We start from the raw sequence: 72,089 nt of genomic DNA, 5'->3' as shown, positions 1-72,089 counted from the left end.
TACCTGTAGCAAGGTGACATGGCAGCAATGGACAAAAGGGACATTTGGTGTTCTTACCTGAGAGAAACGATGAGCCGTTCCTCCGAAATGCACTGTCGGTCAAAGCTGGAAATCGACATGTAGCAGAAGTTGTGAAACTTGTCCGGGTGCTGCCGCAGGTCTGCATACAGGGTATGGAAATGCACCTTTCTGGGCTGTTTTGAGACAATGGGGTGAACCCAGTACCTCCTCCTCCTCTTCGGTTCTTCTTCCAGCATAGCTTACTGTCCGAATCGCCGAGAGACGAGCCAGTCCAGAAGAGCATGAGAGCATGAACCACACGTGGGTAGTGCATCCTTGCAACGAAAGAAATGCCAGAAACCAAAGTTATATCAGCCGAGGATTCCAACAGAGCTCTCACAAAGCACAAATGCCAGAGAAGATGGTGCCAGAGCGATCATGTGACCTTTTCAAGGGGTTGCGACATAGTGGTGACATAATTTGTAGACTCCCATTTCTTTTTTTTGCGGATCCGTAAATGCGGATGTACTAAGGATGCATGACGGTACGTATTTGCGGACAGCGTGCCTATATGCGAATGAGTCGCAGATAACTTTGGATGACTAGGGATCCGTATTTGAGTAGAATAAAAGCCATTACAGTCGTGTGCATGAGGCCTTAGAGTTCATGCTGTTTAGTTTACAGACGATTGCTTAGGCTGGATACAATTGTAGCATATTACTATCCATGAGAAGTATTTGGCTTCTTTGGGTTTTCACTCCGTGTTTTCATCCCATTACAGCAAAAGTTAAAACAGAATTTTTAGCACAAAGGATATTATAAAGTTGTATAACATTTTTTATTTTACAGTGATCAAGGTTTATTTGCAGAGAACCCCTTTAATACTTACACCCATATTGTCCAAGATTCATATCCCTACATCAAGAGAATTAGAAATTCTACAAGTTTCAGTGTACCAACTATTCCTGTCCAATAGTGGAATGAGATGAACTGGACTTTACTAAATATATCACGCCATGAATTATTACTTATGTTACCTATAACCTCATATTTAACCCCTGACTTTTACAGTTATTTTTGGTTTTTCATTTTCGCTCTTTCCTCCCCAACTTCCAGAAGCCATACGTTTTTATTTTTTGGTCCAAAAAAAACGTATGAGGGATTGTTTTTTGAAGGACAAGTTGTACTTTTTCACGGCACCATTTATTGTACCATATTATATACTGGGAAACGTAAAGAAAATATTTGCTTAATCGTATTGTCTCTGCTTGTAAAGGGAGTCTAATATTACATTTTAGGAAACGGATGCTTAACCCCTTCGCGCTCAGCGACGTACTATTCCTTCGTGCTAAGTGCATCGTTCGCGCTCAGCGCTGGAATAGTATGTCGCGGGAGGAACGGCCATTTTGGCCGTCTTCCCGACACATACAGGAGCTGTAACAGCTGCTAATTCGTACAACAGTCGCCGCAGCTCCTTCTGCGGAGACTGATCGCTGTGTCCCCGCTGATTAGCCCCTTGGAAGCCGCTTTCAATAGCGATAGCGGCTTCTTAGGGGTTAAGCTGCCATCATCGGCCCGCTACACGATAGCGGCCGGCGATGGTGGCTATAGCAACCGGACGCCTAACAATGGCATCCAGCTATGCCATTTATGGAAGCCTTGCTGTCAGTGAGTAGCTGACAGCTGTAATACACTGAACTACACATATAGTGCAGTGTATTAGAATAGGGATCAGGGTCTCCTGCCCTCAAATACACTAGTGGGAAAAAGTAATAAAGTCAAAAAAAGTTAAAAAAAAGTTGTGTAAAAATAAGAAAATAAAAGTTTGAAAAGTAACAAAAGTAAAAATCCCCCTTTTTCCCTTATCAGTCTTTTATTATTAATAAAAATAAATAAATAAACAAATAAACAATACATAATTGATATTGCCGCGTCCGTAACGGCCTGAACTAGAAAAGTATTTTGTTATTTATACCACGCGGTGAACGCCGTAAAAGAAAATAATAATAAACCATACCAGAATCACAGTTTTTTGGTCACTTCACTTCTCAAAAAATGGAATAAAAAGAGATCAAAAAGTCGCATGTACCTAAAAATGGTACTGATCTAAACTACCGTTCGTTACGCAAAAACAAGTCCTCACACGGCTTTCCTGATGGAAAAAAAGACAAAAACTGTATGGCTCCTAGAATAAGGCAACACAAAAAATAAATGATTTTTAATAAAAATTATTTTATTGTGCAAACACCATAAGGCATAAAAAAAACCTATAAACATTTGGTATCGCCGTAATCGTATCGCCATGCTGAATAACGTGAATATGTCGTTTATAGCGCACGGTGAACGCTGTAAAAAAAATAGAATAAAAAACAATAGAAGAATTGCTGCTTTTTAGTCACCACGCCTCTTAAAAATAGAACAAAAACTGATCGAAAAGTCACATGCACCCCATGAAAACTACAATGAATTCCTCAAGGGGTCTAGTTTCCAAAATAGTGTCACTTTTGGGGGGTTTCCACTGTTTTGGCACCACAACACCTCTTCAAACCGGACATGGTGCCTAATAAAAGGAGGCCTCATAATCCCCTAGGTGGTTCTTTGCTTCGGAGGCCGGTGCTTCAGTCCATTACCACACTAGGACCACATCTGTGATATTTCTCAAAACTGGAGAATCTGGGCAATAAGTATTGAGTAGTGTTTCTCGGGGTAAAACCTTCTGTTTTACAGAAAAAAAAAGGAATAAAAACAATTTTCTTACAAAAAAACTGAAATATGTAAATTTCACCTCTACTTTGTTTTAAATTCTTGTGAAACACCTAAAAGGTTAATAAACTTTCTGAATGCTGTTTTGAATATTTTGAGGGGCCTAGTTTCTAAAATGGGGTGTTTTATAGGGGTTTCTAATATATAGGCCCCCCCCAAAGCCACTTCAGAACTAAACTGGTAACTAAAAAAAAAAAGAGGCTTTTTCTTATACCACACCCCGATGTACCGTATGGCCGTGTCCAGGATGCGTTATGAGGAAATACTTTGCTTCTTACATTATACTGATAATGAGCAGCGCCCACCCCGAGATTACCCCATTTTTGACTGTTTGTATAAACGGAGACCCCTATTAGACCATTTTAGTGCCCGGTTTTCCAAAGCATACACCCCCGAGAATTGTATTTCTATTGATGAGTCCCTGGTCCATTTTAAAGGGAGGCTTCAATTCCACCAGTACCTGCCGTGTAAGAGGGCAAGATATGGCGTGAAGATGTACAAGTTGTGCGAGAGTGCATCAGGGTATACTTACAAGGACAGCAGTATTCAGCCATTAGAATGCCCCCCCCTTTACTGGGAGTTAATGCAAAAATTGGGTGGGATTTGGTGCACCCACTGCTGGACCAGGTTTACCACCTCTAACTGGATAATTTTTATACCAGCGTCCTACTCTTCAAGTGCCTCGCTTCCAGAAGTACTGTGGCATGTGGCACTGCTAGAAGAAATCGGAGAGGCCTCCTGTGAAGGATTTGTCTGACACAGCTTCTGTGTCGACGCCCGTGGTTAATAAGCCTGCATCTGTGTCTAGGTCTGCTAGAGTGACTCGATCTGCTACCACTCAGGCTGGTAGGCTGAGGAGTGGGAGAGCCTATCGCAGCCTGGCCAGACGGTTCTAGCTCCCGCCCTTGGTCTACTTATAACTTCATTTGATGCTTGTCCTTTGCCTGTGATTCTCTTGTTTCCTGGCTCTGCTGTTCCTGCTGTTACCATTGACCTCTGCTTCATATTGACCCTGGCTTGACTGACTATTCTCCTGCTCTGCATTTGTTACCACGTACACTCCTGGTTTGACTCGGCTCATCCACTACTCTGTTGCTCACGGTTTTGCCGTGGGCAACTGCCCCACTTCCCTTTGCTTTTGTGTACCCTTGTCTTGTTTGTCTGTCGTGCACATATTGAGCATATGGACCGTCGCACATTTGTACGCCGTCGCCTAGGACGGGCTGTGAAAGTAGGCATGGTCTGAGTGGCGGATAGATTAGGGCTCACCTGTCTGTCTCCCTATCCTGACATTACACCTCCCTAAGACACTGCTTGGGCAAACAAGAAGGGGTGGAAGCAGGGCACATTCTAGCAGCAACATATTGTGTGTTAAGTACAAGGACAAGAGAGATGTCGTTGTATTGACAACAATACATGGCCATACCAGTGCCCATGTACCTGTACGAGGTACCAGTACAGAGGACCCCAAACCAGACTGCATCCTGGACTACAATAGGTACATGGGAGGGGTGGACTTGTCAGATCAAGTCCTGAAGCCCTACAGCGCCATGCGGTGTGGTATAAGAAGCTGGCCGTGCACATCATTCAGATTGCATTGTACAATTAATACGTACTACATCGATGTAAAGGCCAGACGGGAACTTTCCTGGAATTTCAAGAGGTTATCAAGAACCTAATCTTTAGGGACCATGAAGGGGGGGCACCAAGTACTTCTGGAAGCAAGGCAACACGCATCGTACCAGGGCAATACTTTCCAGGAGGAGTTCCCCAAACTGGCAAGAAGGGAAAAAGTCAAAAGAAGTGCAAAGTCTGCTATAAGAGGGGGATAAGGTAAGACACAATATATCAATATGACACGTGTCCCGAAAAACCAGGGCTCTTTATGAAAGTGTTTTAAAATTTATCATACATCCCTTGATTTTCAATCTACCCCAGTTTTACTTACCATGATGCACTCCGCACAGCTTATCCCCCTCATCTTTACACTCTGGGCCCTGCTGTGTGCCCAGGCAGCTGTTAACGTCCACATGTAGGGTATTGCCATACCCGTGAGAACCCACATTACAGTTTATGGGATGTATGTCTCCGGTGGCGCATGCTGGGCACAATATATCGGACACTGAAATGGCATATATGTATAGAAAATTGCAAATCTCACTCTGCACTATCTGCTGCGCATTATCTTTTACACAATACCTGTGGGGTCAAAATGCTCACTACACCTCTAGATGAATGCCTTAAGGGGTGTAGTTTTTAAAACGGGGTCACTTCTCGGGGGTTTCAACTGTACTGGTACCTCAGGAACTTCTCCATACATGACTTAGTACCAGAAAATCCCCAGTAGGCCAAATGGTGGTCCTTTCCTTCTGGGCCCAGTTTATGACACATTTTTTTTAATTCACAGCCCATTTCAAATAAATTCTGAGAATAAACTGTGGGGTCTAAATGATCACAACACCCATAAATGAATTCCTTGAGGGGTTTAGTTTCCAAAATGGGGTCACTTCTGGTGGGTTTCTATTGCTTTGATACCTCTGGGGGTCTGCAAATTCGACATGGCACCTGAAAACCAATCCAGCAAAATCTGGACTCCAAAGAACACATAGCGCTTCTTTCCTTCTGAGACCTCCCATGGGCCCAAACGGCAGTTTATCACCACAAATGGGATATTACCGCACTCAGGACAAATTGGGCAACAAAATGGGGCATTTTGTTCCATGCGAAAATAAGACATTTTGATCAAAAATGACATCTTATTGGAAAAAATGTCATCTTTTTAATTTCACAGCCCAATTCAAAGACGCTCTGTGAAAAAACTGTGGAGTCAAAATGGTAACAACAACCATAAATGAATTCCTTGAGGGGTGCAGTTTCCAAAATGGGGTATCTTTTGAGGGATTCCTACTTTTTTGGCACCTCAACACCTCTTCAAACCTGGCATGCTGCCTAAAATATATTCTAATAAAAATGAGGCCCCAAAATGAACTAGGGTGCTTCTTTGCTTCTGGGGCTTGTGTTTTAGTCCAAGAGCACACTAGAGCCACATGTGGGATATTTCTAAAAACGGCAGAATCTGTAAAATACATATTTAGTAATTTTTCTCTGGTAAAACCTTCTGTGTTACAGAAAAAAATAGAATAAAATTAAATTCAGCAAGAAAAATTAAATTTGCAAATTTCACCTCCACTTTGCTTTAATTCCTGTGAAATGCCTAAAGGGTTAAAAAAACTTTCTAAATGCTGTTTTGAATACTTTGAGGGGGTCTAGTTTTTAAAACGGGGAGTTTTGTGGGTGTTTCTAATACATAGGTGCCTCAAAGCCACTTCAGATTTGAACAGGTACCTTAAAAAAAGGCTTTTGAAATATTCTTAAAAATATGAGAAATAGCTGATTATGTTCTAAGCCTTGTAACGTCCAAGAAAAATCAAAGAATGTTCAAAAAATGATGCCAATCTAAAGTAGAATTATGGGAAATGTGAACTAGTAACTATTTTGGGTGGTATAACCATCTGTTTTACAAGCAGATGCATTTTTTACTTTAGAAAAATTCTATTTTTTCAAAATTTTCTCTAAATTTTGCAATTTTTCACTAATAAACACTGAACATATCAACAAAATTTTTTTACAGCTAACATAAAGCCCAATGTCTCACGAGAAAACAATCTCAGAATCGCTTGGATAGGTTTAAGCATTCCGACGTTATTCCACATGAAGTTAAATATGTCAGATTTGAAAAATGTCAAAAGAAATAGCGCAGACCCTAGTAGCTGGCAGGGATGGATTATATACAAAAGCAAATTGGTGTGCAAGAGCAGTAATGATCCCAATTTCCCAGCTGCTATTGAGTTGTTGAATTTATTAAAACGTAACTTTTATTATTTTAATTTAGAAATGAAGCGCAGCAGAGAGAAGAAAGACGTACAACATTGAGGTGAGTTAAAATGGTTCCAAGTCGGTTAGCGTAACGTTTGAGATCCAATGTGTATTAGGGTCTCATAAGAATAAAGTGGCAGGCGCAGTCAGCAGCTGCAGACTGCTAGAGAGCCTCTTTGTCACACAGGGTAAGATGCAGTAGCTTGTGCCGACTAGGATTATTAAAAGAGCGCTAGCCCCCCCGACATGTGACAAAGAGGCTCTCTAGCAGTCTGCAGCTGCTGACTGCGCCTGCCACTTTTAATTGGGATCATTAGTGCTCTTGCACACCAATGAGATTTGAAAAATGGGCTCTGAGCCCTAAGGCCCAAACTAGGCTGCGTCCTTAAGGGGTTAAGCAACTATCAAATATATCAATGTTTTACATCTCCTGTCACTCCAGTACATATGGCGGCACGTTCCATACACTCCGTATTGTGTACATATGATACAATGTCTTGTCACCTACCACATGGATTAAACGCGATGTCACACAAATAGCGCTGTGAAAGGTCGGTTAGGTGAAATGTGTACACTGTGTTAAGTTACAGCCGCGCACATAACAATTACCAGTCACACTTATGGATTGATGTTAATGATTTATTTAAGGTTTTTGTGGATCAAAATATATAATGGTAAAGATGATGGTAATACAAGATTCAACAAAAACTACGGAATATGTTACTGTAGTATCAGTAAGGGGTGGAAAATCTGGATTCCACAGACACAAGAAGAGATGACATATTGTCCTGTTCTGAACCTGGTCTTCTGGGTGATATTGATGCCCTGGTGACCACATTGATGTCTCTTCTGTGACAGATGTTGTAGAAATGTTAAGTCTCGCCATTGGAATTCTTGTAAGATGGCGGATTCTGCCCTTGGTTGTTATGGGTGTTGATGTTCTGTTGATATCTGCTGACTTGTTCTGGGGGGAGAAGCACACAACCCTATTAAATATTGATCATTCAGGCTGCTTGATAAATATAGAGAGGGGACACATCCAGAGGAACTTACCTTTCTATCAGCATGGATAGAATGTCCTGCAAGATGCCAAGTAATGTCTTCTATCAATAACAATGTTCCTTGTATCCATCATTTTTGATTAGAAGCTAATGCATCATAAAATCCAGTTGTTCCATCCATTCAGATGACAGGTTCCTTTAGGAAACTCATTGTACTATACTACATACATGCTTACAGTTGGGGAAGTTGTTCCTCAAAGCCCACAACCTTCATTCAGAAATGAAAAAGTGTCTGAATACAAGGAGTTGGAATTTTAAGATTGAAAACACTTATTTACACTTTAGTTAAATTAGTTGATAAAATAAATTACAGATACAGAGGAAAACCTAAGAGATGGAAGAACATTTTCACCGAAAACATAATAGACAACTACAAAGCTCTTACCTGTAAGGACATGAACAGATGCAGCTATTTTTTTTGTCCTTTCCTCCTAATGCCCGTTACATAGATTTTACAATCAAAGCGTCCACCAGCCAAGGGGATGCTGGAATGAGAAATATATTTATGTAAGACATATGATAATGTTAGCAGGTAACCACACTTTGCTTAGTTTCACATCCTATAATCCTCCAGTACTGTCACCAAGGTGTACAGCCACCTGCCCCAAAGTGTGAGCTCTGGCTATAAGGACCATGTAGTAATGACGGCTACTGAAAGTATCATACCAACAACATGGAGGAAAACATGACTTACTCGTCTGAACCAGGCCTGATCTTTACTTCAAAGATGCCAAAAACAGGTCGGTGGTCTGAGGTCTTCAAAACAGGGCAAGAGTCGTATCTCAGGACTCGCACATCTCCCTCACATTGGCTTTTAAACAACACCCTGTCCTGTAGAGGTCATGAAAATAACAAATATCATTAGTGAAATCATATTATAATATATTATTAAACTGCAAAACAACACAGACCTAAATGTTGGGCCTACTTTATTTATATTGCAGAATATTGAGACTTTATTGCATTTTAGGTTTGACTTGGTCACACAGATTTCATTAAATAAGTATCCTTGACCCATGCTGGGCAACGACATATTACACTGGGAAACTGTGATGACAAACTCACTACATAAAAGTAAAATTAACTGAAAGCTTTGTTCATAAGAAATTACTCTTCCAGCTATAATAATAACAATTCATTACATTGGGGGAGGGGATTCATTATATAATGGGTGCTCTGGCCCATGGATTCTATTGTCTCTCAAGCTCTGTAGACCTGGAAATAAGATATCTTACAGTATATGATGGAATTCTCTGCTTTGCTGATGTATCATAGGTGTCTGTGCCAATGTCAAACTTATATGTAGGAGGGAAATCAATGGTGTGCTCCTTGAACCCTAGAAATATGGACCCTTAAGTTGAAAGAAAAAAAAGTTGTCAGTATTAAAAAAAAAAAGGAGCAATTGATAATTTTAGCACTATATAAGAATTTGGGGAACATATCAACCATCATTTCAGTGATTTGTATTAATCTGTGGAAGTGGTTGTGGTATTAAAGGGTTTTTCCAACTTCTGACAACTGATGACATACTCACCAGATAGGTCATCAGTACATGATCTGTGGTGGTCCGACACCCGGACCCTGCACTAATCAGCTGGTCCGGTGCCTTTGAGCACCGGACGTACATGCCGGATTAAGTTGGCGCCGGCCACGGAATTGCAGCCGAGCTGCAGTACTGCAACTCTGCTCCTATTCAAGTGAATAGGAGGCAGACCTGCAGTTATGCATCATGGCAGCTATGCTATGTAAGGAGCCAACTGCTTCCGGCTCCGTACATAGCATTGTGTGCCATAACATCCGGTGCCCGCAGGCCACTGGAGCAGCTTAACGGTACAGCGTCCAGGTGTCGGACCCGCACCGATGATATACTGATGACCTATCCGGTGGATAGGTCATCAGTTGTCAGAAGGTGGAGAACCCCTTTAATGAATGTTGAGGAGTGATAGAGATCTGTCTACTAGTAAATATACCATTGTTCTTGGCTTCATTCAGATGGTCGTGTTTGAGGAGACTGGACATATCTTTTCCTTCGATCTTCTGCAGAAGAGATTCCACATTTTTTCTGTCCTCTTTAAGCTGAAAATTGAGGTCTCCAAACCAAAACACCCGATCAAAGCGGCTGGTGACGTCCACTGTAGAATAAAAAATAAATAAAAAAATTATAGCACATGACTGCATTAGACTCAATGGAGACAAATAGAGAGATAAAAGGATCCATAGGTTCAACCACATAAGTAATACTCACAGGCATTGGAGTTGATTCTTTCCGGAATAATTTGAGGCAGACGGAGACCCTCAGTGATGGTTTTATAATCCTGGATCCTCTTGCTGACTGCCCCAACTGCCAACAAAAAAATACATATTAGCAGTGGCGGATGATCATATGGGCGTTCCGAATCACATATTATTTTCAAAAAAACACATTGCAGCGCGCCACCGCCGCTAATGGAGAGGAGGGGTGGGTGTGAGGGATTATACGGCCGCACCGTCCGCCCTGCTGCCTCTCTGAGGGGGAGGCGGCGCAACTGAAACCAGCCGCCGCCACCCCCTCCTGCACTAATTGTACCTACGTGTATCTGTATTACTGGCCACTCACAACATAGAATGAGATTGATAGATTAGAAAAAGTTTGATCAAACAGGAACAAACCTTTTATTTTTACCAAAACATTATTAGTACAGATCTCTTCATATCATCCCATATATTTCAGTTAATTATCAAATAGCAGCAATTTTATGCAAAGTAAAACTGTACATGGTCATATATTAATATTGTAAATACTTACATCTCAGATGTGAATTAATAAAAAGGAAAGATGTTCCAAAGACGGTGAAGGCAACACCCAAGGCTCCTTTAGTTTTCACATGGTGGAATAGCCTGGTTGTTACATGGGTGTGCTCTACCTCTGTATAAGAAATGAAACACAAAAAGACGGGTCAGTGGTTAAGAGTACTACATGCAACAATGGAATATAGATTATTTCCAATTAAACTATGGAAATATTACTAGAACATAATTTCATGCTTTGTAACTGTGGTGTGAACTTTTAGATCTCCAATACTCAGAAGTCAAGAATCTGAGAGCCAAGCTCTTAGGCATCTAATTCTAATAACTAAATAAGATGTTCCAGCTAATGACTACATTCAAGACTTCTTATGTAGACGTAGGAATGTGAATCTTACCTGAGCAGAACCAGATTAGTTCCCGTCGAACAAAGATGGTGAGATACAGGACTCCGAGCCCGGAGGAGTGGTATAATACATAGTGTGGTCCAAGGGTCTCCTGTAATTTTATCTCCCATTCCCGTCTACAAGAAGACACAATTTCAGATTTACATATTAATAAATGACACAAGATTAAGATACTCAACTCATCTGTATCAACACTCCATATAATAACCTCTGGTGTTGAATTTTGAAAATTAAGGAGTGATAATACAATAAGTAGAGCATTGAGAGAGAATTTGTATCAGCCGCCCTGCTGTCCATCTGCAGTCATAGGCTGGTGTAAGGCAACCTGAGAAGACTTACCTGTTTGGACATCCTTCCTGAACGCCAATAACATAAATGTCTTTCGTATCATCTGATGGTAACAGCAGATCCTCCACATTTTGCGGGTAATCCTGTTCAAAATATACAAACATTAATATTGTATACAAAGAGCGCCAACTCAACTGACATAGGGTAGAATATAACCTGTCTATGTGATATTCAACTACAAACTAAAGAGACATGGTTACTGGCCCATTTCATCCAACTTGAGCTCGGGCACACTGATGGGTCACAATAAATATTGTACATTACTTCTCACCTTTCCCTCCATATTCCAGGTGGCAACATATAGTCTCAACCGTCTATCTGGGAAATAGCGATCCAGTTCTCTAGCGCCGATCACAGCGCTGCTGCCAAAGTTTCTGTGAAGATATGGGGAGAATTAAAGATCTAGTGACTGTTATACCACAGCTCTGGATATCTGAGCAATGTATGAGAATTATTAGTTACATACCTTTTACGGATATTTTTGGAGCGCAGGCGGGTCAGCAGGCTGAATGCGCTCTTCTTGGTGTTCTTTGACGTAATGTCACAATATTTGCTGTGACTAAGATCACTGGATTTTTCATCTGCCATCTCTTTGATGACAGAAAACTTCTGGAGCGAGATGTTAGGCTCCTCCATAGTTGGTATGTCTCCCATCAGATTTCCTTTATCAGGAATTTGGGAGACATGATATTTCTTAGATTTTTTCCAAAAGGGCATGGTTGTTTAATGCCCGGGTGCAAAACTGCACCAATGTCCTTGGTAGAAAACCAGGAGACAGTCAAGATAGAATTTGACTAATCGCCTCTAGTTCTCCGAAAATAGGACAAATCGCTAACCGTATAAGCAACACAGTAAGTAACACAGTGTCAATCCAACAGCAAGACCTAGAAAGACCAGAAAACTATAAGGGAGTCGTTACTTGTGATGAAACTAGCTGGAAAAATTAGTTATTAAATAGGGTATTCCTATAACAGAATATTGTCAATCATAAGTGTCAGAGGATCACATGACTTGGGGTCTTGGACCTGGGAGCCCCTGTTGATAACATTGTATTAGGTTTGGAAGCTGAAACAATGTATTGGTTGTTAAATTGACCATATGGCATTTTAAAGGGTTGAATTTTTTTTTATATTAATTGATAACCAGAATTTAGAACCTAAGTAATTGGAGTTAGTAATAAATACTTTTTATTGTTATCTTTTTTATTGTTATTATTATTATTATTATTATGATTATATACATAATTATTAATTTCTATTGTTAATAAGGACACGTTTCCAGGGGATTAGCACTATCCTTCTACAATTTAGTCTGACAAATGCTATTAGGCTGTTTATTCCTGGACTTACTAATATTTTATTACTAAAAAAAAATTAAAAAAAAGCAATACTCCTTATAATCATTTATTTATGTACATGATTCAAACATCAAATAGTTTAAATCTTGTAATAAAACCAATACTACCATAGACGCAGTAAGAAACACAGCTATCTAGACTCATCTCAAGACATCACAATAGCAGCACCTGATGTAGGTTGGTTGCATAGCCATACCAGCTAATATTCAGGATTGACCTGATATATAAATAGTATAGTCTACAGACAGAAAACCTAAAATTCATAAATATGAATTCCCTTATAAACATTTACTATAAGAATTACTGGTGTTATAAACTGGAGGGTGTGATAATAAGTTCCCAGAGATTCACATTCTTTGCTTTGTGGTTGCTTTATGAATCTACCAGCAGAATACAGACACCAATTTCTGTCTGCAATCTGCATTCTGTCTATGGAGCAGATGTGACAGGCCACAATATTGCTATTTAAGCAATTTCCTAGTGTATAAGTATGCCAAATAAAAAACAAAAATAACACGACAAACACTAGAATTACATGTAAGAATCCAATATTCATAAAGAGACTGATAGATGAGACTGTTCTAGAGACGTAGCAATGATAAAGTACTTACCGTACCGGTCACATCCACCTGATAAATGACAGCCCTCTGGCCAGCACTATACTTTATACCTAAGCTCGGTGACATCACAATAGATATATACTCGGTACACTACAGTATATGGCCAAAAGTATGTGGACACCAATGGTTGAGACACTGATGTTGGGCAAAAAGGTCTGGCTCGCAATTGCCTTTCCAATTCACTCCAAAGGTTTTGTTGGGAATTAGGTCCGGGTTCTATGCAGATACGCAAGTTCCTCAACATCGAACTTGTCAAACCATGTCTTTAGGGACCCTCTTTGTGCACAGGGGCACAGTCATACTAGGACAGGAAAGGGTCTTACCCAAACTATTACCACAAAGTTGGAAGCATACAATTGTTGAAATAGTCTTATTAACCCCTACTGGAAAAATGGGGATTTAATCCAACCCCTTACAAACAATCCAGACCATTATACAAACTTCACTCCATTTTATAATAGGCACTATACAGTCCAGTAGGTAGCATTCTCCGGGCAGGCACAAAACGCAAATTCGTCCATTAGATGGCCAGATAGTGAACCGTGATTTATTACTCAACAGAACATGTTTCCCATGCTCCAAAATTCAACGGCGACGTGTTTTACACCCATCCAGCTGATTCTTGGCTCAATAATTAGGAGAGGTGTCCAAATACTATTGGCCATATAGTGTAGGTGGATTACCTAACTACACTCGTTATAACTTACAGATCTTAATATGGCATTTTCAATGGCTTTTACATATTTTTTTTATATTACTTGATGAAAATTCTGAATTTTATTACATTGTATTAATGTGTTAATTTATGGAATTATTTTTAGGGAATTTACACTAATATAAGGACTTACTACATAACAGTCCCCTAATATGACCATCCTGTAATTTCTCCTTTACAATCGAGAGCCAAAATAAGTTCTCAGGGCTGCAGGGAACCAAAATGATGTGCTGTTACCCTGCAAATCTATTATCGGCTGAATGTAGGCTGCCATTTCTTACAGCCTGTGTTCTTTCTATGATATTTAAGCAATTCAATTGTATAATGAAACAAAAAAAGATATTACAACCACTATTAAACAATATCTTGAAGGCATGGATTCAATGTTCCTAATATAATGGATCGATCAGAGTCAGGTACAGATAGAGAAATGATAGAGAACTTACCGGTCACATCCAACTGAGTGACAGCTCTTTGACCAGCATCATTGCATATACCCAAGCTCTATGACATCACAATAGATGCTTTTATGACCTCACCCATAATTTGCATATTTCAAGTATAGATTTACCATCATTAATAGTAGTGACATCACAATAGATATACCCGGCGTGAGCTGCTTTTATGACCACACACATAATTTGCATATTTCAGTATGGCTTTAACAATATTTTTAATGTTTGATTGTTATTTATATTTTGAATGTAGTTTCTATATTCATAATGTTTCCGTGGACAGACTCTTACCCAGTACTGCCAAGAAAGGAGATCAGGGATAGAATTAAAACCCATAATAAATTGTAAAAGTCAGAGATATGGTTCAGTCTTGGTGCATGGAACTTGTAATGTTCATCTCTCACAGTTGGTTTAGTGTGTGTCTAGTTATTACAATCTGGACGGATCTGCAGCTGCTGAACATCTGATAGATAATAATTTCTGTCTGTGTGACATTGAGGAAACAATTAATATTATATTAAAATACATAATCTTTGTAATAAATATGACTAAAAACCTGAAGACCCTCATAAGGTGCTCGGGCTCTGCACCAGTAAGAACATCCTACATGCTGCATCTCCTGTGCTCAGCTCTCGAGGGAATAAAGAGGTGGTAAGAATTGATCTATTCATCCTGAGAGGAGACGGTCAGACCTGATGTGAACGTATTCAGCATAAATAGCTCAGAGATAACTGCACATAATCTCTGCCAGTTGCTCTCCTGTTCTAAAAAGTTGATCTGTGTATCGGATGTTTGTATGCTTTTACCTATCCAAGCGATTGTAAGATTCTTCTCTCGTGACACATTGGACTTTGCTACTGGTAAAACTTGGTAGATACATTCAGTATTTATTTGTGAAAAACACTAAAATTGTGCGAAAAATTAGCATTTTTACAAATTTCTATGTATGTTTGTAATACATATGGTTATACCACACAAAATAGTTACTAATTAACATTTCCCATATCTCTATTTTAGATTGGCATAGTTTTTTGAACATCCTTTTATTTTTCTAGGACGTTACAAGGCTTAGAACTTAGCAGACATTCTCACACAAATTTCAAAAGGCTGTTTTTACAGGGACCAGTTCAGTTCTGAAGTGGCTTTGAGGGGCCCATACAATACAAACCCCCATAAAGCACTCCATTTTAAAAACAGTACCCCTCAAAGTATTCAAAACAGCATTTAGAGAGTTTCTTTACTCTACAGACCTTTCACAAGAATTAGAGCAACGTAGGGGTGAAATTTACAAATTTCAGGTTTTTTTGCAGAAATAAATTTTTAATCCTTTTTTCTCTGTAACACGGAAGGTTTTACGAGATAAACACAACTTAATATTTATTGCCCAGATTCTGCAGTTTTTAGTGTGCTAATTTACTGAAGCACAGGCCTGAGAAGCAATGTAGTGCCTAGAGGATCTTGGGGCCTTCTTATTATTAGATTATATTTTAGGCACCATGTCAGGTTTGAAGAGGTGCGATGCCAAAACAAAGGAAACACCCCAAAAAAGTCCCCATTTTGGAACCTAAACCCAACAAGGAATCATCTCGGCATATAGTGAGCATTTTGACCCCAAAGATTTTCTTAGAATTTGTATGTCAAAATAAAAAATGCATATTATTTTCCAATAAGATGTTGTTTAGCTAAAAAGAAAATCAATTTCCACAAGGAATAAAGAAGAAAAAGCCACCAACATTTCTAAAGCAACTTCTCCAGAGTATGGAAATACCCCATATGTCGTCATAAACTGCAGTTTGGGCACATGGCAGGGCTCAGAAGGGAAGAAGCACCATTTGGCTTTTGGAGTGCAGATTTTGCTGGATTGGTTTCTTGGTGCCATGTCGCATTTGCAAAGCCCCTTAAGGTAACAGTACAATGGAAACTTCCCAAAAGTGACTTCATTTGGGAAACTACACGCCTTGAGAAATTCATCTAGCATTTTTACCCCAAAGGTGCTTCATAGATTTTGTTAGAATTTGGACGTGAAAATAAAAAACAACATTTTTTTCCAATAAGATGTCATTTTCGCTGAAAAAAAACCAATTTCCACAAGGAATAAAGAAGAAAAAGCCCCCAAGATTTGTAGAACAACTTTTCCAGAGTATGGAATCACTGGAATAATGATAGAGCTTTATAAAATATAACTTTTACTTCATATTGTTTAAAATAATGTGCAAAACATACACACAGGACAAATTTAAAGGCTAAAAATGTGCTCTCTTTTGTGAGAGAAAACTGACATTCTGTACGTTTTGTGCAGAGTAAATGCAAAGCTCCAAATATTACTGCATAAAGGAGGAGGTTTTTTCAAAGGTATATTTTGGGGTAATCCACCCCCCTACCCATTCTATAGTGTGTCCAAGTCCATCTTGATCCAATTATGGCCAATTATGGTCAGAGGCTTTGGAGCAAGAAAAAAGATAAATCCTATGCAGTGGCAAAGAAAGTTAAGTGCATCTGTTCCCACGATGCTGGGATAAACGCCTGTCACGACGTTACACGCCGTGACAGGCGTTTATCCCAGCATCGTGGGAACAGATGCACTTAACTTTCTTTGCCACTGCATAGGATTTATCTTTTTTCTTGCTCCAAAGCCTCTGACCATAGAGGCTAATTGGCCTAAACTCCCCTGAAGAATCTTGGCCACAAGGAAACGCGTCGGGAGAACAGCATTATCTGCCTGGACACATATAAAAGGAAAATAGGAGGTTTCCCAGTCCCCAGCTACAGGATCAAGATGGACTTGGACACACTATAGAATGGGTAGGGGGGTGGATTACCCCAAAATATACCTTTGAAAAAACCTCCTCCTTTATGCAGTAATATTTGGAGCTTTGCATTTACTCTGCACAAAACGTACAGAATGTCAGTTTTCTCTCACAAAAGAGAGCACATTTTTAGCCTTTAAATTTGTCCTGTGTGTATGTTTTGCACATTATTTTAAACAATATGAAGTAAAAGTTATATTTTATAAAGCTCTATCATTATTCCAGTGATTCTTTACTAATTCTAAATAGAGTATTTATGCTATAAAAAACCTTTGGTGGAAGGAATAAAAATACCACCTGACATCTTTTCCAGAGTATGGAAATACCCCATATGTGGTAATAAACTGCTGTTTGGGCAGACAGCAGGGCTCAGAAGGGAAGGTGTGCGATTTGGCTTTTGTAGCGCAGATTTTGCTGGATTGTTTTCTTGGGACCATGTTGCTTTTCCAAAGCCCCTGTGGGAACAAAACTTTGGAAACTTCCCAAAAGTGACTCCATTTTGGAAGCTATACCCCTTGACGAATTTATCTAGGGGTGTAGTGAGCATTTTGACCACAGAGGACTGTGTATAGATTTTATTAGAATTGGGCAGTGAAAATAAAAATTTCATTTTTTTCCAATAAGACAGATTTAGCACAACATTTTTATTTTCTTAACGAAAAATGGAGAAAAAACACCTCAACATTTGTAAAGCAAGTTCTCCCGAATATGGCAATACCTAATATGTGGTAATAAACTACTGTTTGGGTACATGGTAGGGCTCAGAAGTGATGGAGCGCCATTTGGCTTTTGGAGTGCAGATATTGCTGGATTGGTTTCGGGGCGCTATGTCGCATTTGCAAAGCCTCTATGGTACCAAAACAGTGGAAACCCACCAGAAGTGACCTCATTTTGGAAATGACACCCCTCAAGTTATTCACCTAGTGATGTAGTCAGCATGTTAGCCCTGCAGGTGTTTTCCAGAAATTAGTGTACACTCAATGTTGCAGAGTGAAAATGGCAATTTTTCCATAGCTATGCCAATATGTGGTACCCAGCTTGTGCCACCATGAAAAGACAGCTCTCTAACTATTATGCTGTGATTCCCAGATTTAGAAATATCCTACATCTGGCCCTAATCTTTTGCTTGGACATTCGACAGAGCTCAGGACGGAAAGAGTACAATACATTGAGGCCTAATTTGGCGATTTACAAAGTAGTAAATAGTGAGCATTTTTACCCATTGGTCTTTTCTATAAATTAATGCGCTACAAATGGTGCAAAGTAAAATTGCAATTTTTCCCTAGATATGCCATTTCAGTGGCAAATATGTTGTGCCCAGCTTGTGCCACTGGAGACACACAACCCAAAAATTCTTAAAAGGGTTCTCCCGGGTATATTTGTGTAAGTAAACTGCTTTTTGGGCACACTGTAGGGCTCAGAAGGGAGGGAGCGCCCATTTGGAGTTTTCTTGGTAGTAGTTTTGTTTGGAGTATTACTGGTGTTTCAGTTTATAACGTGGGGATACATGAAAGCTGTGCGGAGTACATCAGGGCATAATAATTGGGTAAAAAAGAAAAAAACAATAATCCATAGATGTGTGTTACGCTGTCAAGTAATCTTTTATGCACAGGCCAGTGTCGCACTGATAAATGGTGTCATTTCTTATCCTCATTTTGGTACACACTCTGCACCTCTGCAATTTGGGGAATTTTGCTGGGAAGTGTTCTGGTATAATGCAGGTGTCCTCGCTTCCAGAAGATATGTTTGGGCCCTCCCATTCCTGGTTCCCTAATTTTATTTTATTTTTATTAGAGACGTAGTGGATGAGGGCTGTTTTGTTGCGGGACCAGCTGTCATTTTTACTGCTACCATTTTGGGGTACATGAGACTTTTTGATCACTTTTTATCCTATTTTTGGGAGGCAAGGTGACCAAAAAACAGCAATTCTGGCAGAGTTCTCTAGTTTTTTTTATGCAGCGTTCACCATGCATTATAAATTACATGTTACGTTTATTGTGCGGGATCCGTACGATTCCGGCGATACCAAATTTATAGCACTTTTTTTCTGTTTTACAACTTTTTGCAAAATAAGTTAGTTTAGTAAAAATATTTTTTCTGTCACCATGTTCTGAGAGCCATAACGTTTTAATTTTTCATTGATGGAGCTATATGAGGGCTTGTTTTTTGCAAGCTGAGCTATAGTTTTTATAGTTTTCATATCATTTTTGCATACATGCGACTTTTTAATCACATTTTATTCAAATTTTTGGTAGGCAAAATTACCAAAAAAAAGCAATTCTGGCATTGTTCTTTATGTTAATTTTTTTACGCCACTCACCTCATAGAATAAATAACATAATATTTTTATAGTTCAGGCCGTTACCGACGCGGCAATACAAAATATGTATGGTTTATATATTTTTTCAATAATAAAGGACTTAATAAGGGAAAATAGACTATTGTGGTTTATTTTATTACTTGAAACTTTTATTTTATTTTTTACAACGTTTTTTCTTACTTTTTTTACATTTATTTTTAGACCCACTATGGGACTTGAAGGTCTAATTTCTGATTTATCTTCTAACACATAGCACTACCTATGTAGCGCAATGTATTAAAACAGTCAGTCGTTCACTGACAGCAAGCCGATTAGGCTAACACCCACGACTGATGACGCAGGCTCAACTTCTGAGCCAGCTCTTTCTTCCCATTACTACCGGAAGTGTGCTGTACGTAGAATATATGGTCCAAATCCTTCATCTGCCACGATGAGAAATGGGGCAGGAGGTCCAGTAGATCCAGGCAGTTGTCTCGGTTCTGGAACGGAGAGCTGTTTGGACTGAAGCCGTTCACCCATTCTGGAAGCCCTGAAGATGCCAGCATCTGAAGAGCTCCCATAGGCGCCTATATCTACAATTACAAACTGGTAGTTGCTGTCAGCCAAGGCGAACAGCATCACCAATAAATACTGCTTGTAATTGAAATATAGGTACCATGAGTGAGGTGGCTTCTTCACACTACCATCCAGTGCGCCAACACAGTTGGCAAACTGTGATTGTTGGTAAAAGCCCTCGGCAATCCGAAATCAGTCTTGTGCCTTGGGCTGTGGCATCATCGTCGCTCTCAGTCGCTGCCAGATGACTTCGCAGGTCAGACAGATGATCTGTGAAATGGTGGAACACCCCAGTAGAAATTCAAAATGCAGTGATGCAAATGAGTTCCCTGTTGCCAGGAATCTGTGAAAAAAATATTTATAATAATTAGTGCTAGCAGTACCAGGGTGACATGGTGGCAATGGGCAAAGGCTACAACCAGGGTTATATAGTACTTGTAGCAGAGTGACATGGCGGCAATGGGCACAGGGGCAACTACGGTTATATACTACTTGTAGCATTATGACATGGCGGCAATATGCACAGGGGACAACTACAATTATATACTACTTGTAGCAGGGAGACATGGCGGCAATGGGCACAGGGGACAACTACGGTTATGCTACCTGTAGCAAGGTGACATGGCAGCAATGGACAAAAGGGACATTCGGTGTTCTTACCTGAGAGAAACGATGAGCCGTTCCTCCGAGATGCACCGTCGGTCAAAGCTGGAAATCGACATGTAGCAGAAGTTGTGAAACTTGTCCGGGTGCTGCCGCAGGTCTGCATACAGGGTATGGAAATGCACCTTTCTGGGCTGTTGGGAGACAATGGGGTGAACCCAGTACCTCCTCCTCCTCTTCGGTTCTTCTTCCAGCATAGCTTACTGTCCGAATCGCCGAGAGACGAGCCAGTCCAGAAGAGTATGAGAGCATGAACCACACGTGGGTAGTGCATCCTTGCAACGAAAGAAATGCCAGAAAACAAAGTTATATCAGCTGAGGATTCCAACAGAGCTCTCACAAAGCACAAATGCCAGAGAAAATGGTGCCAGAGCGATCATGTGACCTTTTTAAGGGGTTGCGACATAGTGGTGACATCATTTGTAGACTCCCATTTCTTTTTTTTGCGGATCCATAAATGCGGATGAACTAAGGATGCATGACGGTACGTATTTGCGGACAGCGTGCCTATATGCGAGTGAGTCGCAGATGACTTTGGATGACTAGGGATCCGTATTTGAGTAGAATAAAAGCCATTACAGTCGTGTGCATGAGGCCTTAGAGTCCATGCTGTTTAGTTTACAGATGATTGCTTAGGCTGGATACAATTGTAGCATATTACTATCCATGAGAAGTATTTTGCTTCTTTGGGTTTTCACTCCGTGTTTTCATCCCATTACAGCAAAAGTTAAAACAGAAATTTTAGCACAAAGGATATTATAAAGTTGTATAACATTTTTTATTTTACAGTGATCAAGGTTTATTTGCAGAGAACCCCTTTAATACTTACACCCATATTGTCCAAGATTCATATCCCTACATTAAGAGAATTAGAAATTCTACAAGTTTCAGTGTACCAACTATTCCTGTCCAATAGTGGAATGAGATGAACTGGACTTTACTAAATATATCACGCCATGAATTATTACTTATGTTACCTATAACCTCATATTTAACCCCTGACTTTTACAGTTATTTTTGGTTTTTCATTTTCGCTCTTTCCTCCCCAACTTCCAGAAGCCATAAGTTTTTATTTTTTGGTCCAAAAAAAACGTATGAGGGATTGTTTTTTGAAGGACAAGTTGTACTTTTTCACGGCACCATTTATTGTACCATATTATATACTGGGAAACGTAAAGAAAATATTTGCTTAATCGTATTGTCTCCGCTTGTAAAGGGAGTTTAATATGACATTTTAGGAAACTGATGCTTAACCCCTTCGCGCTCAGCGACGTACTATTCCTTCGTGCTAAGTGCATCGTTCGCGCTTAGAGCTGGAATAGTAAGTCGCGGGAGGAACGGCCATTTCGGCCATCTTCCCGACACATACAGGAGCTGTAACAGCTGCTTTCTCGTACAGCAGTCGCCGCAGCTCCTTCTGCGGAGACTGATCGCTGTGTCCCCGCTGATTAACCCCTTGGAAGCCGCTTTCAATAGCGATAGCGGCTTCTTAGGGTTTAAGCTGCCATCATCGGCCCGCTACACGATAGCGGCCGGCAATGGTGGCTATAGCAACCGGACGCCTAACAATGTCATCCAGCTATGCCATTTATGGAACCCTTGCTGTCAGTGAGTAGCTGACAGCTGTAATACACTGAACTACGCATATAGTGCAGTGCATTAGAATATGGATCAGGGCCTCCTGCCCTCAAGTACACGAGTGGGACAAAGTAATAAAGTTAAAAAAAGTTAAAAAAAAGTTGTGTAAAAATAAGAATATAAAAGTTTTCAAAGTAAGAAAAGTAAAAATCCCCCTTTTTCCCTTATCAGTCTTTTATTATTAATAAAAATAAATAAACAAATAAACGATACATAATTGATATCGCCGCGTCCGTAACGGCCTGAACTACAAAAGTATTTCGTTATTTATCCCGCGCGGTGAACGCCGTAAAAGAAAATAATAATAAACCATACCAGAATCACAGTTTTTTGGTCACTTCACTTCTCAAAAAATGGAATAAAAAGAGATCAAAAAGTCGCATGTACCTAAATATGGTACTGATCGAAACTACAGTTCGTTACGCAAAAACAAGTCCTCACACGGCTTTCCTGATGGAAAAAAAGACAAAACCTGTATGGCTCCTAGAATAAGGCAAGACAAAAAGTAAATGATTTTTAATAAAAATTATTTTATTGTGCAAACACCATAAGACATAAAAAAAAACTATAAACATTTGGTATCGCCGTAATCGTATCGCCATGCTGAATAAAGTGAATATGTATTTTTTAGCGCACGGTGAACGCTGTAAAAAAAATAGAATAAAAAACAATAGAAGATTGCTGTTTTTTAGTCACCACGCCTCTTAAAAATAGAACAAAAACTGATCAAAAAGTCACATGCACCCCATGAAAACTACAATGAATTCCTCAAGGGGTCTAGTTTCCAAAATAGTGTCACTTTTGGGGGGTTTCCACTGTTTTGGCACCACAAGACCTCTTCAAACCGGACATGGTGCCTAATAAAAAGGAGGCCTCATAATCCTCTAGGTGGTTCTTTGCTTCGGTGGCCGATGCTTCAGTCCATTACCACACTAGGACCACATCTGGGATATTTCTCAAAACTGGAGAATCTGGGCAATAAGTATTGAGTTGCGTTTCTCGGGGTAAAACCTTCTGTTTTAGGGCGGGTTCACACATAGCGGAATTTCACTTAAATTCCGCTGCGGACACTCCGCAGCGTTAATCCGCAGCGGAGCCGTTTCTCCATTGACTTTCACTTTAATTTAGCAGTGTTCGTTTACACGATGCGTACAATTCCGCTGCGGAGCATAGGCTGCGGAGCGGAATTTGGTGTCCGCAGCATGCTCTGTCTGTTGCGGAGCAGTGGCGGACTGGTTGCGGACTCATGGCGGAATTTCTCCATTGACTTCAATGGGAGTCAAAATTCCGCAATGAAGTCCGCAGATCTTATGTGTGCTGCGGAGCGTATTGTTTTTACTACCATGACATTTCTTCATTCTGGCTGGACCTATGTATTTCTAGGTCTACAGCCAGACTGAGGAAGTCAATGGGGCTCCCGTAATGACGGGAGCGTTGCTAGGAGACGTCTGTAAATAGTCACTGTCCAGGGTGCTGAAAGAGTTACGCGATCGGCAGTAACTGTTTCTGCACCCGGGACAGTGACTACCGATCTCAATATACATGTATCTGTAAAAAAAAATATAAGTTCATACTTACCGAGAACTCCCTGCGTCTGTCTCCAGTCCGGCCTCCCAGGATGACGTTTCAGTGTAAGTGACGGCTGCAGCCAATCACAGGCCAAGCACAGGCTGCAGCGGTCACATGGACTGGAGCGTCATCCAGGGAGGTCGGGCCGGATGCCGAAAGAGGGACGCGTCACCAAGACAACGGGCGGTAAGTATGAATTTCTTTGACTTTCACTAGGGAAAGTGCTGTCCCTTCTCTCTATCCTGCACTGATAGGGAGAAGAGAAGCACTTTTCCTGCAGTCCGCAGCGGCCAGTCCGCATCAATTTTCTGCACATTTTGTGCAGATCCGCTGCAGAATCTGCAACGCAGATTCTGTGCGGCATTGATGCGGACAGTTGCGGAGGAATTCCGCCATGTGTGGTCATGCCCTTACAGGAAAAAAAAGGAATAAAAACAAGTTTCTTACAAAAAAACTGAAATATGTAAATTTCACCTCTACTTTGCTTTAAATTCCTGTGAAACACCTAAAAGGTTAATAAACTTTCTGAATGCTGTTTTGAATATTTTGAGGTGCCTAGTTTCTAAAATGGGGTGTTTTATAGGGGTTTCTAATATATAGGCCCCCCCAAAGCCACTTCAGAACTAAACTGGTAACTAAAAAAAAAAAAGAGGCTTTTTCTTATACCACACCCTGATGTACCGTATGGCCGTGTCCAGGATGCGTTATGAGGCAATACTTCGCTTCTTACATTATACTGATAATGAGCAGCGCCCACCCCGAGATGACGCCAGTTTTGACCGTTTGTATAAACGGAGACCCCTATTAGACCATTTTAGTGCCCGGTTTTCCAAAGCATACACCCCCGAGAATTGTATTGCTATTGATGAGTCCCTGGTCCATTTTAAAGGGAGGATTCAATTCCACCAGTACCTGCCGTGTAAGAGGGCAAGGTATGGCGTGAAGATGTATAAGTTGTGCGAGAGTGCATCAGGGTATACTTAGGGACAGCAGTATTCAGCCCTTAGAATGCCCCCCCTTACTGGGAGTTAACGCAAAAATTGGGTGGGATTTGGTGCACCCACTGCTGGACCAGGTTTACCACCTCTAACAGGATAATTTTTATACCAGCGTCCTACTCTTCAAGTGCCTCGCTTCCAGAAGTACTGCGGCATGCGGCACTGCTAGAAGAAATCGGAGAGGCCTCCTGTGAAGGATTTGCCTGACACAGCTTCTGTGTCGACGCCCGTGGTTAATAAGCCTGCATCTGTGTCTAGGTCTGCTAGAGTGACTCGATCTGCTACCACTCAGGCTGGTAGGCTGAGGAGTGGGAGAGCCTATCGCAGCCTGGCCAGACGGTTCTAGCTCCCGCCCTTGGTCTACTTATAACTTCATTTGATGCTTGTCCTTTGCCTGTGATTCTCTTGTTTCCTGGCTCTGCTGTTCCTGCTGTTACCATTGACCTCTGCTTCATATTGACCCTGGCTTGACTGACTATTCTCCTGCTCTGCATTTGTTACCACGTACACTCCTGGTTTGACTCGGCTCATCCACTACTCTGTTGCTCACGGTTTTGCCGTGGGCAACTTCCCCACTTCCCTTTGCTTTTGTGTACCCTTGTCTTGTTTGTCTGTCGTGCACATATTGAGCGTATGGACCGTCGCCCATTTGTACGTCGTCACCTAGGACAGGCTGTGAAAGTAGGCAGTCTGAGTGGCGGGTAAATTAGGGCTCACCTGTCTGTCTCCCTATCCTGACATTACAACTCCCTAAGACACTGCTTGGGCAAACAAGAAGGGATGGAGGCAGGGCACAATCTAGCAGCAACATATTGTGTGTTAACCCCTTAAGGTCGCAGCCTAGTTTGGGCCTTAAGGCTCAGAGCCCATTTTTTAAATCTGACATATTTCATTTTATGTGGTAATAACGTCGGAATGCTTAAACCTATCCAAGCGATTCTGAGATTGTTTTCTTGTGAGACATTGGGCTTTATGTTAGTTGTAAAATTTGGTCGATATATTCAGTGTTTATTTGTGAAAAATTGCAAAATTTTTAGAAAAATTTGAAAAAATATCATTTTTCCGAATTTAAATGCAGGTGCTTGTAAAACAGATGGTTATACCACCCAAAATAGTTACTAGTTCACATTTCCCATAAGTCTACTTTAGATCTGCATAGTTTTTAGAGCATTATTTTATTTTTCTTGGACGTTACAAGGTTTAGAACATAAACAGGAATTTCTCATATTTTTAAGAAAATTTCAAAAGCCTTTTTTTTAAGGTACCTGTTCAGTTCTGAAGGGGCTTTGAGGGGCCTATGTATTAGAAACCCCCATAAAACACCCCATTTTAAAAACTAGACCCCTCAAAGTATTCAAAATAGCATTTAGAAAGTTTTTTAACCCTTCAGGCATTTCACAGGAATTAAAGCAAAGTGGAGGTGAAATTTGCAAATTTCCTTTTTCTTGCTGAATTTAAATTTTATTAAAAATTTTTTTCTGTAACAAAGAAGGTTTTACCAGAGAAACACTACTAAATATGTATTGTCCAGATTCTGCAGTTTTTAGAAATGTCCCACATGTGGCTCTAGTGCGCTCGTGGACTAAAACACAAGCCCCAGAAGCAAAGAAGCACCTAGTGCATTTTGGTGCTTCTTTTTTATTAGCATATATTTTAGGCAGCATGCCAGGTTTGGAGAGGTGTTGAGGTGCCAAAACAGTAGGAATCCCCCAAAAACTGACCCCATTTTGGAAACTGCACCCCTCAAGGAATTCATTTATGGTTATTTTGACCCCGTAGTTTTTTCACAGCGCGTATTTGAATTGGGCTGTGAAATTAAAAGAATGACAATTTTTCCAATAAGATGCCATTTTTGATCAGAATTTCTTATTTTCACAGGGAATAAAATGCCCCATTTTGTTGCCCAATTTGTCCTGAGTGCGGCAATACCCCATTTGTGGTGATAAACTGCCGTTTGGGCCCATGGGAGGACTCAGAAGGAAAGGAGCGCTATGTGTTCTTAGGAGCCCAGATTTTGCTGGATTGGTTTTCGGGTGCCATGTCGCATTTGCAGAGCTTCAGAGGTATCAAAGCAATGGAAACCCACCAAAAGTGACCCCATTTTGGAAACAAAACCCCTCAAGGAATTCATTTATGAGTGTTGTGACCATTTAGACCCCACAGTTTTTTCACAGAATTTATTTGAATTGGGCTGTGAATTTAAAAAAATTTAATTTTTTCCAATAAGAGGTAGTTGTGGCTCAAAATTTCTTATTTTCACAAGAAATAAAATACCCCAATTTGTTGCCCAATTTGTCCTGAGTGCGGCAATACCCCATTTGTGGTGATAAACTGCCGTTTGGGCCCATGGGAGGCCTCAGAAGGAACGGAGCGCTATGTGTTCTTTGGAGCCTAGATTTTGCTGGATTTGTTTTCGGGTGCCATGTCGCATTTGCAGAGCTTCAGAGGTATCAAAGCAATGGAAACCCACCAGAAGTCACCCCATTTTGAAAACAACACCCCTCAAGGAATTTATTTATGGGTGTTGTGACCATTTAGACCCCACAGTTTTTTCACAGAATTTATTTGAATTGGGCTGTGAATTTAAAAAAATTTAATTTTTTCCAATAAGAGGTAGTTGTGGCTCAAAATTTCTTATTTTCACAAGAAATAAAATACCCCAATTTGTTGCCCAATTTGTCCTGAGTGCGGCAATACCCCATTTGTGGTGATAAACTGCCGTTTGGGCCCATGGGAGGCCTCAGAAGGAACGGAGCGCTATGTGTTCTTTGGAGCCTAGATTTTGCTGGATTTGTTTTCGGGTGCCATGTCGCATTTGCAGAGCCCCAGAGGTATCAAAGCAATGAAAACCCACCAGAAGTCACCCCATTTTGAAAACAACACCCCTCAAGGAATTTATTTATGGGTGTTGTGACCATTTAGACCCCACAGTTTTTTCACAGAATTTATTTGAATTAGGCTGTGAATTAAAAAAAATATAATTTTTTTTCCAATAAGAGGTAGTTTTGGCTCAAAATTTCTTATTTTCACAAGGAATAAAATACCCCATTTTGTTGCCCAATTTGTCCTGAGTGTGGAAATACCCTATTTGTGGTGATAAACTGCCGTTTGGGCCCATGGGAGGGCTCAGAAGGAAAGGACCTCCATGTGGCCTACTGGGAATTTTCTGGTGCGAAGTCATGTGTGCAGAAGCCCATGAGGTATCAGTACAGTTGAAACCCCCGAGAAGTGACCCCGTTTTAAAAACGACACCCCTTGAGGAATTCATCTAAAGTTGTAGTGAGCATTTTGACCCCACATGTATTGTGTAAAAGATAATGCGCAACAGATGGTGCAGAGTAAGATTTGCAATTTTCTATATATATGCCATGTCAGTGTCCGATATATTGTGCCCAGCATGTGCCACCGGAGACATACACCCCATAAACTGTAATGTGGGTTCTCCCGGGTACGGCAATACCCTACATGTGGCTGTTATTAGCTGACTGGGCACACAGCAGGGCTCAGAAGGAAAGGACCACCATTTGGCCTACTGGAGCTTTTCTGGAGCTAAGTCTTGTACGCAGAAGCCCCTAAGGTACCGGTACAGTTGAAACCCCCGAGAAGTGACCCTGTTTTAAAATCTACACCCCTTAAGGCATTCATCTAGAGGCGTAGTGAGCATTTTGACCCCACAGGTATTGTGTAAAAGATAATGTGCAGCAGTTGGTGCAGAGTGAAATTTGCAATTTTCTATACATATATGCCAATTCAGTGTCCGATACAGTGTGCCCAGCATGCGCCACCGGAGATATACACCTCATAAACTGTAATGTTGGTTCTCCTGGGTACGGCAATACCCTACATGTGGCTGTTATCAGCTGCCTGGGCACGCAGCAGGGCTCAGAGGGGAAAGATGAGGAGGGGTAAGCTGTGCGGAGTGCATCAGGGCGAGTAAAACTGGTGTAAATTAAAAATAAAGGGATGGATGATAAATTTTAAAACACTCTTTCATACAGAGCTCTGGTTTTTCGGGACACGCGTCACATTGATATATTGTGTCCCTCCTTATCCCCCTCTTATAGCAGACTTTGCACCTCTTTTGACTTTTTCCCTTCTTGCCAGTTTGGGGAACTTCTCCTAAAAAGTGTTGCCCTGGTACGATGCATGTGGCCTCGCTTCCAGAAGTACTGTAGGGCTTCAGGACTTGATCTGACAAGTCCACCCCTCCCATGTACCTATTGTAGTCCAGGATGGAGTCTGGTTTGGGGGTCTCTGTACTGGTACCTCGTACTGGTACATGGGTACTGGTGTGGCATCTCCCTTGTCTTGTACTTGACACACAATATGTTGCTGCTAGAATGTGCCCTGCTCTCACCCCTTCTTGTTTGCCCAAGCGGTGTCTTAGGGAGGCCTCTCAGATTTCTTCTAGCAGTGCCGCATGCCGCAGGACTTCTGGAAGCGAGGCAGTTGAAGAGTGGGACGCTGGTATAAAAATTATCCAGGTAGAGTAGGTAACCCTGGTCCATCAGTGGGTGCACCAAATCCCACACAATTTTTGTATTCACTCCCAGTAAGGCGGGGCATTCTGGGGGCTGAATACTGGTGTCCTTCCCTTCATATATCCTAAATTTGTAGGTATACCCTGATGCACTCTCGCACAGCTTATACATCTTTACGCCATACCTTGCCCTTCTACCCGGCAGGTACTGGTGGAATTGAACCCTCCCTTTAAAATGTACCAAGGACCCATCAATAGAAATACACTTCTCGGGGCTGTATGCTTGGGAAAACCGGGCACTGAAACGGTCTAATAGGGGTCTCCGTTTATACAAACAGTCAAAACTGGGGTTATCTCGGGGTGGGCACGGCTCATTATCAGTATAATGTAAGAAGCGAAGTATTGCCTCATTTTTATTTTATTTTTCCGTTTCCAGCTCCGTTCTGAAGTTGCTTTGTGGGGCCCATATATCAGACACCCTTATCAAACACCCCATTTCAGAAACTAGACCCCTCAAAGTATTCAGAACAGCATTTAGAAAGTTTATTAACCCTTTAGGTATTTCACAGGAATTTAGAGCAAAGTAGAGGTGACATTTAATTAATTAAATTTAATTTATTAGGCACCATGTCCGGTTTGAAGAGGTCTTGTGGTGCTAGAACAGAGGAAACCCCCCAAAAGTGACCCCTTTTTGGAAACTAGAGACCTTGAGGAATTCATTGTAGTTTTCTTGGGGTGCATGCGACTTTTTGATCAGTTTTTATTCTATTTTTAAGAGGCGTGGTGACTAAAATACAGGAATTTTACGATTGTTTTGTAATCTATTTTTTTTACAGCATTCACCATGCGCTATAAATGACATATTCACTTTATTCTGTGGGGCGATACGATTATGGCGATACCCTATGTTTATAGTTTTATTTTATGTCTTATGGCGTTTGCACAATAAAATACATTTTGTAAAGTATAATTTATTTTTTGTGTTACCTTATTCTAAGAGCCAGAACTGTTTTATTTTTCCATTAGGAAAGTCGTGCGAGGACTTATATTTTGCGTAACTAACTGTAGTTTCGATCAGTACCATTTTTAGTTACATGCGACTTTTTGATCTCTTTTTATTCCATTTTTTGGGAGATGAAGTGACCAAACAATTGTGATTGTAGTACGGTTTATTATTATTTTATTTTACGGCGTTCACCGCGCGGGATAAATAACGACATTGTTTTGTAGTTCAGGACGTTACGGACGTGGCAATACCAATCATGTATAGTTTATTTGTTTGTTTATATATTTTTATTAATAATAAAGGACTGATAATGGAAAAAGGGGGATTTTTACTTTTAGCACTTTTAAAACTTTTATTTTCTTATTTTTCCACAACTTTTTTTTTACTTTTTTACACTTTTTTTACTTTGTCCCACTAGGGGACATGAGGGCAGGAGGCTCTGATCGCTATTCTAATACACTGCACTACATACGTAGTGCAGTGTATTAGAACTGTCAGCTGTTCGCTGACAGCAAGCATAGTGGGTCCTGACTTTGTCAGGACCCACTAGGCTTCCATCGATGGCGTAGCCAGAGTCCATTGTTAGGATTCTGGTTGCCATAGTAGCCATCGCGGCCCGCTATCGTGTAGCAGGCCGGCGATGGCAGCTTAACCCCTAAGAAGCCGCGATCGCTATTGAACGCGGCTTCTAAGGGGTTAATCGGCGGGGACCACCGCAATCGGTCCCTGCACACTAAGCTGTGATAGCCTGCTGTCGGAAACAGCAGGTATCACAGCTCAAACACGCGCCGGGGAAAGATGGCGCCGTGTTAACTCAGGTCAGTACTATTACTGAGCTGAGCGCAAACGATGCGCTCAGCACGACGTAATAGTACTGACCTGAGCGCGAAGGACAAGAGAGATGTCATATTGACAATACATGGCCACACCAGTGCCCATGTACCTGTACGAGGTACCAGTACAGAGAACCCCAAACCAGACTGCATCCTGGACTACAATAGGTACATGGGATGGGTGGACTTGTCAGATCAAGTCCTGAAGCCCTACAGCGCCATGCGGTGTGGTATAAGAAGCTGGCCGTGCACATCATTCAGATTGCATTGTACAATGTGTACGTACTACATCGATGTAAAGGCCAGACTGGAACTTTCCTGGAATTTCAAGAGGTGGTTATCAAGAACCTAATCTTTAGGGACCATGAAGGGGGGGCACCAAGTACTTCTGGAAGCAAGGCAACACGCATCGTACCAGGGCAATACTTTCCAGGAGGAGTTCCCCAAACTGGCAAGAAGGGAAAAAGTCAAAAGAAGTGCAAAGTCTGCTATAAGAGGGGGATAAGGTAAGACACAATATATCAATATGACACGTGTCCCGAAAAACCAGGGCTCTGTATGAAAGTGTTTTAAAATTTATCATCCATCCCTTGATTTTCAATCTACCCCAGTTTTACTTACCATGATGCACTCCGCACAGCTTATCCCCCTCATCTTTACACTCTGGGCCCTGCTGTGTGCCCAGGCAGCTGTTAACATCCACATGTAGGGTATTGCCGTACCCGTGATAACCCACATTACAGTTTATGGGATGTATGTCTCCGGTGGCGCATGCTGGGCACAATATATCAGACACTGAAATGGCATATATGTATATGAAATTGCAAATCTCACTCTGCAAATCTGCTGCACATTATCTTTTACACAATGCCTGTGGGGTCAAAATGCTCACTACACCTCTAGATGAATGCCTTAAGGGGTGTAGTTTTTAAAATGGGATCACTTCTTGGGGGTTTCAACTGTACTGGTACCTCAGGGGCTTCTGCATACATGACTTAGTACCAGAAAATCCCCAGTAGGCCAAATGGTGGTCCTTTCCTTCTTAGCCCTCCCATGGGCCCAGTTTATCACACATTTTTTTTAATTCACAGCCCATTTCAAATAAATTCTGAGAATAAACTGTGGGGTCTAAATGGTCACAACACCCATAAATGAATTCCTTGAGGGGTTTAGTTTCCAAAATGGGGTCACTTCTGGTGGGCTTCCATTGCTTTGATACCCCTGGGGCTCTGCAAAGTCGACATGGCACCCGAAAACCAATCCAGCAAAATCTGGACTCCAAAGAAAACATAGCGCTTCTTTCTTTCTGAGACCTCCCATGGGCCCAAACGGCAGTTTGTCACCACAAATGGGATATTACCGCACTCAGGACAAATTGGGCAACGAAATGGGGCATTTTGTTCCATGCGAAAATAAGACATTTTGATAAAAAATGACATCTTATTGGAAAAAATTTCATCTTTTTAATTTCACAGCCCAATTCAAAGACGCTCTGTGAAAAAACTGTGGGGTCAAAATGGTAACAACAACCATAAATGAATTCCTTGAGGGGTGCAGTTTCCAAAATGGGGTCACTTTTGAGGGATTCCTACTTTTTTGGCACCTCAACACCTCTTCAAACCTGGCATGCTGCCTAAAATATATTCTAATAAAAATGAGGCCCCACAATGCACTAGGTGCTTCTTTGCTTCTGGGGCTTGTGTTTTAGTCCAAGAGCACACTAGAGCCACATGTGGGACATTTCTAAAAACGGCAGAATCTGTAAAATACATATTTAGTAGTGTTTCTCTGGTAAAACCTTCTGTGTTACAGAAAAAAATAGAATTAAAATTAAATTCAGCAAGAAAAATGAAATTTGCAAATTTCACCTCCACTTTGATTTAATTCCTGTGAAATGTCTAAAGGGTTAAAATAACCTTTCAAAATGCTGTTTTGAATAATTTGAGGGGTCTAGTTTTTAAAACGGGGAGTTTTGTGGGTGTTTCTAATACATAGGTGCCTCAAAGCCACTTCAGAACTGAACAGGTACCTTAAAAAAAAAGGCTTTTGACACTTTCTTAAAAATATGAGAAATTGCTGTTTATGTTCAAAAAATCATGCCAATCTAAAGTAGAATTATGGGAAATGTGAACTAGTAACTATTTTGGGTGGTATAACCATCTGTTTTACAAGCAGATGCATTTTTTACTTTAGAAAAATTCTATTTTTTCTAAATTTTCTCTAAATTTTGCAATTTTTCACTAATAAACACTGAACATATCAACAAAATTTTACAGCTAACATAAAGCCCAATGTCTCATGAGAAAACAATCTCAGAATCGCTTGGATAGGTTTAAGCATTCCGACGTTATTCCACATAAAGTTAAATATGTCAGATCGGAAAAATGTCAAAAGAAATAGCGCAGACCCTAGTAGCTGGCAGGGATGGATTATATACAAAAGCAAATTGGTGTGCAAGAGCAGTAATGATCCCAATTTCCCAGCTGCTATTGAGTTGTTGAATTTATTAAAACGTAACTTTTATTATTTTAATTTAGAAATGAAGCGCAGCAGAGAGAAGAAAGACGTACAACATTGAGGTGAGTTAAAATGGTTCCAAGTCGGTTAGCGTAACGTTTGAGATCCAATGTGTATTAGGGTCTCATAAGAATAAAGTGGCAGGCACAGTCAGCAGCTGCAGACTGCTAGAGAGCCTCTTTGTCACACAGGGTAAGATGCAGTAGCTTGTGCCGACTAGGATTATTAAAAGAGCGCTAGCCCCCCCGACATGTTTCGCTGCTTCAGACCATTAGCCCCGAATTTATCCCCTGAGGACGCTGAAGCAGCGAAACATGTCGGGGGGGCTAGCGCTCTTTTAATAATCCTAGTCGGCACAAGCTACTGCATCTTACCCTGTATGACAAAGAGGCTCTCTATCAGTCTGCAGCTGCTGACTGCGCCTGCCACTTTATTCTTATGAGACCCTAATACACATTGGATCTCAAACGTTACGCTAACCGACTTGGAACCATTTTAACTCACCTCAATGTTGTACGTCTTTCTTCTTTCTGCTGCGCTTCATTTCTAAATTAAAATAATAAAAGTTACGTTTTAATAAATTCAACAACTCAATAGCAGCTGGGAAATTGGGATCATTAGTGCTCTTGCACACCAATGAGAATTGAAAAATGGGCTCTGAGCCCTAAGGCCCAAACTAGGCTGCGTCCTTAAGGGGTTAAGCAACTATCAAATATATCAATGTTTTACATCTCCTGTCACTCTTTGTCCTACAGTATATAATCCAGTACATATGGCGGCACGTTCCATACACTCTGTATTGTGTACATATGATACAATGTCCTGTCACCTACCACTGGATTAAACGCGATGTCACACAAATAGCGCTGTGAAGGGTCGGTTAGGTGAATTGTATACACTGTGGTAAGTTGCAGCCGCGCACATAACAATTACCAGTCACACTTATGGATTGATGTTAATGATTTATTTAAGGTTTTTGTGGATCAAAATATATAATGGTAAAGATGATGGTAATACAAGATTCAGCAAAAACTGTGGAATATGTCACAGTATATACTGTAGTATCAGTAAGGGGTGGAAAATCTGGATTCCACAGACACAAGAAGAGATGACATATTGTCCTGTTCTGAACCTGGTCTTCTGGGTGATATTGATGCCCTGGTGACCACATTGATGTCTCTTCTGTGACAGATGTTGTAGAAATGTTAAGTCTCGCCATTGGAATTCTTGTAAGATGGCGGATTCTGCCCTTGGTTGTTATTGGTGTTGATGTTCTGTTGATATCTGCTGACTTGTTCTAGGGGGGAGAAGCACACAACCCTATTAAATATTGATCATTCAGGCTGCTTGATAAATATAGAGAGGGGACACATCCAGAGGAACTTACCTTTCTATCAGCATTGATGGTGGCTCCTCCGGTGACAGGGAGCGCTATTCTCGCCAGATGTACTGCGGAATTGATGTTTATGCTGCAAGACAAATATTTGCTATTAATGTTCTATAATGTGTGTTTCTTAGCAGACACAAAATCTAGAAGACTTTTTAAGGTGATTTGAGGTAAATAAATTTCTTAATTGATCCTTGGCGTCACACTACAAACCTTGAAGATGGTTGATGCAAGCAGTGGGTCTGACCTAGAGCTGCGCTCTTCAGCATGTTACGGGAACTTTCTAATGTTCCGATGTTTTATGCCCCGGAGATTGTAACTGTTCCTTAGGAGTCCTGCAAGATGCCAAGTAATGTCTTCTTCCATCAATAGCAATGTTCCTTGTATCCATCATTTTTGCTTAGAAGCTAATGCATCATAAAATCCAGGTTTTCCATCCATTCAGATGACAGGTTCCTTTAGGAAACTCATTGTACTATACTACATACATGCTTACAGTTGGGGAAGTTGTTCCCCAAAGCCCACAACCTTCATTCAGAAATGAAAAAGTGTCTGAATACAAGGAGTTGGAATTTTAAGATTGAAAATACTTATTTACACTTTAGTTAAATTAGTTGATAAAATAAATTACAGATACAGAGGAAAACCTAAGAGATGGAAGAACATTTTCACCGCAAACATAACAGACAACTACAAAGCTCTTACCTGTAAGGACATGAACAGATGCAGCTACTTTTTTTGTCCTTTCCTCCTAATGCCCGTTACATAGATTTTACGATCAAAGCGTCCACCAGCCAAGGGGATGCTGGAATGAGAAATATATTTATGTAAGACATATGATAATGTTAGCAGGTAACCACACTTTGCTTAGTTTCACATCCTATAATCCTCCAGTACTGTCACCAAGGTGTACAGCCACCTGCCCCAAAGTGTGAGCTCTGGCTATAAGGACCATGTAGTAATGACGGCTACTGAAAGTATCATACCAACAACATGGAGGAAAACATGACTTACTCATCTGAACCAGGCCTGATCTTTACTTCAAAGATGCCAAAAACAGGTCGGTGGTCTGAGGTCTTCAAAACAGGGCAAGAGTCGTATCTCAGGACTCGCACATCTCCCTCACATTGGCTTTTAAACAACACCCTGTCCTGTAGAGGTCATGAAAATAACAAATATCATTAATGAAATCATATTATAATATATTATTAAACTGCAAAACACAGACCTAAACGTTGGGCCTACTTTATTTATATTGCAGAATATTGAGACTTTATTGCATTTTAGGTTTGACTTGGTCACACAGATTTCATTAAATAAGTATCCTTGACGCATGCTGGGCAACGACATATTACACTGGGAAACTGTGATGACAAACTCACTACATAAAAGTAAAATTAACTGAAAGCTTTGTTCATAAGAAATTACTCTTCCAGCTATAATAATAACAATTCATTACATTGGGGGAGGGGATTCATTATATAATGGGTGCTCTGGCCCATGGATTCTATTGTCTCTCAAGCTCTGTAGACCTGGAAATAAGATATCTTACCGTATATGATGGAATTCTCTGCTTTGCTGATGTATCATAGGTGTCTGTGCCAATGTCAAACTTATATGTAGGAAGAAAATCAATAGTGTGCTCCTTGAACCCTAGAAATATGGACCCTTAAGTTGAAAGAAAAAAAAGTTGTCAGTATTAAAAAAAAAAAAAAGGAGCAATTGATAATTTTAGCACTATATAAGAATTTGGGGACCATATCAACCATCATGTCAGTGATTTGTATTAATCTGTGGAAGTGGTTGTGGTATTAAAGGGGTTTTCCAACTTCTGACAACTGATGACATACTCACAAGATAGGTCATCAGTACATGATCTGTGGTGGTCCGACACCCGGACCCTGCACTAATCAGCTGGTCTGGTGCCTTTGAGCACCGGACGTACATGCCGGATGCAGTTGGCGCCGGCCACGGAATTGCAGCCGAGCTGCAGTACTGCAACTCTGCTCCAATTCAAGTGAATAGGAGGCAGACCTGCAGTTATGCATCATGGCAGCAATGCTATGTAAGGAGCCAACTGCTTCCGGCTCCATACATAGCATTGTGTGCCATAACATCCGGTGCCCGCAGGTCACTGGAGCAGCTTAACGGTGCAGCGTCCAGGTGTCGGACCCGCACCGATGATATACTGATGACCTATCCGGTGGATAGGTCATCAGTTGTCAGAAGGTGGAGAACCACTTTAATGAAGGTTGAGGAGTGATAGACATGTATCTACTAGTAAATATACCATTGTTCTTGGCTTCATTCAGATGGTCGTGTTTGAGGAGACTGGACATATCTTTTCCTTCGATCTTCTGCAGAAGAGATTCCACATTTTTTCTGTCCTCTTTAAGTTGAAAATTGAGGTCTCCAAACCAAAACACCCGATCAAAGCGGCTGGTGACGTCCACTGTAGAATAAAAAAAAATAAAAAAATTATAGCACATGACTGCATTAGACTCAACGGAGACAAATAGAGAGATAAAAGGATCCATAGGTTCAACCACATAAGTAATACTCACAGGCATTGGAGTTGATTCTTTCCGGAATAATTTGAGGCAGACGGAGACCCTCAGTGATGGTTTTATAGTCCTGGATCCTCTTGCTGAGTGCCCCAACTGCCAACAAAAAAATACATATTAGCAGTGGCGGATGATCATATGGGCGGCCCGAATCGCATATTATTTTCAAAAAAACACATTGCAGCGCGCCACCGCCGCTAATGGAGAGGAGGGGTGGGTGTGAGGGATTATACGGCCGCACCGTCCGCCCTGCTGCCTCTCTGAGGGGGAGGCGGCGCAACTGAAACCAGCCGCCGCCACCCCCTCCTGCACTAATTGTACCTGCGTGTATCTGTATTACTGGCCACTCACAACATAGAATGAGATTGATAGATTAGAAAAAGTTTGATCAAACAGGAACAAACCTTTTATTTTTACCAAAACATTATTAGTACAGATCTCTTCATATCATCCCATATATTTCAGTTAATTATCAAATAGCAGCAATTTTATACAAAGTAAAACTGTACATGGTCATATATTAATATTGTAAATACTTACATCTCAGATGTGAATTAATAAAAAGGAAAGATGTTCCAAAGACGGTGAAGGCAACACCTAAGGCTCCTTTCGTTTTCACATGGTGGAATAGCCTGGTTGTTACATGGGTGTGCTCTACCTCTGTATAAGAAATTAAACACAAAAAGACGGGTCAGTGGTTAAGAGTACTACATGCAACAATGGAATAGAAATTATTTCCAATTAAACTATGGAAATATTACTAGAACATAATTTCATACTTTGTAACTGTGGTGTGAACTTTTAGATCTCCAATACTCAGAAGTCAAGAATCTGAGAGCCAAGCTCTTAGGCATCTAATTCTAATAACTAAATAAGATGTTCCAGCTAATGACTACATTCAAGACTTCTTATGTAGACGTAGGAATGTGAATCTTACCTGAGCAGAACCAGATTAGTTCCCGTCGAACAAAGATGGTGAGATACAGGACTCCGAGCCCGGAGGAGTGGTATAATACATAGTGTGGTCCAAGGGTCTCCTGTAATTTTATCTCCCATTCCCGTCTACAAGAAGACACAATTTCAGATTTACATATTAATAAATGACACAAGATTAAGATACTCAACTCATCTGTATCAACACTCCATATAATAACCTCTGGTGTTGAATTTTGAAAATTAAGGAGTGATAATACAATAAGTAGAGCATTGAGAGAGAATTTGTATCAGCCGCCCTGCTGTCCATCTGCAGTCATAGGCTGGTGTAAGACAACCTGAGAAGACTTACCTGTTTGGACATCCTTCCTGAACGCCAATAACATAAATGTCTTTCGTATCATCTGATGGTAACAGCAGATCCTCCACATTTTGCGGGTAATCCTGTTCAAAATATACAAACATTAATATTGTATACAAAGAGCGCCAACTCAACTGACATAGGGTAGAATATAACCTGTCTATGTGATATTCAACTACAAACTAAAGAGACATGGTTACTGGCCCATTTCATCCAACTTGAGCTCGGGCATACTGATGGGTCACAATAAATATTGTACATTACTTCTCACCTTTCCCTCCATATTCCAGGTGGCAACATATAGTCTCAACCGTCTATCTGGGAAATAGCGATCCAGTTCTCTAGCGCCGATCACAGCGCTGCTGCCAAAGTTTCTGTGAAGATATGGGGAGAATTAAAGATCTAGTGACTGTTATACCACAGCTCTGGATATCTGAGCAATGTATGAGAATTATTAGTTACATACCTTTTACGGATATTTTTGGAGCGCAGGTGGGTCAGCAGGCTGAATGCGCTCTTCTTGGTGTTCTTTGACGTAATGTCACAATATTTGCTGTGACTAAGATCGCTGGATTTTTCATCTGCCATATCTTTGATGACAGAAAACTTCTGGAGCGAGATGTTAGGCTCCTCCATAGTTGGTATGTCTCCCATCTTATTTCCTTTATCAGGAATTTGGGAGACATGATATTTCTTAGATTTTTTCCAAAAGGGCATGGTTGTTTAATGCCCGGGTGCAAAACTGCACCAATGTCCTTGGTAGAAAACCAGGAGACAGTCAAGATAGAATTTGACTAATCGCCTCTAGTTCTCCGAAAATAGGACAAATCGCTAACCGTATAAGCAACACAGTAAGTAACACAGTGTCAATCCAACAGCAAGACCTAGAAAGACCAGAAAACTATAAGGGAGTCGTTACTTGTGATGAAACTAGCTGGAAAAATTAGTTATTAAATAGGGTATTCCTATAACAGAATATTGTCAATCATAAGTGTCAGAGGATCACATGACCTGGGAGCCCCTGTTGATAACATTGTATTAGGTTTGGAAGCTGAAACAATGTATTGGTTGTTAAATTGACCATATGGCATTTTAAAGGGTTGAATTTTTTTTTATATTAATTGATAACCAGAATTTAGAACCTAAGTAATTGGAGTTAGTAATAAATACTTTTTATTGTTATCTTTTTTATTGTTATTATTATTATTATTATTATTATGATTATATACATAATTATTAATTTCAATTGTTAATAAGGACACGTTTCCAGGGGATTAGCACTATCCTTCTACAATTTAGTCTGACAAATGCTATTAGGCTGTTTATTCCTGGACTTACTAATATTTTATTACTAAAAAAAATAAAAAAAAGCAATACTCCTTATAATCATTTATGTACATGATTCAAACATCAAATAGTTTAAATCTTGTAATAAAACCAATACTACCATAGACGCAGTAAGAAACACGGCTATCTAGACTCATCTCAAGACATCACAATAGCAGCACCTTATGTAGGTTGGTTGCATAGCCATACCAGCTAATATTCAGGATTGACCTGATATATAAATAGTATAGTCTAGAGACAGAAAACCTAAAATTCATAAATATGAATTCCCTTATAAACATTTATTATTAGAATTACTGGTGTTATAAACTGGAGGGTGTGATAATAAGTTCCCAGAGATTCACATTCTTTGCTTTGTGGTTGCTTTATGAATCAACCAGCAGAATACAGACACCAATTTCTGTCTGCAATCTGCATTCTGTCTATGGAGCAGATGTGACAGGCCACAATATTGCTATTTAAGCAATTTCCTAGTGTATAAGTATGCCAAATAAAAAACAAAAAAAACACGACAAACACTAGAATTACATGTAAGAATCCAATATTCATAAAGAGACTGATAGATGAGACTGTTCTAGATACGTAGCAATGATAAAGTACTTACCGTACCGATCACATCCACCTGATAAATGACAGCCCTCTGGCCAGCACTATACTTTATACCTAAGCTCGGTGACATCACAATAGATATACACTCGGTACACTACAGTATATGGCCAAAAGTATGTGGACACCAATGGTTGAGACACTGATGTTGGGCAAAAAGGTCTGGCTCGCAATTGCCTTTCCAATTCACTCCAAAGGTTTTGTTGGGATTGAGGTCCGGGTTCTGTGCAGATACACAAGTTCCTCCACATCAAACTTGTCAAACCATGTCTTTAGGGACCCTCTTTGTGCACAGGGGCACAGTCATACTAGGACAGGAAAGGGTCTTACCCAAACTATTACCACAAAGTTGGAAGCATACAATTGTTTAAAAAGTCTTATTAACCGCTACTGGAAAAATGGGGATTTAATCCAACCCCTTACAAACAATCCAGACCATTATACAAACTTCACTCCATTTTATAATAGGCACTATACAGTCCAGTAGGTAGCATTCTCCGGGCAGGCACAAAACGCAAATTCGTCCATTAGATGGCCAGATAGTGAACCGTGATTTATTACTCAACAGAACATGTTTCCCATGCTCCAAAATTCAACGGCGACGTGTTTTACACCCATCCAGCTGATTCTTGGCTCAATAATTAGGAGAGGTGTCCAAATACTATTGGCCATATAGTGTAGGTGGATTACCTAACTACACTCGTTATAACTTACAGATCTTAATATGGCATTTTCAATGGCTTTTACATGTTTTTTTTATATTACTTGATCAAAATTCTGAATGTTATTACATTGTGTTAATGTGTTAATTTATGGAATTATTTTTAGGGAATTTACACTAATATAAGGACTTACTACATAACAGTCCCCTAATATGACCATCCTGTAATTTCTCCTTTACAATCGAGAGACAAAATAAGTTCTCAGGGCTGCAGGGAACCAAAATGATGTGCTGTTACCCTGCAAATCTATTATCGGCTGAATGTAGGCTGCCATTTCTTACAGCCTGTGTTCTTTCTATGATATTTAAGCAATTCAATTGTATAATGAAACAAAAAAAGATATTACAACCTCTAATAAACCATATCTTGAAGACATGGATTCAATGTTCCTAATATAATGGATCGATCAGAGTCAGGTACAGATAGAGAAATGATAGAGAACTTACCGGTCACATCCAACTGAGTGGCAGCTCTGTGACCAGCATCATTGCATATACCCAAGCTCTATGACATCACAATAGATGCTTTTATGACCTCACCCATAATTTGCATATTTCAAGTATAGATTTACCATCATTAATAGTAGTGACATCACAATAGATATACCCGGCGTGAGCTGCTTTTATGACCACACACATAATTTGCATATTTCAGTATGGCTTTAACAATATTTTTAATGTTTGATTGTTATTTATATTTTGAATGTAGTTTCTATATTCATAATGTTTCCGTGGACAGACTCTTACCCAGTACTGCCAAGAAAGGAGATCAGGGATAGAATTAAAACCCATAATAAATTGTAAAAGTCGGAGATATGGTTCAGTCTTGGTGCATGGAACTTGTAATGTTCATCTCTCACAGTTGGTTAATTGTGTGTCTAGTTATTACAATCTGGACGGATCTGCAGCTGCTGAACATCTGATAGATAATAATTTCTGTCTGTGTGACATTGAGGAAACAATTAATATTATATTAAAATACATAATCTTTGTAATAAATATGACTAAAAACCTGAAGACCCTCATAAGGTGCTGGGGCTCTGCACCAGTAAGAACATCCTACATGCTGCATCTCCTGTGCTCAGCTCTCGAGGGAATAAAGAGGTGGTAAGAATTGATCTATTCATCCTGAGAGGAGACGGTCAGACCTGATGTGAACGTATTCAGCATAAATAGCTCACAGATAACTGCACATAATCTCTGCCAGTTGCTCTCCTGTTCTAAAAAGTAGATCTGTGGCACCAGAAGGCGGATAACTTCGGGAACCAACTAAGTTGGAATAGTATATAGATCATAGGCCTCCCAGAGGGGGTAGAAGACCAACACCCAGATGTATTCATGAAAAATGGCTGCATGATAATTTTAAGGATACCACATTCTCTGCAGCATTTGAAGTCAAGAGGACCAAAGAATTCCTGCCTGGTTCCTTAATCCGGGTCACTCCTAAAACCATTGCTGGCCCATTAGGTAAACTGTAAAGACAGGGAGCGACATCAAAAAATGCTTAAGTGATTTACAAATGTCTCATGTCCTCATCATCCAATGGTTGCCAGTGAACCTCATATAACTACAGTATGTATGAAACCCATTAATACCTGAGAAATCCACAGCATGTAGAAGGTTCAATGAGTTTCTTTTATTAGTCATTAATTAAGTGAATAATTTGTCATAATAATGTTTATCGGGCATAAATGTTTCTATATTTCTCAAGTTAGCGGTGTTATATGTGATCCCAGAAATGCACCAATTATCTTTTTAAGCTCCGTTTTTCTGATAGAGAGTTCATTCCCTGCTTCCCTTTACACAGCTTTATTGAAATAATAACATTCTGGGTGCCTGCAGGTACAACTAGGGCAGCTTTCTGTATATGGATTTACTGCATGTTGCATTGCACTAAGTGGAAGTTATATAAATTTATATACAGCAAACAGTACACAGAGACAGCTGCAGAAAGCAGGAATTTTATTATTCAAAGGGGTTATCTGGGTTTTTAAAACTGATGGCCTGTACTTAGGATAGGCTGTCAATATTAGAGCGGGGTGGGTTCGACTCTTGTCACCCTCGCCGATCAGCTATTTGAAGGGTCTGCAACCCTTGTATGAGAGCTGCAGCCTCTTCATTGTTTTCATGGTTTACCTTCTCGTTCGTATTAGCACGTGCTGTTACATTTTTAGTGGCTGTGCACGGTATTGCACCCCTGTCCCATTAAAATTAAGGGGTCTTGTTAGGAATTGGATTATAAAAGCGGTAAGGTTTGGAATCTTAATTTATATAGGAGTCCTGTTTAAATTCTGAATTTATATAGGGGTCTGGTCTGGGGTATGAATTAATTTTGGTGTTTGGTCTGGGGTCTGAGTTTATTCTTGTTACTTAAAATGCTGGGAATTGCTGCAGAAGCAATCGGCAAAAATAGTCTGGGCAGCAGACTGTATTTATTATGGCAAGTCGTCATAACAATCTTGGCTGGAAAGGAAAGAAAAGGAAAGAGAACGTCTACAATCAGCGAAGACGTCACCTATGAGTCACTGGATTTATTGAGGACATGTCAATCCTCCAAACATGTCTATTTTAGCAAATGTTTGTATGCTTTTACCTATCCAAGCGATTGTAAGATTCTTCTCTCGTGACACATTGGACTTTGCTACTGGTAAAACTTGGTAGATACATTCAGTATTTATTTGTGAAAAACACTAAAATTTTGCGAAAAATTAGCATTTTTACAAATTTCTATGTATCTGTTTGTAATACATATGGTTATACCACACAAAATAGTTACTAATTAAAATTTCCCATATCTCTATTTTAGATTGGCATAATTTTTTGAACATCCTTTTATTTTTCTAGGACGTTACAAGGCTTAGAACTTAGCAGACATTCTCACACAAATTTCAAAAGGCTGTTTTTACAGGGACCAGTTCAGTTCTGAAGTGGCTTTGAGGGGCCCATACAATACAACCCCCCATAAAGCACTCCATTTTAAAAACAGTACCCCTCAAGGTATTCAAAACAGCATTTAGAGATTTTCTTAACTCTACAGACCTTTCACAAGAATTAGAGCAACGTAGGGGTGAAATTTACAAATTTCAGGTTTTTTTGCAGAAATAAATTTTTTATCTTTTTTTCTCTGTAACACGGAAGGTGTTACGAGATAAACACAACTTAATATTTATTGCCCAGATTCTGCAGTTTTTAGTGTGCTAATTTACTGAAGCACAGGCCTGAGAAGCAATGTAGTGCCTAGAGGATCTTGGGGCCTTCTTATTATTAGATTATATTTTAGGCACCATGTCAGGTTTGAAGAGGTGCGATGCCAAAACAAAGGAAACACCCCAAAAAAGTCCCCATTTTGGAACCTAAACCTAACAAGGAATTCATCTTGGCATATAGTGAGCATTTTGACTAGAGATGAGCGAACCGGGACAACCGAACCCGGTTTCGGTCCGAACTTCCGGAAAAGTTTGGTTCGCAGCGAATCCGAACTTCACCGGGTTCGGCCGAACCCGTTTTGACCGAACCCGGTCAAAAATATTATACAAATCGGCAGCCACTTGTCTCTATCAATCACTGATAGAGAAAAGAGGCTGCTGATTAAAAATAAAATAAAAAGCATTTCATACGTACCTGGTCGTTGTCTTGGGGACGAGTCCCTCTTCTTCCTCCAGTCCGACCTTCTTTTCTGACGCGGCAGCCTGTGATTGGCTGCAGCGCTCACATGGGCTGCATCGTCATCAAGGAATGTTGTGCCGGATGTCGAGAGGGACGCGTCACCAAGGCAACGGCCAGGAGACCGGACTGGAGGAAGCAGGGAGTTCCCGGTAAGTATGAACGTCTTTTTTTTTACAGGTTACTCTATATTGTGATCGGTAGTCACTGTCCAGGGTGCTGAAACAGTTACTGCCGATCAGTTAACTCTTTCAGCACCTTGGACAGTGACTATTTAGTGACGTCACCTAGCAACGCTGCCGTAATGACGGGTGCACACATGTAGCCACCCGTCATTACGGGGCCTCATGCACATGACCGTAAAAGCACCCGTTATTACGGGTCGTAATTACGACCCGAAATAGTGGGCCCATAGACTTCTGTTAACCACGGGTACCTTCCCGTTTTCTCACGGGAAGGTGCCCGTGCCGTTAAAAACATAGAACATGTTCAATTTTTTCATTTTACAGGCCGTGCTCATAATTACGACTCGTAATTACGAGCACGGCCGGGCACGGCCGGCCACGGGCAGCAGGCCGCTTTTGCGAACCCTGCTGTCATTATAATTATAGCAGCACGGCCCGTAAAATAGAAAAATAGAACATGTTCTATTTTTTTTAACGGAACGGGCACCTTCCTGTGAGAAAACGGGAAGGTACCCGTGGGTAACAGAAGTCTATGAGCCCGTTATTGCAGGTCGTAATTACGACCTGCAATAACGGGTGTTTTTACGGTCGTGTGCATAATGGGAGCACGGCTCGGAAAAACGAATGGCTGCCCGTGGCCGGCCGTGCTCATCTCCTGAAATACTCTGTGCTGCCTTAAACTTTGTGGACAGGTCAGGATCCTGTTTCTTTTAAATGCTGCTAGGGAACCCGCTCGATCCACTATATAAGGCTGCGCTACAGTGCAGCATTTAAAAGAAACAGGATCCTGACCTGTCCACAGAGTTTAAGGCAGCACAGAGTATTTCAGGAGATGAGCGTGCAGATTCAGTGCTGCTGTGAACTCTGCTCTTACCATTACATAGCTCTCAGTCTGTTACCTCTCCTCCACTACTGTCCTCAATAACACCTTCATGATTGGCAAGTCACCACGTAACGGTAAGAGCAGAGTTCACAGCAGCACAGAGTATTTCAGGAGATGAGTGTGCGGATCTTGTGCGGGGTGGTGACTTGCCAATCATGTGAAGGTGTTCTTGAGGACAGGAGTGGATGAGAGGTAACAGACTGAGCTACGTAATGGTAAGAGCAGAGTTCACAGCAGCACAGAGTATTTCAGTAGAGGAGCGTGCAGATTCTGTGCTGCTGTGAACTCTGCTCTTCTCAACAATTGACTCCCCCAGTGTAGCTCCCCCTAGGACATATGATGCTTGCAGGTTTTTCGTACCCAGATGCATAACTTTACATTTATCTACATTAAACTTCATTTGCCAAGTGGACGCCCAAACACTTAGTTTGTTTAAATCTGCCTGCAATTCACAAACATCTTCCATAGTCTGAACTATATTGCATAGCTTGGTGTCATCTGCAAAAATAGAAATAGTGCTATTAATCCCATCCTCTATATCATTAATAAATAAGTTGAATAATAGTGGTCCCAGCACTGAACCCTGGGGTACACCACTTATAACTGGGGACGATTGAGTAGGAATCATTGACCACAACTCTCTGGATACGGTCCTTGAGCCAATTCTCAATCCAATTACAAACTATACTTTCTAAACCTATAGTCCTTAATTTACCCATTAGATGTCTATGAGGGACAGTGTCAAATGCCTTTGCAAAGTCCAAAAACACTATATCCACAGCGGCCCCTCTGTCTAGGCTTCTGCTTACCTCTTCATAAAAACAAATCAGGTTGGTTTGACAACTTCTGTCCTTTGTAAAACCATGCTGGCTGTCACTTATAATACTATTTATTGTCACATAATTCTGTATATTGTCCCTCAATAGCCCCTCAAACATTTTCCCCACAATTGATGTTAAGCTTACTGGTCTATAATTACCCGGCGAAGACCTAGAGCCCTTTTTGAAAATAGGCACCACATTTGCCCTGCGCCAGTCCCTTGGCACTATACCACTCATGAGAGACTCTCTAAATATTATGAAGAGGGGGACAGAAATAACTGAACTAAGCTCTTTAAGAACTCTAGGGTGTAACCCATCTGGTCCCGGGGCCTTGTGTACATTTATTTTATTTAATTTAGCTTGGACCATATCTACATTCATCCAATTCAGTATATCAACTGATATATTAACAGCACTGGCACCGGCTACATCAGCTGCTCCTTCTTCTGTTGTATATACAGAGCGGAAGAACCCATTTAGTAACTCTGCCTTCTCTTGATCCCCTGTGATCAACTCCCCATTACCACTATCTAAGGGTCCTACATGTTCAGACCTGGGCTTTTTTGCATTTATATGCTTGAAGAATTTTTTAGGATTTGTTTTACTATCCTTGGCCACCTGCCTTTCATTTTGTATTTTTGCTGATTTTATTACATTTTTACAGATTTTATTAAGCTCTTTATATTTTACAAAGGCTACAGCTGTACCCTCAGATTTGTATTTTTTAAATGCCCTTTTTTTGTCATGTATTGCCCCTTTCACAGAAGGTGTAAGCCATGTGGGGTTTAATTTTAGTCGTTTATACTTGTTACCTGTAGGAATACATTTTGCACTATAATAACTCAAAGTAGATGTGAAAATCTCCCATTTATCATTTGTCCCATTATTTGACATTAGTTCTTCCCAGTCTATATCCTGAATTGCCGCCCTCATCCTGGGGAAATTGGCTTTCTTAAAATTAAATGTTTTTGCCCTCCCAGCCTGTGTTTGTTTTTTACAGTATAGGTAAAATATAACTATATTATGATCACTGTTACCAAGGTTTTCACGAACATTGACATTCCCAACAAGCTCTGCATTATCAGAAATGACCAGATCCAACAGAGCTTCACCTCTAGTCGGGTCTTCCACAAACTGGCCCATAAAATGTTCCTGCAACAGGTTGAGGAAATGTCTCCCCTTTGCAGTTGAAGCCGAACCATGACACCAATTAATATCCCGATAATTAAAATCTCCCATTATCACAACAGTACCCGCCTGTGCAGCCCGCTTCATTTGTTTATATATTTGACCTTCTATCTCTTCAGTTATATTGGGGGGTCTATAGATTACAACAAAAGTAATTTTTTCAGTGTTTACTTCCCTTTGTAATTCCACCCACAAGGTTTCAACCTCCTCACAGTCTTCACCCTCTAATGTCTCATTTACACTCACCTTCATATCGCTTCTCACATACAGACATACACCACCACCTTTCCTATTTGCCCTGTCTTTCCGAAACAGTGTAAAACCCTGTAGATTTACAGCCCAGTCATGTGAAGAGTCCAGCCATGTTTCAGCAACACCAACTATATCTATATCTTCTTCCAGTATTAAGGCCTCCAGCTCCCCCATTTTGCTTGCTAGACTTCTGGCATTTGTGAACATACACTTTAACTTGCCTTTAAATGTTTCACTTTCACTATCAGAAATGTGATTGACATTTGGGCCTTTTTATTTTCACTGCTGTTTTGTAACAAAAGGATCTCCTTATCTTGTTGTCTAGTCCTCTCCCCACCGTCTGTTTCTCCCCCCACCAATATAGTCTGACCCCTCTCTAACCTAACTACCCCTTTATTTCCTACATTGGCCTCCCTCCTCAGCCCTAGTTTAAACACTCCGCCACCCCAGCTAGAATTCTCTCCCCCAGCACAGCGGACCCCCTTCCATTTAGGTGCAAATCATCTGCAGAATACAGTTTGTACCCCAATGAAAAGTCAGCCCAGTGCTCTAGGAACCCAAATCCTTCTCCTCTACACAAGACTTAAGCCATGCATTTAACTCCCTGAGCTCCCGCTGTCTTTCCTGTGATGCGCATGGCACAGGCAGTATTCCTGAGAATACAACCTTGGAGGTCCTTCCCTTCAGCTTGTAGCCTAGTTCTTTAAAATTATTCTTAAGGCTCCTCCACCTACCATTTATTCTGTCGTTGGTACCGACATGGACCACAACAGCTGGATCATCACCAGCCCCTCCCAGCAATTTGTCCACCCGTTCCACCACATGCCGAACCCTGGCACCAGGGAGACAGCAAACCATTCGGTTGAGGCGGTCATGGCGACAAATTATTCTATCCGTCTTCCTGATTATAGAATCCCCTACAACTATCAATTGTCTTGGCTTACCTGCATTACCATCCCGCTGACTACTAGCTGGGCTGTTCTCCCGGCTGTTAGGGAGATCAGTATCCACTAGGGCTGCCTTTTTTGAGACTGACACCCTCGCATCATCACCCAACCTGGCAATTTTGCTTGGAATGCCAGAAACCGGATCGGCCTTCCTTGTCTTTGACCCCTTTCTACTGCCCCTAACTACATTAACGCAGCTACTTACCTGATCCTGCTCACCCATGTCTTCACCCTCCAGTTCTAACCCACTAACTGCATGCTCCGTGAGCAGCAAGCTCAGCTCAAGATTGTCTATCCTCCTCAGTGTTGCATTCTGCTCCTCCAGATCTCTAATACGAGCTTCCAGGTGACCAACATGCTCACATCTGCCACAGAGGTATTCACCCTGGAACTCCGGCTCCAGTCGTGTATACATATGGCAAACTGTGCACTGAAGAAAACCTCCAATCTTGCTATCCATTATCCAAGTTACAACAAAACAGCGAACAATTGTTAAAGTAAAAGAAGAGAAGAGTACTCACTGGGGCTTCAACTCCTCTTTTCAACTCCGGTTTTAGAACTCCACTTAGTTCACAAGCCACTTAAACCACCAAGCTCAGAAAGAGTAGATGTGTGTAGATGTTTGTGTGTGTGTGTTTTTGTATATATGTGTGTTTGTGTATATGTGTGTATATGGGTGTGTGTTTATGTGTGTGTGTTTGTGTATATATGGGTGTGTTTGTGTATATGTGTTTGTGTATGTGTGTGTATTTGTGTATATGTGTGTGTTTGTGTATATGTGTGTGTTTGGGTATGTGTGTTTTTGTTTGTATATGTGTTTGTGTATATGTGTTAGTTCGTGTATATGTGTGTGTATATGTGTGTGTGTGTTTGTGTATATCTTGTTGTGTTTTTGTATAACTGTGTATATGTGTTTGTGTATATGTGTGTGTGTGTTTGTGTATATGAGTGTGTTTGTGTATATGTGTGTGTTTGGATATGTGTGTTTTTGTTTGTATATGTGTGAGTTCGTGTATATGTGTGTGTGTGTTTGTCTGTTTATGTGTGTGTGTGTGTGTGTGTATATCTTGTTGTGTTTGTGTATATATGTGTGTGTTTGTGTATGGTTGTTTGTTTGTGTGTGCGTGTATATATGTGTGTAGGTGAGTAGAAGTATTGGTATTGTTCACATTGATAACTGTTTTTTTATGTTGTTGCAGATTTTGATGTACCGATTGGACTACATCTTCGATTCGTTGGACTACTGCGTAGATCTACGTTTTTTCAAATTTTAATAAAATGGTTAACGAGGGTTTTGTTGGGGATTTCTTATTTCAATAAAAAAGAATTGTCTTTGTGTTTTTTTTAAACTTTATTAGTGCCTAGATAATGGCAGTTGGCTGATTAACAGCGTCCATTATTAAGGCGGTACTTAGTGTTAGCCGGTGCAGAGGCTAGCACTAACCACCTATTATTACCCCGGTACCCACCACCACCAGGGGTGTCGGGAAGAGCTTGGTACGATCCAGTACCCGACCATCTGTTGTGATGGTCGGGTACTGGGGCGGCCGTAGGCTGGTATTATGAGGCTGGGAAGGGCCAAAAACAGTGGACCTTCCCACCCTTGTAATGCTAGGCTGCTGCTGCTGTGTTGTATCGGGCTGGTTATAAAAATGGGGGGGACCCCCACGTCGTTTTTTTTTTTTTATTTAGCAAATTTAACAATAGACGGGTCCCCCACATTTTTAATAACCAGCCATATACAAGGCCGCAGCAGTCTGGCATTACATGGGTGGGAAGGGCCACTGGTTTTGTCCATTCCCAGGCTAATAACACTGTGTTGTATGTGGCTGGTTATGATAAATTGGGTGGAAACCCATGTCTTTAAAAAAAATAAAAAATAAGAAAAAAATAATTTAAAAAAATAGATACAACACAGCAGCAGCAGCCTAGCATTACAAGGGTGGGAAGGTCCACTGTTTTTGGCCCTTCCCGGCCTCATAATACCAGCCTGCGGCCGCCCCAGAGCCCGACCATCACAACAGATGGTCGGGTACTGGATCGTACCTGGCTCTTCCCGGCACCCCTGGTGGTGGTGGGTACCGGGGTAATAATGGTGGTTAGTGTTAGCCTCTGCACCGGCTAACACTAAGCCTCGCCTTAGTAATCGATTTTGTCACTCAGATAGCGGCCATTACTAAAGTGGTAGTAATAAAATTTGAAAAGAAAAAGACAAAGATATAGATAAAATATTTTATTTAAATAAAGCACCCCCAACACAACCCTCATTAACCATTTTATTGTAGAAAAAAAAAACGTCATCTAAGTAGTCTTCGAAAACGACGTAGTCAAAACACCAAAACTGTAAAAAAAATAAAAATGAAATAAAACATGTCGTAGGCTTAGATTCAGTTTAACGTGTGATACTGCCTGTTATACCATGTATAGAAGCCTGCCACGAAGTTGACTTAGATACAGGGCGCCAGCAGACAGTATCATACATGGCCATACAGACATATATACAAACAAACATACATGCAAACATACATACATACATACAAACATACATACATACATGCAAACGATACATACATGCATACACACACACACACACACACATGAAACCATACATACAAACATGCAAAGATACATACATACATATATACAAGCATGCACAAATATACATGCAAACATAAATACATGCAAACATAATTACATACATGCACATATATATAAACATACATGCAAACATACATGTAAAAATAAAAACATGCAAACATACATGACAACATACATACATACATACAAACATGTATACATACATGCCAACATACATGACAACATACATACATGACAACATACAAATATACATTCATGCAAACATACATAAATGCAAACATACATACATACATACATGCAAATATATACATGCAAATATACATACAAACATGCACATATATACATACATACATGACAACATACATACATGACGACATACATACATACATACATACATACATACATACATACATGCAAACATACATAAAATGCAAACATACATACATATATTCATGCAAACATACATACATACATACATGCAAATATATACATGCAAATATACATGCACATATATACATACATGCCAACATACATACATACATGCAAACATACACACATGCAAACATACATACATGCAAATATATACATGCAAATATACATACAAACATACATGCACATATATACATACATACATGACAACATACATACATACATACATACATACATACATGACAACATACATACATGACAACATACATACATGACAACATACATACATGCAAACATACATTCATGCAAACATACATACAAACATACATTCATGCAAACATACATTCATGCAAACATACATACATACGTACAAACATACATTCATGCAAACATACATACATGCAAACATACATACATACATGCAAATATATACATGCAAATATACATATACACATGCACATATATACATACATGCCAACATACATGCACATATATACATACATACATGGCAACATACATGCAAACATACATACATGCCAAAAAAAATAATAATACGTTCATACTTACTTTCCTCCTGTCCGGCCTCCAGCGATGACGTTTCATCCATGTCGCCGCTGCAGCCTGTGATTGGCTGCAGAGGCGGTCACGTGGGATGAAGCGTCATCCTGACGTGCGTGACCGCCACTACAGCCTGTGATTGGCTGCAGCGGCGAAAGGGATGAAACGTCATCGCTGGAGGCCGGACAGGAGGAAAGTAAGTACGAACGTATAATTTTAATTTTTTTATTACATTTAAATTGTATTTTCCGCGCGCCGAGCATGTACTGTCAAGGTTGCTGAAAGAGTTAGTGCAGCCCATTAATTCTATCAGCACCCGAGACAGTAGCATGCTCGGCGCACGTAAGTGACACGTTCGGTCCGAACTAGTTCGGTCCGAATCAAACTTTTTTGTGAAATTCGGCGAACTAGCCAAATCAAACTTTTGAAAAGTTTGCTCATCTCTACTAGAGACGTAGCAATGATAAAGTACTTACCGTACCGGTCACATCCACCTGATAAATGACAGCCCTCTGGCTAGCACTATACTTTATACCTAAGCTCGGTGACATCACAATAGATATACACTCGGTACACTACAGTATATGGCCAAAAGTCTGTGGACACCAATGGTTGAGACACTGATGTTGGGCAAAAAGGTCTGGCTCGCAATTGCCTTTCCAATTCACTTCAAAGGTTTTGTTGGGATTGAGGTCCGGGTTCTATGCAGATACACAAGTTCCTCCACATCGAACTTGTCAAACCATGTCTTTAGGGACCCTCTTTGTGCACAGGGGCACAGTCATACTAGGACAGGAAAGGGTCTTACCCAAACTATTACCACAAAGTTGGAAGCATACAATTGTTTAAATAGTCTTGTTAACCCCTACTGGAAAAATGAGGTTTTAATCCAACCCCTTACAAACAATCCAGACCATTATACAAACTTCACTCCATTTTATAATAGGCACTATACAGTCCAGTAGGTAGCATTCTCCGGGCAGGCACAAAACGCAAATTCATCCATTAGATGGCCAGATAGTGAACCGTGATTTATTACTCAACAGAACATGGTTCCCCTGCTCCAAAATTCAACGGCGACGTGTTTTACACCCATCCAGCTGATTCTTGGCTCAATAATTAGGAGAGGTGTCCAAATACTATTGGCCATATAGTGTAAGTGGATTACCTAACTACACTCGTTATAACTTACAGATCTTAATATGGCATTTTCAATGGCTTTTACATGTTTTTTTTATATTACTTGATCAAAATTCTGAATGTTATTACATTGTGTTAATGTGTTAATTTATGGAATTATTTTTAGGGAATTTACACTAATATAAGGATTTACTACATAACAGTCCCCTAATATGACCATCCTGTAATTTCTCCTTTACAATCGAGAGACAAAATAAGTTCTCAGGGCTGCAGGGAACCAAAATTATGTGCTGTTACCCTGCAAATCTATTATCGGCTGAATGTAGGCTGCCATTTCTTACAGCCTGTGTTCTTTCTATGATATTTAAGCAATTCAATTGTATAATGAAACAAAAAAAGATATTACAACCTCTAATAAACCATATCTTGAAGACATGGATTCAATGTTCCTAATATAATGGATCGATCAGAGTCAGGTACAGATAGAGAAATGATAGAGAACTTACCGGTCACATCCAACTGAGTGACAGCTCTGTGACCAGCATCATTGCATATACCCAAGCTCTATGACATCACAATAGATGCTTTTATGACGTCACACATAATTTGCATATTTCAAGTATAGATTTACCATCATTAATAGTAGTGACATCACAATAGATATACCCGGCGTGAGCTGCTTTTATGACCACACACATAATTTGCATATTTCAGTATGGCTTTAACAATATTTTTAATGTTTGATTGTTATTTATATTTTGAATGTAGTTTCTATATTCATAATGTTTCTGTGGACAGACTCTTACCCAGTACTGCCAAGACAGGAGATCAGGGATAGAATTAAAACCCATAATAAATTGTAAAAGTCGGAGATATGGTTCAGTCTTGGTGCATGGAACTTGTAATGTTCATCTCTCACAGTTGGTTTAGTGTGTGTCTAGTTATTACAATCTGGACGGATCTGCAGCTGCTGAACATCTGATAGATAATAATTTCTGTCTGTGTGACATTGAGGAAACAATTAATATTATATTAAAATACATAATCTTTGTAATAAATATGACTAAAAACCTGAAGACCCTCATAAGGTGCTGGGGCTCTGCACCAGTAAGAACATCCTACATGCTGCATCTCCTGTGCTCAGCTCTCGAGGGAATAAAGAGGTGGTAAGAATTGATCTATTCATCCTGAGAGGAGACGGTCAGACCTGATGTGAACGTATTCAGCATAAATGGCTCAGAGATAACTGCACATAATCTCTGCCAGTTGCTCTCCTGTTCTAAAAAGTAGATCTGTGGCACCAGAAGGTGAATAACTTCGGGAACCAACTAAGTTGGAATAGTATATAGATCATAGGCCTCCCAAGAGGGGGTAGAAGACCAACACCCAGATGTATTCATGAAAAATGGCTGCATGATATTTTTATGGATACCACATTCTCTGCAGCATTTGAAGTCAAGAGGACCAAAGAATTCCTGCCTGGTTCCTTAATCCGGGTCACTCCTAAAACCATTGCTGGCCCATTAGGTAAACTGTAAAGACAGGGAGCGACATCAAGAAATGCTTAAGTGATTTACAAATGTCTCATGTCCTCATCATCCAATGGTTGCCAGTGAACCTCATATAACTACAGTATGTATGAAACCCATTAATACCTGAGAAATCCACAGCATGTAGAAGGTTCAATGAGTTTCTTTTATTAGTCATTAATTAAGTGAATAATTTGTCATAATAATGTTTATCGGGCATAAATGTTTCTATATTTCTCAAGTTAGCGGAGTTATATGTGATCCCAGAAATGCACCAATTATCTTTCTAAGCCAAGCTTCGTTTTTCTGATAGAGAGTTTATTCCCTGCTTCCCTTTACACAGCTTTATTGAAATAATAAAATTCTGGGTGCCTGCAGGTACAACTAGGGCAGCTTTCTGTATATGGATTTACTGCATGTTGCATTGCACTAAGTGGAAGTTATATAAATTTATATACAGCAAACAGTACACAGAGACAGCTGCAGAAAGCTGGAATTTTATTATTCAAAGGGGTTATCTGGGTTTTTAAAACTGATGGCCTGTACTTAGGATAGGCTGTCAATATTAGAGCGGGGTGGGTTCGACTCTTGTCACCCTCGCCGATCAGCTATTTGAATGGTCTGCAACCCTTGTATGAGAGCTGCAGCCTCTTCATTGTTTTCATGGTTTACCTTCTCGTTCGTATTAGCACGTGCTGTTACATTTTTAGTGGCTATGCACGGTATTGCACCCCTGTCCCATTAAAATTAAGGGGTCTTGTTAGGAATTGCATTATAAAAGCGGTAAGGTTTGGAATCTTAATTTATATAGGAGTCCTGTTTACATTCTGAATTTATATAGGGGTCTGGTCTGGGGTATGAATTAATTTTGGTGTTTGGTCTGGGGTCTGAGTTTATTCTTGTTACTTAAAATGCTGGGAATTGCTGCAGAAGCAATCGGCCAAAATAGTCTGGGCAGCAGACTCTGTATTTATTATGGCAAGTCATCATAACAATCTTGGCTGGAAGGGGAAGAAAAGGAAAGAGAACGTCTACAATCAGCGAAGACGTCACCTATGAGTCACTGGATTTAATGAGGACATGTCAATCCTCCAAACATGTCTATTTTAGCAAATGTTTGTATGCTTTTACCTATCCAAGCGATTGTAAGATTCTTCTCTCTTGACACATTGGACTTTGTTACTGGTAAAACTTGGTAGATACATTCAGTATTTATTTTTGAAAAACACTAAAATTTAGCGAAAAATTAGCATTTTTACAAATTTCTATGTATCTGTTTGTAATACATATGGTTATACCACACAAAATAGTTACTAATTAACATTTCCCATATCTCTATTTTAGATTGGCATAATTTTTTGAACATCCTTTTATTTTTCTAGGACGTTACAAGGCTTAGAACTTAGCAGACATTCTCACACAAATTTCAAAAGGCTGTTTTTACAGGGACCAGTTCAGTTCTGAAGTGGCTTTGAGGGGCCCATACAATACAACCCCCCATAAAGCACTCCATTTTAAAAACAGTACCCCTCAAAGTATTCAAAACAGCATTTAGAGATTTTCTTAACTCTACAGACCTTTCACAAGAATTAGAGCAACGTAGGGGTGAAATTTACAAATTTCAGGTTTTTTTGCAGAAATAAATTTTTAATCTTTTTTTCTCTGTAACACGGAAGGTGTTACGAGATAAACACAACTTAATATTTATTGCCCAGATTCTGCAGTTTTTAGTGTGCTAATTTACTGAAGCACAGGCTTGAGAAGCAATGTAGTGCCTAGAGGATCTTGGGGCCTTCTTATTATTAGATTATATTTTAGGCACCATGTCAGGTTTGAAGAGGTGCGATGCCAAAACAAAGGAAACACCCCAAAAAAGTCCCCATTTTGGAACCTAAACCTAACAAGGAATTCATCTTGGCATATAGTGAGCATTTTGACTATAGATGAGCGAACCGGGACAACCGAACCCGGTTTCGGTCCGAACTTCCGGAAAAGTTTGGTTTGCAGCGAATCCGAACTTCACCGGGTTCGGCCGAACCCGTTTTGACCGAACCCGGTCAAAAATATTATACAAATCGGCAGCCACTTGTCTCTATCAATCATTGATAGAGAAAAGAGGCTGCTGATTAAAAATAAAATAAAAAGCATTTCATACGTACCTGGTCGTTGTCTTGGGGACGAGTCCCTCTTCTTCCTCCAGTCCGACCTTCTTTTCTGAAGCGGAAGCCTGTGATTGGCTGCAGCACTCACATGGGCTGCATCGTCATCAAGGAATGTCGTGCCGGATGTCGAGAGGGACGCGTCACCAAGGCAACGGCCAGGAGACCGGACTGGAGGAAGCAGGGAGTTCCCGGTAAGTATGAACGTCTTTTTTTTTACAGGTTACTCTATATTGTGATCGGTAGTCACTGTCCAGGGTGCTGAAACATATACTGCCGATCAGTTAACTCTTTCAGCACCCTGGACAGTGACTATTTACTGACGTCGCCTAGCAACGCTGCCGTAATGACGGGTGCACACATGTAGCCACCCGTCATTACGGGGCCTCATGCACACGACCGTAAAAGCACCCGTTATTACGGGTCGTAATTACGACCCGAAATAGCGGGTCCATAGACTTCTGTTAGCCACGGGTACCTTCCCGTTTTCTCACGGGAAGGTGCCCGTGCCGTTAAAAACATAGAACATGTTCTATTTTTTCATTTTACAGGCCGTGCTCGTAATTACAACTCGTAATTACGAGCACGGCCGGCCACGGGCAGCCGGCCGCTTTTGCGAACCCTGCTGTCATTATAATTATAGCAGCACGGCCCGTAAAATAGAAAAATAGAACATGTTCTATTTTTTTTAACGGAACGGGCACCTTCCCGTGAGAAAACGGGAAGGTACCCATGGGTAACAGAAGTCTATGAGCCCGTTATTGCGGGTCGTAATTACGACCCGCAATAACGGGTGTTTTTACGGTCGTGTGCATAATGGGAGCACAGCTCGGAAAAACGAATTGCTGCCCGTGGCCGGCCGTGCTCATCTCCTGAAATACTCTGTGCTGCCTTAAACTTTGTGGACAGGTCAGGATCCTGTTTCTTTTAAATGCTGCTAGGGAACCCGCTCGATCCACTATATAAGGCTGCGCTACAGTGCAGCATTTAAAAGAAACAGGATCCTGACCTGTCCACAGATTTTAAGGCAGCACAGAGTATTTCAGGAGATGAGCGTGCAGATTCAGTGCTGCTGTGAACTCTGCTCTTACCATTACATAGCTCTCAGTCTGTTACCTCTCCTCCACTACTGTCCTCAATAACACCTTCATGATTGGCAAGTCACCACGTAACGGTAAGAGCAGAGTTCACAGCAGCACAGAGTATTTCAGGAGATGAGCGTGCGGATCTTGTGCGGGGTGGTGACTTGCCAATCATGTGAAGGTGTTCTTGAGGACAGGAGTGGATGAGAGGTAACAGACTGAGCTACGTAATGGTAAGAGCAGAGTTCAAAGCAGCACAGAGTATTTCAGTAGAGGAGCGTGCAGATTATGTGCTGCTGTGAACACTGCTCTTACCATTACGTAGCTCAGTCTGGTACCTCTCCTCCACTCCTGTCCTCAATAACACCTTCACATGATTGGCAAGTCACCACCCCGCACAAGATCCGCACGCTCATCTCCTGAAATACTCTGTGCTGCTGTGAACTCTGGTCTTACCATTACGTGGTGACTTGCCAATCATGTGAAGGTGTTATTGAGGACAGGAGTGGAGGAGAGGTAACAGACTGAGAGCTACGTAATGGTAAGAGCAGAGTTCACAGCAGCACAGAATCTGCACGCTCCTCTAATGAAATACTCTGTGCTGCTGTGAACTCTGCTCTTACCATTACGTAGCTCAGTCTGTTACCTCTCCTCCACTCCTGTCCTCAAAAACACCTTCACATGATTTGCAAGTCACCACCCCGCACAAGATCCGCACGCTCATCTCCTGAAATACTCTGTGCTGCTGTGAACTCTGCTCTTACCATTACGTGGTGACTTGCCAATCATGTGAAGGTGTTCTTGAGGACGTGAGTGGAGGAGAGGTAACAGACTGAGAGCTACGTAATGGTAAGAGCAGAGTTCACAGCAGCACTGAATCTGCACGCTCATCTCCTGAAATACTCTGTGCTGCCTTAAACTCTATGGACAGGTCAGGATCCTGTTTCTTTTAAATGCTGCACTGTAGCGCAGCCTTATATAGTGGATCGAGCGGGTTCCCCAGCAGCATTTAAAAGAAACAGTGTGTGTGTTTGTGTATGTGTGTGTTTGTGTATATATGTGTGTTTGGGTATGTGTCTTTGTCTGTTTTTGTTTTTATATGTGCATTTGTGTATATGTTTGTGTATATGTGTGTGTATATATGGGTGTATTTGTGTATATGTTTGTGTGTAGATGTTTGTGTGTGTGTGTTTTTGTATATGTGTGTGTTTGTGTATATGGGTGTGTGTTTATGTGTGTGTGTTTGTGTATATATGGGTGTGTTTGTGTATATGTGTTTGTGTATATGTGTGTATTTGTGTATATGTGTGTGTTTGTGTATATGTGTGTGTTTGGGTATGTGTGTTTTTGTTTGTATATGTGTTTGTGTATATGTGTTAGTTCGTGTATATGTGTGTGTATATGTGTGTGTGTTTGTGTATATCTTTTTGTCTTTGTGTATAACTGTGTATATGTGTTTGTGTATATGTGTGTGTGTGTTTGTGTATATGAGTGTGTTCGTGTATATGTGTGTGTTTGGATATGTGTGTTTTTGTTTGTATATGTGTGAGTTCGTGTATATGTGTGTGTGTTTGTCTGTTTATGTGTGTGTGTGTGTGTGTGTGTGTGTGTGTGTGTATATCTTGTTGTGTTTGTGTATATATGTGTGTGTTTGTGTATGGTTTGTTTGTGTGTGTGCGTGTATATATGTGTGTAGGTGAGTAGAAGTATTGGTATTGTTCACATTGATAACTGTTTTTTTATGTTGTTGCAGATTTTGATGTACCGATTGGACTACATCTTCGATTCGTTGGACTACTGCGTAGATCTACGTTTTTTCAAATTTTAATAAAATGGTTAACCAGGGTTTTGTTGGGGATTTCTTATTTCAATAAAAAAGAATTATCTTTGTGGTTTTTTTCAACTTTATTAGTGCCTAGATAATGGCAGTTGGCTGATTGACAGCGTCCATTATTAAGTCGGTACTTAGTGTTAGCCGGTGCAGAGGCTAGCACTAACCACCTATTATTACCCCGGTACCCACCACCACCAGGGGTGCCGGGAAGAGCTTGGTACGATCCAGTACCCGACCATCTGTTGTGATGGTCGGGTACTGGGGCGGGCGTAGGCTGGTATTATGAGGCTGGGAAGGGCCAAAAACAGTGGACCTTCCCACCCTTGTAATGCTAGGCTGCTGCTGCTGTGTTGTATCGGGCTGGTTATAAAAATGGGGGGGACCCCCACGTCGTTTTTTTTTTTTATTTAGCAAATTTAACAATAGGGTCCCCCACATTTTTAATAACCAGCCATATACAAGGCCGCAGCAGTCTGGCATTACATGGGTGGGAAGGGCCACTGGTTTTGTCCATTCCCAGGCTAATAACACTGTGTTGTATGTGGCTGGTTATGATAAATTGGGTGGAACCCCATGTCTTAAAAAAAAATATGAAAAAATAATTAAAAAAAATGATGTGGGGCCCTCCCCACTTTTATAACCAGCCAGATACAACACAGCAGCAGCAGCCTAGCATTACAAGGGTGGGAAGGTCCACTGTTTTTGGCCCTTCCCAGCCTCATAATACCAGCCTGCGGCCGCCCCAGAGCCCGACCATCACAACAGATGGTCGGGTACTGGATCGTACCTGGCTCTTCCCGGCACCCCTGGTGGTGGTGGGTACTGGGGTAATAATGGTGGTTAGTGTTAGCCTCTGCACCGGCTAACACTAAGCCTCGCCTTAGTAATGGATGTTGTCACTCAGACAGCGGCCATTACTAAAGTGGTAGTAATAAAATTTTAAAAGAAAAAGACAAAGATATAGATAAAATATTTTATTGAAATAAAGCACCCCCAACACAACCCTCATTAACCATTTTATTGTAGAAAAAAAACCCGTCATCTAAGTAGTTTTCGAAAACGACGTTGTCCAAACACCAAACCTGTAAGGCTTAGATTCAGTTTAAGGGTATGTTCACACGAGGGCGTCCGTTACGGCTGAAATTACGGGGATGTTTCAGCCTGAAAACATCCCCGTAATTTCAGCCGTAACGGCATGTGCAGGCGCTTGAACGCCGCGTTCATTACGGGCGTAATTAGCGCTGCTTTTCACTGGAGTCAATGAATAACGGCTCCAATTATGGCCAAAGAAGTGACAGGTCACTTCTTTGGCGCGGGCGTCTATTTACGCGCCGTCTTTTGACAGCGGCGCGTAAACTACGCCTCGTGTGAACAGACAAACGTCTGCCCATTGCTTTCAATGGGCAGATGTTTGTCAGCGCTATTGAGGCGCTATTTTCGAACGTAATTCGGGGCAAAAACGCCCGAATTACGTCCGTAAATAGGCCGTGTGAACATACCCTTATGTGCGATACTGACGGTTATACCATGTATAGAAGCCTGCCGCGAAGTTGACTTAGATACAGGGCGCCAGCAGACAGTATCATACATGGCCATACAGACATATATACAAACAAACATACATGCAAACATACATACATACATATATACAAACATACATACATACATACATACAAGCATGCACATATATACATGCAAATATACATACATGCAAACATACACACATATATACATACATGCAAACTATCATACATACATACATACATGCATACACACACACATGAAAACATACATACATACAAACAAACATACAAAGATACATACATGCATACATACAAGCATGCACAAATATACATGCAAATATAAATACATGCAAACATAATTACATACATGCACATATATATATAAACATACGTGCAAACATACATGCAAAAATAAAAATATGCAAACATACATACATGCACATATATACATACATACATACATGACAACATACATACATACATGAAAACATACATACATGCAAACATACATACATGCAAACATACATACATGCATACATACATGCAAACATACATACAAACATGCAAACATACATACATGCAAACATACACACATGCAAACATACATACTTACATGCAAATATATACATGCAAATATACATACACACATGCACATATATACATACATGCCAACATACATGCACATATATACATACATACATACATGACAACATACATACATACATACATACATACATGACAACATACATACATACATACATACATGCAAACATAGATATATGCAAACATACATACAAACATACATTCATGCAAACACATACATGCAAACATACATACATACATGCAAATATATACATGCAAATATACAATCAAAAAACATGCACATATATACATACATGCCAACATACATGCAAACATACATGCACATATATACATACATACATACATGACAACATAAATACATACATACATACATACATGACAACATACATACATACATACATACATACATACATACATACATACATGCAAACATACATACATACATGCAAACATACATTCATGCAAACATACATGCATGCAAACATACATCCAAACATACATTTATGCAAACATACATACATGCAAACATACATACATACATGCAAATATATACATGCAAATATACATACACACATGCACATATATACATACATACCAACATATATGCAAACATACATGCACATATATACATACATACATGACAACATACATTCATACATACATACATACATACATACATACATACATGACAACATACATACATGCAAACATACATGGATGCAAACATACATACATGCAAACATACACACATGCAAACATATATACATACATATACTGTATATACATGCAAATATACATACAAACATGCACATATATACATACATGCAAACATACATGCACATATATACATACATGACTACATACATACATACATACTGCATACATACATACATGACAACATACATACATGCCAACATACATACATAAATGCCAAAAAAATAAAAATACGTTCATACTTACTTTCCTCCTGTCCGGCCTCCAGCGATGACGTTTCATCCATGTCGCCGCTGCAGCCTGTGATTGGCTGCAGAGGCGGTCACGTGGGATGAAGCGTCATCCTGACGTGCGTGACCGCCACTACAGCCTGTGCAGCGGCGAAAGGGATAAAACGTCATCGCTGGAGGCCGGACAGGAGGAAAGTAAGTACGAACATATTATTTTTATTTTTTTATTACATAAAAATTTTATTTTCCGCCCGCCGAGCATGTACTGTCAAGGTTGCTGAAAGAGTTAGTGCAGCCCATTAACTCTATCAGCACCCTGGACAGTAGCATGCTCGGCGCACGGAAGTGACAGGTTTGGTCCGAACTAGTTCGGTCCGAATCAAACTTTTTTGTGAAATTCGGCGAACTAGCCGAACCTAACTTTTGATAAGTTCGCTCATCTCTAATTTTGGCCCCACAGATTTTATTAGAATTTGTATGTCAAAATAAAAAATGCATATTATTTTCCAATAAGATGTTATTTAGCTAAAAAGAAAATCAATTTCCACAAGGAATAAAGAAGAAAAAGCCACCAACATTTGTAAAGCAACTTCTCCAGAGTATGGAAATACCCCATATGTCGTCATAAACTGCAGTTTGGGCACATGGCAGGGCTCAGAAGGGAAGAAGCGCCATTTGGCTTTTGGAGTGCAGATTTTGCTGGATTGGTTTCTTGGTGCCATGTCGCATTTGCAAAGCCCCTTAAGGTAACAGTACAATGGAAACTTCCCAAAAGTGACTTCATTTGGGAAACTACACGCCTTGAGAAATTCATCTAGCATTTTTACTCCAAAGGTGCTTCATAGATTTTGTTTGAATTTGGACGTGAAAATAAAAAACTAAATTTTTTTCCAATAAGATGTCATTTTCGCTGAAAAAAAACGAATTTCCACAAGAAATAAAGAAGAAAAAGCCCCCAAGATTTGTAAAACAACTTCTCCAGAGTATGGAAATACCCCATATGTGGTAATAAACTGCTGTTTGGGCAGATAATATGCATTTTTTTTTTTCCAAAGCCCCTGTGGGACCAAAGCTTTGGAAACTATACCCCTTGACAAATTTATCTAGGGGTGTAGTGAGCATTTTGACCCCAGAGGACTTTTATAGATTTTATTAGAATTGGGCAGTGAAAATAAAAATTTCATTTTTTTCCAATAAGACTTAGATTTAGCGCAACATTTTTATTTTCTTGGAAATGGAGAAAAAACACCTCAACATTTGTAAAGCAAGTTCTCCCGAATATGGCAATACCTGATATGTGGTAATAAACTACTGTTTGGGTACATGGTAGGGCTCAGAAGTGAAGGAGCGCCATTTGGCTTTTGGAGTGCAGATTTTGCTGGATTGGTTTCGGGGCGCAATGTCGCATTTGCAAAGCCTCTATGGTACCAAAACAGTGGAAACCCACAAGAAGTGACCTCATTTTGGAAATGACACCCCTCAAGTTATTCACCTAGTGATGTAGTCAGCATGTTAGCCCTGCAGGTGTTTTCCAGAAATTAGTGTACACTCAATGTTGCAGAGTGAAAATGGCAATTTTTCCATAGCTATGCCAATATGTGGTACCCAGCTTGTGCCACCATGAAAAGACAGCTCTCTAACTATTATGCTGTGATTCCCAGATTTAGAAATATCCTACATCTGGCCCTAATCTTTTGCTTGGACATTCGACAGAGCTCAGGACGGAAAGAGTACAATACATTGAGGCCTAATTTGGCGATTTACAAAGTAGTAAAGTAGTGAGCATTTTTACCCACAGGTCTTTTCTATAAATTAATGCGCTACAAATGGTGCAAAGTAAAATTGCAATTTTTCCCTAGATATGCCATTTCAGTGGCAAATATGTTGTGCCCAGCTTGTGCCACTGGAGACACACAACCCAAAAATTGTTAAAAGGGTTCTCTCGGGTATATTTGTGTAATTAAACTGCTTTTTGGGCACACTGTAGGGCTCAGAAGGGAGGGAGCGCCCATTTGGAGTTTTCTTGGTAGTAGTTTTGTTTGGAGTATTACTTGTGTTTCAGTTTATAACGTGGGGGTACATGAAAGCTGTGCGGAGTACATCAGGGCATAATAATTGGGTAAAAAAGAAAAAAACAATAATCCATAGATGTGTGTTACGCTGTCAAGTAATCTTTTATGCACAGGCCAGTGTCGCACTGATAAATGGTGTCATTTCTTATCCCCATTTTGGTACACACTCTGCACCTCTGCAGTTTGGGGAATTTTGCTGGGAAGTGTTCTGGTATAATGCAGGTGTCCTTGCTTCCAGAAGATATGTTTGGGCCCTCCCATTCCTGGTTCCCTAATTTTATTTTATTTTTATTATAGACGTAGTGGATGAGGGCTGTTTTGTTGCGGGACCAGCTGTCATTTTTACTGCTACCATTTTGAGGTACATGAGAATTTTTGATCACTTTTTATCCTATTTTTGGGAGGCAAGGTGACCAAAAAACAGCAATTCTGGCAGAGTTTTCTCCTTTTTTTTATGCAGCGTTCACCATGCATTATAAATTACATGTTACGTTTATTGTGCGGGTCAGTACGATTCCGGCGATACCAAATTTGTAGCACTTTTTTTCTGTTTTACAACTTTTTACAAAATAAGTTAGTTTAGTAAAAATATTTTTTCTGTCACCATGTTCTGAGAGCCATAACGTTTTAATTTTTCGTTGATGGAGCTATATGAGGGCTTGTTTTTTGCAAGCTGAGCTATAGTTTTTATAGTTTTTATATCATTTTTGCATACATGCGACTTTTTAAGCACTTTTTATTCCAATTTTTGGTAGGCAAAGTGACCAAAAAAAAGCAATTCTGCCATTGATCTTTATGTTAATTTTTTACGGCATTCACCACATAGAATAAATAACATAATATTTTTATAGTTCAGGCCGTTACGGACGCGGCAATACAAAATATGTATGGTTTGTATATTTTTTCAATAATAAAGGACTTAATAAGGGAAAATAGGCTATTGTGTTTTATTTTATTACTTGAAACTTTTATTTTATTTTTTACAACTTTTTTTTAACTTTTTTTACATTTATTTTTAGACCCACTATGGGACTTGAAGGTCTAATTTCTGATTTATCTTCTAACACATAGCACTACCTATGTAGCGCAATGTATTAAAACAGTCAGTCGTTCATTGACAGCAAGCCGATTAGGCTAACACCCACGACTGATGACGCAGGCTCAGCTTCTGAGCCAGCTCTTTCTTCCCATCAGTACCGGAAGCCATTTAGGACCCGCCTCCATGCCCCCTGGCAATTTCGCCACCTGGGGAGGCAATTTGCTACAAACACCTTAAATGCAGCGGTCACTTTTGACTGCTGCATTTAAGGGGTTAACGGCGGACATCAGAGCTCATTTCGGTCCCCGCCATTATATCATGGTGTCAGCTGTAACATACAGCTGACAACCAGGGATGATAGCACTGACTCAACTTCTAAATCCGTGCCATCCATTTGTCATATGGATATGGCAATTTGCGGGAAGCACTGGCTTTCCATAACGTATCCATACGACAAATGTCGGGAAGGGGTTAAAGCTGTGATGATTTGGCAATATGGTAGGCATGTGAGAGATATTGGTAGACTCTTGTCTTGATGTGGACACCTGAGATAATGCTGCACAGACTTTGTAAGTAGGCAGAGCTAATTCTATAAAAGGAGGTGATTTAGTGTGTGCCATGCTTCATTGTTGTTGTTGGCTGCAGAGAGCACGTCAGTGGAGAGTGATGGTTCTTGATTGAGAGAGTACAGTGGAGCAATCTGTCAACTGTGAGGACGAAATACTGCATGGGACTGGCGGCGGAACCGAAACAGCAGAAAGGATTTTGGAGAGGAGTTAGTTGTGCAAGCTTTTATTGCTGTTAAGATCCTGCTGGGCGGTATGCACCAGTAACCTTGACCAAAACCGGCTGATCCGAGTGACTTTTGATTGGGAGATCTTGTGTCTGCTGCATGTGGTTACGGACCTCCTCCTAAGGGAAAGAGCTCCTGAACTAAGGCAGGCGGAGGCTGTGGATACTTGTCGAATAGAGAGTGGCCAGAAGCTCAGTCAAGGAGAGTGTCTCACGTGTCGTGAGTCTGTGTAACGAAAATGAAATGAGTTGCGCCGTGCGCATTTACAGTTCAAAAACCGCCTGTACCACTTTGAAACTGTAACCGCCAAGGTCTGTTCCAGCTAAAAGACTGCAACCGATAAACCTGGTCCCATTTGTGTATTTAACTATAGTAACCCCATTTGGGAAACTACACCCACAAGAAATCTATCCAGGGATATAGTGAGCACCCCACATGTCTTTTGCAGAATTTATTGGAATTAGGTCGTGAAAATGTAACTCTACACTTTTTCCACTAAATTGTAGAATTTCTTCATTTTTACAAGGCATGAAGTAGAAAAACCTCCCACACATTTGTAAAGCAATCTCTCCCTAGTACGGAAATACCCCATATGTGGTTTTAAACTGCTGTTTGGACACACGGTAGGGTTCAGAAGGGCAGGAGCACTATTTTGCCTGCAGATTTTGCAGGATTGTTTTTTAGGCGACATGCCATATTTGCAGAACCATTGAGGTACAAGTACAGTAGAAAACACCGAGAAGTGACTCAATTTTTTAAACTACACTCCTCAGGGCATTCATCTAGGGGTGTAGTTAGCATTTTGACCCCACAGGTGTTTCCTAGGTTGATTAGAATTAGGCAGTGAAAATTTAAATTTTTATTTTTTCCAAAAATATCTAGATTTAGCTCCTAATTTATCCTTTTCACAAGGGGTAATATGAGAAAAACACCCCGAGATATGTTACGCAATATCTCCCGAGTATGGCAGTAGGGCACATGGCAGGGCTCAGAAAGGAAGGAGTGCTATTTGGCATTTGGAGCTCACATTTTACTGGATAGCTTTCGAGCGCCATACAATATTTTCAAAGCCCCTGAGGTACCAGAGTACAGTGATAAAAGCCCCGAGAAGTGAGCCAATTTTGGAAACCACACCGCTGAAGGCATTTATCATTTGCCTAGAAGTATGACAGGGCTCAGAATTGAAAGAGCACCATGCACATTGGAGTTCTTTATTGGTTATTTTCACAGCAATGTTCCACAATTTCAGGGATCCGAGGTCAAATAGTAAAACAAACCCCCAAGAAGTGACCCAGTTTTGGAAACTACTCCCCTCTTGGCATTTATCAAGTAGGCATTAATGCGTAGCAGATAGTGCAAAGTGAAAATGGCCACTGATTCCATTTAAGTGCACAATATGTTGTGCCCAGTTTGTGCCACTGAAGTCAAATACTTCATAAACTATTAATCGGGTTCTCCCGGGTATGGCGATTTAATATATGTGGACGTAAACTGATGTTTGGGCACACTGTAGGGTTCAGAAGGGAGGGAGCACCATTTGGCATTTGGAGTGCAGATTTTGCTTGGTAGTTGTTCTGTTTGGAGTTTTTCTTTTTTGAAAAATCTCTTTTTATTAAACAGTTAATAATACATAACAAACAATTATTATTGTGCATGACCAGAAGCAGATAAACAAAGATTGCAAACTTTACATTGTTTAGCATATGGGTAAAGACAAAAGAATAATAAATCACCAGTCGGTGACGCGAAGGCAATAGAATCCTGACAAACAAGACTACCCTCATGAAATCTACTAAATCTTGCACTTTACGAATATTAATAATCTAATAACTGTGAGAGACAGCCCATACAATTCATTAAACAATGAATAACAAATGAATAACAATTAAATAACAATTCCAGTACTACAGCACCTTTAATCAATTCTGTATAAAGGAAAACTCACTTCATGCTACCCCAAGATTCAGCATATCGGCCCGGCAAATGACTTACGGAAGGGATGGACATTAGATGTAAAGAAATGTGAAGAGTTGTCTAAACATTACGTAGAACCCGCCTTGCCTATGCACTGGGACAGCCATGGGCTCCACACTTTTAGAAAACGGTCCCTGGTTTGAGTTACCCAAGCTGCCAACTCCTCCATGCGGCAGATATGTTGCATTTTATCCGACCATAGTTCTTCTGTAGGTGGGTTAGTCTGTCTCCAAAATGTGGGAATGAGCAATTTAGCTGCCGAGATCATCTGTGTCGGCAAGTTGTATATGGAGGGTATAAAGCCAGGCTGAGGCAGCCATAAGAACACTAACTCTGCCGTTAACTTAATCTGCGTAGAGCAGATAGTGTTGATAGCACTCTCAATCCCCTTCCAGAAACTAATTATTCTAGGACAGCTCCACCATATATGTAGGTAAGAACCTGGCCCCTCATGACATCTCCAACAGGTATTGACATTCACTAGACCTATAGAGGCAAGGGATTCAGGCATCCGATACCATCTCGTGACAAGTTTGTAAGAATTCTCCTGTATACGCACACATCTGGAGAAACCGTGAGCATGTTTCAATACATATTCCAATTCAAGTTTGGAAAAGGATTTCCCCAATTCCCTCTCCCAAACCCCCAAATAATGGGGTTTCTGTTCAGACTTACCCATTAGAAGACCTCTATATAATTTGGACAGAATCTTTGCAGGGGTAGTTGGTAATAGGATGTAATTTTCTAACCATGTCGGATCAGCCTGAGGCGTCCTGGAGACAGCCTTGAACATATCTGTTGTAGCTACATAATCCGCAACTTGTAATGCATTCGGACGCCTCAACCCCTGTTCCTCAAATAGCTGTGCAAGGCTTGGAGGACCCAATGGGTCCAAGAGAACCGATATCTTGACGTTGTTCAGCCTCCTCCAAAAGTCTGCCGTTCTATCAGACTTTCTACCCAGGAAGGACGGTAGAACACTCAGTGGCGCCAGTGGGGAGAGGAGTTTCCCCGTCATGTTCAGAGCTCCTGGAGTATGACATACACGAACCATCCCCTTAGTGATAGGACTCAAATCCCCCCTTTTAGATATCAGATCATCTCGCACCCAGAGCAATTGAAACGTGTCTGACCCCATAAGTGTTCTTTCCATAACTACAGACAACATGTTATTACCCCCATCCGCTAACTGCGTCCATCGTGAGAGATGATTAGCATAGAAATACAGTTCCAATTCAGGAAGCGAAATACCTCCCTGTTCTCTTTTCTGTGAGAGAAGGCTATAGGCTAGTCTGGGGCGTTTAGGATGCCATAAGAAGGATGTAAACAAGGATTTAAAGTTCCGAAAGTAACTTCTCGGGACCCCAATGGGCAAGGCAGTCAGCAGGTACATGATCTGTGGAAGTATATACGTAGTCAATAAGTTTTTCCTACCAAACCACGAGAGGAATGGCAACTTAAGGAACCCTATTTGTGAACCAATTTTGATAAAGAGGGGTTTGTAATTAATGGAGAACAATTCCCCAAGGTTAGCTGGGATCATAATCCCCAAAAATTTTATGGCTTTGGGAGGCCACTTGAATGGAGTGCAACTTTGCAGTTGTGAGATAGTCTGCGACGAGACGTTAATGTTAAGCGCTTCTGATTTACTAAGGTTAATTTTAAAATTTTATATAAAACCAAATTTGTCAAATAGAGCAACTATATGGGGTATTGCTGATAGTGGGTTAGAAATTAGCAAAAGGAGGTCATCAGCAAAAGCCGCAATGTTATGTTCTACATCTCCTACTTTTTATCCTCTGACTTCATCATTTTGTCTGATAGTCAACAATAGAGGTTCCATCGTCAGTATGAAAAGAGCTGGGGAGAGCGGGCAGCCCTGACGAGTGCCGTTTTTTATAGAGAAGGGGTCAGACAACAATCCATTTACTCTGATTCTGGCTGACGGTTGGGCATATAACGAGAAGATAGCCTGAATAAATGGTTGCGGAAAGTTACATTTTCCCAGGACCTCCCTGATATAATCCCAGCTGACCCTGTCAAATGCCTTTTCGGCATCAGTTCCCAAAAGGACAAGAGGAATGCCCCTTCTCTTAGCATATTGTATCGCGTTTATTACTCTAGCAATGTTATATTTGCCCTCCCTCCGCGGAACAAACCCCACTTGTTCCTCCGCTATCAA

At 40.5% G+C, this 72,089-nt stretch overlaps 2 long non-coding RNA genes across 2 annotated transcripts; both read right to left on the bottom strand.

The window, feature by feature from the left end:
- Positions 1-36,246: 36,246 nt before the first annotated feature.
- Positions 36,247-37,605, bottom strand: LOC142741290 (uncharacterized). Its single transcript, XR_012881062.1, has 3 exons — positions 37,450-37,605; positions 36,712-36,827; positions 36,247-36,310 (listed from the first exon to the last, which is right to left on the bottom strand). It is a non-coding gene; the product is annotated as an uncharacterized LOC142741290 (long non-coding RNA).
- A 124-nt stretch (positions 37,606-37,729) lies between these two features.
- Positions 37,730-38,778, bottom strand: LOC142741289 (uncharacterized). Its single transcript, XR_012881061.1, has 3 exons — positions 38,661-38,778; positions 38,264-38,383; positions 37,730-37,819 (listed from the first exon to the last, which is right to left on the bottom strand). It is a non-coding gene; the product is annotated as an uncharacterized LOC142741289 (long non-coding RNA).
- Between the last annotated feature and the right edge of the window lie 33,311 nt (positions 38,779-72,089).

The sequence above is a fragment of the Rhinoderma darwinii genome, chromosome 2, assembly GCF_050947455.1.
Source record: "Rhinoderma darwinii isolate aRhiDar2 chromosome 2, aRhiDar2.hap1, whole genome shotgun sequence".
NCBI classification, from domain to species: Eukaryota; Metazoa; Chordata; class Amphibia; order Anura; family Rhinodermatidae; genus Rhinoderma; species Rhinoderma darwinii.
The sequence above is the reverse complement of the archived record's forward strand: the minus strand, read 5'-3'. Positions and strand labels throughout refer to the sequence as shown.